General features: G+C 52.5%; 1 protein-coding gene and 1 long non-coding RNA gene across 3 annotated transcripts; one reads left to right on the top strand and one right to left on the bottom strand.

Moving 5' to 3' along the window:
• Positions 1 to 25,129: 25,129 nt before the first annotated feature.
• Positions 25,130 to 36,484, bottom strand: LOC123783689 (Fc receptor-like protein 2). Of its 2 annotated transcripts, XM_045784604.2 has the most exons (8): positions 36,364 to 36,484; positions 35,372 to 35,392; positions 32,822 to 33,085; positions 32,334 to 32,615; positions 30,746 to 31,033; positions 30,166 to 30,444; positions 27,233 to 27,553; positions 25,130 to 26,055 (listed from the first exon to the last, which is right to left on the bottom strand). In XM_045784604.2, the coding sequence occupies exons 1-8, from the start codon at positions 36,392 to 36,394 to the stop codon at positions 26,033 to 26,035; spliced, it is 1,509 nt and encodes a 502-aa protein (XP_045640560.1). In that variant the 5' UTR covers positions 36,395 to 36,484; the 3' UTR covers positions 25,130 to 26,032. The 2 variants fall into 2 exon arrangements, with proteins under 2 accessions (XP_045640560.1, XP_087711518.1); XM_087855392.1 differs by lacking the exons at positions 35,372 to 35,392; positions 36,364 to 36,484 and adding an exon at positions 33,247 to 35,353.
• Positions 35,561 to 50,861, top strand: LOC123783690 (uncharacterized). The gene is made up of 4 exons (XR_006777265.2): positions 35,561 to 35,968; positions 46,653 to 46,739; positions 47,174 to 47,262; positions 47,523 to 50,861. It is a non-coding gene; the product is annotated as an uncharacterized LOC123783690 (long non-coding RNA).
• The last annotated feature ends 214 nt before the right edge of the window (positions 50,862 to 51,075 follow it).

The raw sequence follows: 51,075 nt of genomic DNA, 5'->3' as shown, positions 1-51,075 counted from the left end.
CGGGGAGGTGACATTTAATACAGACCTGATGGAGGGGAGGGAGTCAGACATGCAGAGATCTGGGGAGAGCTTTCTAAAGAGGGTCCAGCAGGTGCAGAGGCTGGAAGGTGGGAACATGTCCAAAGTGTTTGAGGAACAGCAAGGAGGAGAGTGTAGGAGGCAGAGGTCAGGCACCTGGGGCCTGAGGGATCACTGCAAAGGCTCAGAGCTTTTAATATCAACATGATGTGTTGCCAGTGGAGGGTTTTGAGCTGAGGAATGATAATGATACGGCCTGACAGGTTTGAACAGGAACATTTGGCTGCCGTGGGAAACAGGCAGAGCAGGGAGGCCAGAGGGGAGGCCGCCTAGGATCAGGTAAGCATGACTTGGGGAGACTGAGCAGGGCACGTGCCGGGGAGAGACAGACTCTGGACTTGTTTTGAAGGTAAGACAGCTGGGTGTCATTGCGGGGTTATGTGTGAGCGGTGACAGAGACAGCGGGGTGACCCTCAGGGCCAGGCCCAGCTGGAGCTTGAGGCACTGTCGTGGACCGTGGCAGGAAGGGAGGCAGACAGAGCAGGCCTGGGTGGGCCTGGGTGGGTGGGGGGCACCAGGGAAGGTCATGAGCTTGGGCTCGGACATGACGCTAAACTTGAGGTGTGTGCTGGACACCGAGTGGAGAGCCCGTGAGGACTTGGAGGATGGAATCTGGAATTCAGGAGAGGATATTCCGAGCAGGAGATGTAACCTGGGGAGTCATTAGCATATAGATGGTATTTAAAGCCACGAGACCGGATGAGGTCACCTAAGACGTGCCTGAGTGTGGGTCAGAAAAAAGAGGAGATCCGAGGACTGGAGTTGGGGACACTGCCGGGTCTGGAGGGTGGGGAGCCCACAGAGGAGGCTCTGAAGGACAGTCGAGAGAAACCCAGGGAGGCGGTGTCCCGGGAGCCAAGCGGAGAGAGTCCGGGGGAGAGGTGGTCGGCATGTCCGAGGCTACACCGAGGAGAGAACTGCACGAGGAGGTCACCTGTGACCTTGGAGGGGTGATGGAGCGAGAGGCCAGAAGTGGGCCGAATAGCCAGAGAACGCGCATGAGGACCGACGTTAAAAGCAGTGACAGAGAAACTGTGCTGTAAGGAGAGGGGAAGAAACGAGGGATAGCGGAGGGGCAGTGCGTCCTCCTCTCTCTCAGGTTGGACGAAGAAAGCCTGTCCTCACGTTGCTGGGAAAACAGGAGGCGAGACAGACATCCAAGCAGAAGTCGGAACGTAGACATGTTGACCGGATGCCACAGCCACACGCCGGAGAACAACGTAAACACTCCAACCTAATTCGGGGAAAAAACACTTTGAAAAGATAAATCCAAGACCAGGTCTGGAAAGATCAATAGGAAAGAAAGAATTTCTTTCTTTCCTTTCTTTTTTCTTTTCTTTCTTTTTCTTTCTTTCTTTCTTTCTTTCTTTCTTTCTTTCTTTCTTTCTTTCTTTCCTTCTTTCTTTCTTTCTTTCTTTTAAGATTTTATTTCTTTATTTGAGAGAAAGAGTGAGGGAGAGGGAGCACGAGTGGGGAGGCAGAGGGAGAGGGAGAAGCAGGCTCTCCGCTGAGCAAGGAGCTCGATGGATGTGGCTGGATCCCAGGACCCCGGGATCATGACCTGAGCTGAAGGCCGACGCTTCACTGACTGAGCCCCCAGGCGCCCCAGGAATGTGATTTCTGAGAGAAGCAAGGACACAAGTCAAATCCTGGAAATCTAAACAGCTTCTTGTGCGTGGGAATCCCAGGGGGCTCAGCATTTCTGTTCCAGAACGGCACTGCCCGGGTGTGACCTCGGGACTCGGCAGTTCGCGGGACCGTGGGCAGATCACCGCTGGGCTCTGGGATCTGCTTCCTCCGCCCCGAAGCGCGGGCGGCCACCACCTCCGTCTCGCTGGCTCGTCGTGAGGATGAACCAGGCTGAGCGCGCATGGTGCTTGCAGGTGTGGGGCACGTGGCGGACACTCAGGGCGCCTCTTGTCACTCGGGGCACAGATGATGCTGCGGAGACCAGTGGATACAGGGTGGAAGACGCAGGCAGCGGACATGGGGGACATGACTTCGTTGTGGGCACGGGACCATCGAAGGGTCCTAGGCTGAGGAACAGCGCGATCCGACTGGTGTCTCCGGAGCTTTACTGTGGCCACCGAAACGGTGGCTGCAAGTGGAGCCTGGAGACCTGAGGCAGGACTCTGAAGACCCGACAGGCTGTGCCGCCTCAACTCCCATCCGTGTGCTAGACAGGTCCTTCCTTGGGCCTCCCTTCGCCCATCTGGGAGGAAGGGCTGGCCACACACACGCAAGGGCTGCGTCGAGGGGGGCCTTGGGTAACGGAACCCACGCGAGGTGCACAGCAGACACGCAGCAAATGTGACTTTTGATGGGAACGGGACTTTTGGTGCAATCGAGTCACAGGAGAGGAGCAGGAAGCCCCATCTGCAGGCCCGGGTCTCCCTGGCTTCTGGGCACCCGCGAGGGGCAGGTAGGCCGGCCCCCCATCAGCACGATGTCGTCCGCTCCTGCCCCGCTCTCCCGCCCCCGGAGCTGCCCGCTTCCCTTGTGCCGTAGTCAGACCCAGCTACCCCTGAAGTGTCTGCTGCCCCTCGGCCAGGCCCACGTCCCCAAGGCTGGAAAGGGGCACAGAAACTTCCGATGTCACACCTTCCCTTTATCTGTGGCTTGTCCTCACACCGCTCTTGTGCTTGACCCATTAACACCTTTTGCTTTACATTTTCAGTTCACAAGACCTGTGTCTTATCTCCCGTGTCCGGAGGCGGGGCTCCAGGGTCGATAGCCCTGAGCTGGGGGCCGCGTCTTGCGGGCAGGGGCTGCAGGAGGAGCTCAGAGACACCCCTGCAGTGCTGAGCGCCTTCCGGGCTCTGAGGAAGTATGAGTTGGTTTGGTTTTGAAAGGTGGGAAATCGAGTCTTGCCTTTCAGTGGACCATAAAGCCTCGCTCGGCAAGGCCTGCGGCCCCAGGGTTGTACCCTTGATCGTCTAAACACCAACCTGCTCGTGGAGCCCGATGGTCCCCGGGAGTGTGGCTGAGGAGGCAGAGAGCCTCGGTGGTCCCCCACCGTTCGGGGCACCCCTCCCAGCGATGAGTTTGGTTCTCTAGGAGCCAGCTCGACACGCTCCCCGAAGACAGGCCAGTTTACAGAATCTTTCCGCTCCCGTTCCCGGGACACATTTTGTGCTGAAGCCAGAGCCACGGGAACAGACTATCTGGCCGCCGGGAAGGCGCAGGAGGCCCAGGCTAAGTCCGTTGCTCCTCTTCTTCCTGGGCCTGAGTTGTCCAGGCCTGAGCCGCAGGGGCCAGCTCAGGAGCCGGCCCAGGTCGCTCGGGGCTGGCGTGAGCGGTCTGAGATGCCAATCAAAGGCCTGGGCCTGAGTGTACAACACGGACGATCCCGTTTAATCCTCCCAAGAGCAGTAGCTGTTAGGATTACCCCCACGCTATAGCTGGAGACACAGAAAGATAAAGAAGTTCGGGAACCTGCTCACGGCTGCACAGCTGGTGAGTTCCCGGAGCTGGAGTCTACACTCAGGCAGGCATCGGGGCTGCTGGCAGATCTCTCTCGCCCCGAAAGCTGTCCCGCCGAGCTGGAGCCTCGCCGGAGGACCTCCTCTGCCCAATGACAGAGGAGTGCAAGTGTCGCTCCGGCCGGCAGCTCTAGGAGCCAGGACACGCTTGGCACCTGGCAGGGTCCAGGCGGTGCTGCGCCGCCGGCCTGCGTCCTGGGGGGAGGACCATCCCTCCACCGACCTGCGGTCAGCCTTTGTGGTACTGCTGTCCCAGCAACACAGCTCAGCCTGTCTCCACTGAGTGGGAGCCCGACCCCTCCAGCACAGGGAGACTCAGAAGCCCCGCGCTTGGGCGTGTTCCCCAGTTTCTTCGCTTACTCGGTGCTCCCCCTGGTACTCCAGAGAGGAGCACGCGGTACGTCCATGCTCGTCCCTGTCATCAGACCGCGCTGCCCCGGGCGCACTTCTGTTCTCTGGCTTCCCAGCATTCAGCACAGAGCCTGTAGTGCGGGAGCTGCTACGAGCATGTTCCCTGAGCCAGGATCTGCAGGACAGGACCCGGGCACCGCGGTCACCCGCAGGACACACCTCCAGGTGACCAAGAAGGCCAGTGCACCGCTGGCCTCACATTCCCGGGAGGTGACACGGGAGGGTGAGCTCTTCCGGGAACCTGGCTCCCGGGGAGTCCGCCCAGCTGGCAGGCAGGGTCTGTCCCCTCCCCTCCAGACCTCAGCCATAAATCAGCAGGTGTGAGGAATTTACCCCAGAGAGGGATCCAGCACTGGCACGAATGAGTAATTTACAAAGCCCATTAAGGCGGCACAGAATTACTTATTTATGGGAACTTTTTGACAGATCTGCGGCTTAATCATTTATCCCTCTGAACATTTAGCCAGGGTCATTGGTAAATAATTCACTTATTACACACTCCGGAGTGGTTTATGGCACTGTGACTTATGATCTCACAGGAGTGCACAGCCGGGGAACTGGGATGTGAAGGCCAGGGACGGGAGGGGCTGAGGGTCCTCACCAGACCCCAGCTGCACCTTTTGGATGCAGCAGGCTGGTGCCCAGGCCCCAGCGAGAAGGGGCGTCTGCTCTGCGTCAGGCTGATGCTCGGGACAGAAGGATGTTGGTCCCTGGTCTAATCTTTGGGGGACAGTGTGCAGGGGGGAAGTAAGTGTGCAGAGACAAGTCAAAAAATGGTAGGTCTTAGCTCCAGAGTGGAGACAAAGCCCAGCTTCAGGAGCCCTCCACACACCCCACCTGACATCCCAGGCCCTCCCACACTGTCCCCAGTTCCTGCCTGATCTTACGTCAGCACAGCCTCTGGGCCCCAAGGAGGCATGCCTGGTCCCTCCTCCATGCATTTGTTCATGGCTCACCTCCTGCCTGCCTTTCCCGTCTGTACTCTTCTAACTACTACTTAGTATTCAGTTTTCAACTCAAAGCCTACCTCCTACAGGAAGCCCTCCCAGAGTACCTGAGCCCTGTTTGCCCCCTTGAAAACCTACAAAGTGCCAGGCACACATTGAGTACATTACACATGCTGCTGATTAGCCTGTCTCCCCAGCTAGGTGAAGTGTCCCCTGGGGCAGGACTCAGCCTAACAATGTGGCCCCCACTATAGCTAGCTCAGAGCCCACCCCCCAGGGAGTTGAAAGTGTGGGCTGTTGCTGACAGTGGTGAGCTCGACGGTGCTAACGTAGGCGGTTGTGATGTTGACTTCCTCTGTGTCCCCCACTGCTGTCCTTCTCACTGCACACCTGGCCTAGCCCCCAGAGACAGCGGAAGCACGTGGCTGCCTCTGCGAGGTTCTTTGGGCTTCTAACGGGCACGGTAAGTGGATACCAGAGCGCACATTGAGAGAGAGAGGTGTGTTCGGGCAGACTCACTGGAGAGGAAGCCAGTGAAGCCTACGAGAGCTCGATTCCAGCTATCTGTTCTTCTTGAAGATCCTTCTGCAGCCACATCTACCCCACCCGGAACCTTCCGGGGAGACGCTGGGATTCCCAATGCGGTTCCCCTGTCCCGGCCTTGAGGGGCTAGGTCTGTTCCCTGAGGTTGAGGCCATCTAAGGAAGTTCTCCTCCTTGGTGTCACTTCCAGTTCTTGCCCACATAGGCAACGAAGGCTTACGTACAGCAGGTCTCCCTCTGTACGGATCTGCAGCGGGAAGAGAAAGCAGAAAACGTGGCCCCTTCCACCTTCTGCCTGGTGGCTCCCCCCCAAGTCCTGCCTAGAGCCTAGTCCCGGGCAGTCTCGCTGTGATGCTTGGGAAGAAGGGGTGCAGTGCTGAGTGGCTCACCTTCCAGGGGGGACGTCTGGGGCAACCCCAGGTGAGCTGGGAGGGGAGAAAGGACAGACCGATCATCATTCCTAAATGCAGGGCTCCCTTTCCTCCCTAAAACCCCCCTGAGCCTCAGGGAACTTGAATTTTAAACGGGCCTCTAGCCCTAGTGTGGGCAGTCATGTGCTTTCTTATCATAGTCACTTCTACGCATTTCCCACTGGCTCAGAAAGTCTCGTTAGCTTCTGCTATGGACTGAGCTGTGCCCCCCAAAATCCATAGGGTGCCACCCTAACCCCCAGCATAACTGTATTTGGAGACAGGGCCTGTAAGGAGGTAATTAAGGTTAAATGGGGTCAGAAGGGTGGGGTCCTAATCCGACAGGACTGGGGTCCTTTTAAGAAGAGGAAGAGACAGCAGAGCTCCCCCTCCCGTCCCTGCTCCGCACACCGAGGACAAGTGGGGGGGGGGTGCGCTCACCAGCCGTCCGCCCTAACCGCACCCTGATCCTGGACTTGCAGAACCATGAGGAGACCATGTCTGCTGTTGAAGCCGCCCGGTCTGTGCTGCGCTGTGTGGCCGCCCGCGTGGATTCTCCCAGCGTCCTCTCCCAGGCCCGGACGGTCAGACGGCTCACCCAAAGTGCCCCACACAGGAGAGGACAGAGCGGGGACCGGAACTAGGCCTGGGTCCCACTGCACCCGGTCCTGGAGCACAGGCCCTGCCCCTAGCGGTCTCCCTGGTGACCCTCCTGCCTGAGGTCTGGTCACAGCTTCTCCCCTGCCTCATGCTCCCTGTTGCCCCGCCCCTCCTTCCCAAACCCAGCCCTGAGCCTTGGTGGTGGCCACGGGGCTCCGGAGGGCTCCGTGGTGCAGCGCTGCCACCTGCCGGCCATAGCCGCCGAACGAGCCAGCCGCCAAGGGCCGCGTTTCCTCCTGTCCCGTTTGTTCTTATTGTGGAAGGACACTTCACCCGAGATCTGCGGACTTCAAAGAATTTTTGGGACACGGTACAGCACTGCTGTAGAGTGGAGGTCGGAACTTACTCCTCTTTTGTGACTGGAGCTTACTGCTCTGCCTCCCCACGACTCCCACATCTCACCCCCTCTCCTTCCTAACTCCAGGCCTCGCCTTGTCCCCTGCGGGCACGGAGCTAATAGGACGGGGCCCAGGCCATGAAAGATAAAGGGAGGCAGACACACGCACATGTCCTCTTGGGTCTAAGGAGAAAACTGACAGCATGTGGGGAAAGGCCACTGATCCCAGGCTGTGAGGAGCTCCCCCGGGAACACCGGAGACCCCGCGTCCTGGGGAGGCGAGGTGGGCAGTGGTCTGGGAAGCCTGCAGGACACGCTGCCTGGCAGTGAGGACGGTCTTGCGGGCTGGTTTCTGTTAGGCGGCACACGGCCACCTGTGTGGGAAGCAATCCCACCCGCATCTGACACAGAGAGAACTGAGGTCGGAGAGGTTACCAAGCCACAAGCTAGAGGGGATGAACCAGGCACAACCGCATACCGTGTGGGTGTAGTTCAAGGGTACCCGAAAGCTCGGACCTACTCGGCAGTGTGAGTATCAACGTCAGCGCTTAGGAGGGGTCCCACTTTCTTTCCTCCAGGAAACCCCAGCCTGAGCGCCCTTCTGTGAGGTCACCCCGTGTATCTACGAGGGACCCATGACAGAGGGCTGCTGCTCTCCTGCGCCACCAAGGCTCCAGGCATGAGAAGCAGAAGGCTGAATGCGAGCCAGAAGGGTCCGGAGAGCAGGAGGGGTGGGGGTGGGGGGGCTGCCTGGGGAGCCGCACAGTGGGAAGAAAGCATGGCTGAGATCTGTGGCCTGGAGCCCGCACGACCACGCCGTGACCTGTAGCGGGTTCTTCGCTGTGACGTGGAGAAAATACAATCACACCCATCTCAAGGGGCCTTTGTGAAAACGAAGTCAAGTACCGGGTGAAGCCACAGCCCTGCGTCAATTCTCAGCAAGTGCCGAACCGGGAGCCGGGAAGAGGAGAGAGCTGATCGCTTGCCCCTCACCTCCCTCACCTGTTATCTTGTGTTCCCGGGAACTCAGAGGCTGCTCGTGCTCGTCGCCGGGAACCCCAGCACCTGATGACGGAAGGCTGTGCGGTGCCCCAGCGCATTCCAGAAGCCACGAGCGGTCTTGCCCCTCCAGCGTGGCTCCGGTGACCGTCACAGATGCGGGCTTTGCCTCATTCCCGCAGCATCCTTGCCAGCTGGCTCTTACCCACCAGACTGATGCAGGTCCTGGGGAGAGCCCTGAACTTGGAGTCAGGGGCCTGGGCCGTGGGCCAGGCAGGGCCCCTCCCTGTGTTATCGTGGGCACACCTCTCTCTCTTACTCGGGTCTTAGCAATTCCATCTGTGAGCTGAGGTTCCCTCTGAGTGGGTGACCAGCCACTCTCGTCTGCCCAGCCCTGCTTCTGTTACTTTTACGGGCAAAGCAGAAGATTTTCCGGGAAACCCCTTGAAGACATTGCCTTTGATTTTGGTGTCCAGCATGCAGTCATGTGACCACTTCCAGTGACAACAGAGGCTCGGAGATGACCCGCCAGGACCACGTCACGGCAGAGCTGCAGCTGCCACGCAGGGCGGCCCAACTGCCGCGGTGGTTTGGGATCAGCTGTGGCTGGAGCGTGGGTACCACAGAAGCTGGCAAACGCTACTCAGAGCATCGTCTCGTCCTACAGACACTGGCTTACCTGCCCGCCGCTGAACGAACCCTTCTGAGACTCGGCTGCCGCTGGGGAGGCTACAGGATTCCCAGCTAGACATTTTGGCTAACGTGTCTGTATTTTTAGAAAATTAATTCTTGGGGCGCCTGGGTGGCTCAGTCATTAAGCATCTGCCTTCGGCTCAGGGCGTGATCCCGGGGTCCTGGGATCAAGCCCCGCATCAGGCTCCTCCACTGGGAGCATGCTTCTTCCTCTCCCACTCCCCCTGCTTGTGTTCCCTCTCACTGGCTGTCTCTCTCTGTCAAATAAATAAATAAAATCTTTAAAAGAAAAGAAAATTAATTCTTTAAATCAGAGAATCACACGAGGCTATTATGAAACCTTTGAATAACTAAGGTCTCGCCCCCTCTTCCCCTCCAGTTGCAGAGGGACCCGCTCTCCCGCGTGTCTTTCCAGAACTCTCTTGTGGACAGAGAAGAGCGGTGGCTATCTGCCTATGCTGGTTTAGAACAGGCTGAGCTCGAAGCAAGTCACCAGCTCATCTTCCCCCCACCTCTGCGACTGTGACCTCGTGCTCTGCTGGTGCTCTGACCTGCCCCCAAGGACTGCCCTGTGCAGACACAATAGCTTTCTGGTCACTTCCAGTCATTGAAAAAACGCTCTTATCCAGTTCCGCTTAAACTTAAATGTCACAGCCAGTTCAAAGCTTCTCTCGTCCCCCAGTTGAGCCCTGACCTGTGGCTCAGAAACCAGTAGTGGGCCAGGCGTGACCTGTTCCCCCTGCACCCCACCTCCTCGGACAGAGTTCTTCCCACCCAGTGGCTGCTTTGCAGTTGTCTCTGGCTGAGGTTGACCTATGCATCCTCGGCTACGGCAGCAAGTTCTTGGGGGTCTGTCATAGTGGGGCCCTCACTGTGCGGCTTCCTGTCGGCTGATTTCTGGGGACCCTCAATCCACTCCTGCCCCTCCAGGTACTGGTGCAGCCCGTTGGCCCTGGTGGGCAGCCTTCTTGGGTGGGATCTCATCAAACTGGTTCCAGTAGGGTGACTTTCCATAGTGTCCACTGGGCTCCTAGGAAACCAGAGGAAATGTCCTCACCCCACTGAATGGCAGACACGCGGCCTGCCCGCCGCCGGCCCCTCTCCTGGATTCCCCACCCACCCCTCATCCAGCCCCAGCCAGCAGGGAGCAGGGAGAAGTCACTCTCCCAGGGCGCTGGCATGCTTAGGCCGCAGGCACCCAGGCAAGCCTGCGAGGGGACACGTCCAGCCAGTGTTCAGCGAGGGGGTGAGTAGCCAGGCTCCCTGTCCTGGGGGAACCCCTGATTCTTGTGAGTTATCCTCTTGGGACTTTCATTTGTTGGCTTGTTTGGGCGGAAAGAAAACATCACAAGACCCTACTCATATGAGTAATCTGAAACTCCCGGTTGGGTGCTGGTCTTTTCCTTTCTAGGCTGCCACTGGGCAGGTGTGGCTGAGGGCAGGTGTGGGCTGTGGCTGGGCAGGTGTGGCTACAGCACAGGTGTGGGCTGAGGGCAGGTGTGGGCTGTGGCTGGGCAGGTGTGGCTACAGCACAGGTGTGGGCTGAGGGCAGGTGTGGGCTGTGATTGGCAGGTGTGGCTACAGGGCAGGTGTGGACTGTGGTTAGGCAGGTGTGGGCCGTGGTTGGGCAGGTGTGGCTGCCGGGCAGGTGTGGACTGTGGTTGGGCAGGTGTGGGCCGTGGTTGGGCAAGTGTGGCTGCCGGGCAGGTGTGGACCATGGCTGGGCAGGTGCGGCTGCCGGGCAGGTGTGGACTGTGGCTGGGCAGGTGTGGCTGCTGGGCAGGTGTGGACTGTGGCTGGGCAGGTGTGGCTGCTGGGCAGGTGTGGGCCATGATTGGGCAGGTGTGGACTGTGGCTGGGCAGGTGTGGCTGCTGGGCAGATGTGGACTGTGGCTGGGCAGGTGTGGCTGCTGGGCAGGTGTGGGCTGTGGTTGGGCAGGTGTGGCTGCCGGGCAGGTGTGGACTGTGGTTGGGCAGGTGTGGGCCATGGTTGGGCAGGTGTGGCTGCTGGGCAGGTGTGGCTGCCGGGCAGGTGTGGACTGTGGTTGGGCAGGTGCAGCTGCCGGGCAGTTGTGGACTGTGGTTGGGCAGGTGTGGGCCATGGTTGGGCAGGTGTGGCTGCCAGGCAGGTGTGGACTGTGGTTGGGCAGGTGTGGACTGTGGCTGGGCAGGTGCGGATGCCAGGCAGGTGTGGACTGTGGTTGGGCAGGTGTGGCCACAGGCAGGTTTTGCCATCTTCTCCTCAGCTCAGCAACCTGAGCTGGCACCTCGTCTTAGAATGGAGTCTTAACCATCTACTGTTTTCAGCTCTGGGGCTCAAGCTGAAGCTTAAAGACTACATTAATAATTTAATTAAGCAAACGGGATTATTCTAGACATATTGTTCTACCATTTGCTTTTCCTACTAGGCAAAACATTCTATCATGGACATATTTCTTTGTCATTACATACAGATCTACTTTTAAAAAAAATACATTTTATTTTTCCTCACACATTTCTCTTTTTCTTCTCTGTGCGCGTGACCATTTCATAAACCGGTGTTTTCAGAACTGCCTGGCAGAGCAGACAGTGCTGCTGCGGCTTCCTTTGGAAGATCGTGCATTTCTTTATTGCTGTCGAGTGTCTTAAGAAAGGTTGGGGAACTAGAATGTGCCTGTGCTCCTTATCGTGTAGGGGGACAGACCTCTTTATCCCAAGCAGCACCAATATCTAGGAGGAGCTGGCTAGTCTCTGCGTTGGTATGCGGCGAGGAATTTAATGAGTCCCCTAGTGGACGCTTCTGGTTCTTCCCTATTATAGACAACGTTACACTGAATACCCTTATTTTCTCACGTACGAACTCGTGGGTTTTAAGTAAGCAAGGCAGCATAACAGCAGGCCTTTCCCTTAGAACACTTTTCCGGAAACCTCATTCAGCCAGAAGGCAGACCGCGGGCTGGAACCAGGGCACTCTGGACTCTGTTAACTTTCCCTTTTAGCAGGATCCCGCTTGAGCGGCATCGGATGGGCTCTGGGTCCAAGCCACGGTCCACCGCTCTGAGGCCTCAATGAGGAACGCGGCTTCGCGCACCCAGTGCCGGGCATGCAGCTGGTGCTCCGCAAATGTCTGTTTACCCTGAAGCGTGTGAAGCACCCCTGTGTCATGGCAGGCAGCCCAGACACAGCTATGCACAGAACTGGTCGGACTGACGTAATCGTGCCTCGGAGACCGGGCTCGGGTTCAGGGTCACTCTGGTCACGGAGTTAGGTGCACCTGTGGGACCCGGTGAGTAAGTCCTCAGCGTATCAGGGAGGAGGGAGCCACACAAATGTGACTGCGTTACTGTTGGAGCCAATCTCTGGACTAAGTCACATCTCAAGAAACAGCGGGCTGCCAGGACAATGCAGTTAAAGTATCTCAAACGTTAACTGGGGGGCGCGTGTCCTTCCAGGGCGGCCTCCTGCAGTGTCCCGCTCACTGGGCGCAGGGTCCAGAACTCCCCCTCTCCTTCTGTCTCTTTCCCACACCGCTTCTGCTGAGTCCACGGGGCTCTCCTTGCTCTTCTCTGCCCTTTGGGTTCTCCCTGACCGACCATACACACACACGCACACATGCACGCACACAAACACACATGCACACACATGCACACACAAACATACATGCACACACATGTACACACAAACACACACATGTACGCACACACATGCACACACACAAGCACACACACACACACCCCTGCAGGCCCGTGACCTTCGTGTTGCACCTCGTGCCCAGGGAGCAGAGTTGACGCTGCTCACACGCACCAGTGCGGCTTTTCTCGCTGAGGGCACCTCTGGGAGTCTAGGGACCAGAACTCCCCACGGCTTTACACGATGGAGCGTGAATAGCAGCAGCACCTTCGCCCGGCTGTCTCACCCCCTTTCCCGTCTCACCGGGTGGCAAACACTCTCACGGTGTTCAAGAACCAGACACACAGAGCGGCAACGTCTTTGGGCTCATTCGTGTCCCCCCTCCAGGACCAGCAGCGCCCCTGCTGTGCTCGCTGGCTGCGGCCGCCTGGGGAGGGGGCACGGGTTCGATGCGACAAGGGGTCACGGAGGTGCTGCCGTGGGAAGCTGTCCATGAACCACGTCTCCGGGGCGGGCTGTCCCCGGAAGGGAGGTCTGGCAGCGCACCTTCGTGGCCGTCACAGGGCTCCTCCACCCCCGCCGGCACGTGGAGGCCAGGAGACCGCGCACCCCAGCCACGTAGGGAGCTCGTTCTGCAGCTGCACGCGAGCCTCCGTTCACGGGAGACCCCGCGGCCCCTCTGGCCAGCAGGCCGTGGTCTTGGGGAGAATGACACTCAACACCAGGTGACGCGGTCGGTGCGGGGGGCCTTTCTGCAGGGACCCAGTGGTGGGGAGGAGCAGAGAGAGGCTGCCGACAGCCAGGGGGGCCCCTGACCTGGAGGAGACACAGGGTACAGGGGTCACTGCTCAGTAGCCCCTGTTCGCACCTGGCTCAGCCTTAAACTTGATCTGCACGGCATGTGGCCGCAGAAGTGTCCGGCGGGCCCGTGCTGGCCGACCCCTTCTCACAGCCGTCCCTACAACACTGGGGGTCCACCCAGCAAGCGCCTGTCCATGTCAGCAGGGGGCACCTTCTCCCTACTGACGGGGGTCCGTAGCCAGGAAGTCAGGGGCTCCCCTGGAAGAGGGAAGAGCCCACCTGGCCCTCCTCTCAGCCAGAGGGACGGGTGCCTTATTCAGGCTGGGACGATGTCCACTGGGGTAGTGCCGCCGGCAGGACGGCCGGTGGACGGAGCAGGAGCTGTGGCGGACGTGAGCTCTCGCCGGCTGGCGTGACACTTGCTCTGTAACGTGGACAGGGTGCCGACCCTGTGTCAGCCCCCTCTAGGCTGGGATCCCGAGGAGACGGACGAAGAGGCAGGGTGTGTGGGGAAGTAGGCAGTGGGCTCTGAAGTGCGCTGCCTGGGCAACAGACCCAGGGCCACCTCTTCTGTGTGATCCTGGCAGTCACTCTGTGGGCTGCGCTGTCTTCTCTAGGCGGAAGAGGACGATGGGGAAAGCGGCTCAGGCTCTGGGGCTTGAACCGCACCTACAGGAAAGTGCTTTGAACATGCCCGGCACCCATCGGCTCTTACCGAATGCTGGCTGTTACTCCTGTCCTAGAGAAGCTCGCACTCTAGTGAGTCTGGCAACAAATATTTATCAAGCGTTCTGCTGTGTTCCGGGGACTCTCCTAGGGGTTGGGGATGGTGTGGTGAAGACAGATGTGACCGCACCTGCACAGAGCTTGCAGTCTGGGTGGTAAAGACACATAATTAAATAGTCTAAAGTATTCTAAGTGCTAGAAAGAAATATGGATGTCATGAAGCTCGTGCCAGCTCTGTCCCCACCAAGCAGGGGAGCTCGGGCGAGTGACTTCATCCCTCTGGCCCTCAGTTCTCTTTATCAGACAAGGAAGGGGTCAGACTTGACTGAGGGTCCCGGACGCTGGTGTTGCAGGCTGGCAGCCGCCATGACGAGGGGACCCTCAGATGCACCTGCCCGTTCAAGGGGTCCATCATGGGGAGGTTCACTGCCTTCGAAGACCCCTGTACAACTCCTTGTCCCCTCCGTGCGCATTTCAACAGCCACCGTGGTCCCTCATCAGGCTTTCAGGGTGAGCACTGCCTACCCACAAGGGTGGGAATCCTTGACCAAGTTTATCTCCAAAATTCCTTCCAGCTTCAATATTCGGATTCCATGAAAACTTTTCCCCTCTGGACCTGCTAGCTGGTCTGGGATCCCCTAGTTATTTCTCTGTCAAAATGCAATTATACTTGCATGGGGTGTTCTCTTCGCTGTGGATTCTTTGGTCAGATGTGAGTTGCTGGCTCTTGTGACCCCAGGAACCCTCAACGGTGACAGGCTGGAGAAGGACAGTGGCGTAACGGAGGGCCTCTGGGTCCTGGCTCCCAGACCCAGCCGAGGGCGACACGGGCCGTGTGCTTCTGAATGATGACCAGCTTGCACAGGGAGCCTCGACAGGGCGAACCACAGTCCAGGCTGCAATTCTAGAGCTCTGCTGATCCGAACGCGGTCTGACTTGGAAACCGCTCTGCTCTCCCAGCCGTGCTCAGGAGGCAGCACGGGGCTCTGTAGTGACGTGTATGTGAACAAGAGTAGGATGGGGTGCTGGTCCTCCTGGGGGCTGGCACTGTGTCCTCCCCCTTCTGGGGGCTGGCAGTTACAGGAAAGGCACCTGTGTCTCCCTTTCAGTCATGAGGGTTGGACGTGCACTGCTCAGAGGGGGCTACTCTTCCTGCACGGTGCCTACCGGCTGCTGGGCTCCTGGCTGTCCTCCATGATGAAAGAACACTGCAGTGCCCCTTGCTGGCTGACCCGTCCCAAAGCCGCACTGAGGTTAGACACGGCTTAGCAAGCCAGTGCCTCTCCCCACGCGAGCCGTGCTGGGGGTAGACCGCTGGTGAGGGTATGACGGCGGCCAGGGCACGTGGACTCAGCAGTGCTGGCCCGGGCCTGGGGAAGCGCCTCTCCCATGGCCCCAACCTCCTCATCTGTCTGTCTGCTCCTCGGACTCTGGTCCATATGTCCGCCAGCGGGGCAGGTAATAGGGTGGACAGTGTGCCTTGGCCCCTCACCCGCCTCCCGTGGTTTCCCGCCACCCCCAAAGTGACAGCTCTTACTGGAGCACACGGCGTCCCCTACAGTCAGGTTCCGACTGTCTTCCCAGCGTCTCTGTCAGTTTACGCACTGCCTGTGCGTCGGTGGGCTCAGGCTGCCGTGCTGATCACCACGCAGGGGCTGGGAGGCCACGATCCAGGTGCCGGCAGGTCAGTTTCTGGGGAGGTCTCTCTTCCTGCCTCGCGGATGGCCACCTCTGCTCACGGCCTCACGTGGCCGCTCCTCTGTGTGAGGAGTGAGCGCACTCCTGGTGTCTGTTCCTTTTCTTCTAAGGACTCCTGTCGGTCAGGGCCCACCCCCGACGACCTTCACTTAACCTGAATCACCTCCTTAAAGAGCCTATCTCCAAATACAGTCACATTGGGGGCTACGGCTTCAACATATGAATTTGGGGACACAATTCCATCCATAGCACTCCCTAAACACATTGTGACTTTTCGTATCTCCGTGGCTGCTTCTCCTGTCCGTCCCAAATGGTACCATCCTGTTCCTGATTTCCCATCCACTGAACTGTTCCTTATTCTCCCACCACTGGAGCGCTGACCAGTGGGAGAGACGGACCACAGTGTGAATCCTAGCCTGCTGTCTCAGACTCTGATGCATGGATGTAGTCGTGTGGTGGGGTTAGGGTTGCCCATCCCAGCGTGGGCACACGGGAAGCCACCGAGGGAACGATTCCTGGTTATTTTATAAACTTCAGTACAATCTGCCATCTGTCACAACAAATTACACGTCCATCAGAACAGGGTTTGCGAGGACTCCTGCCTGTATATGATGAACTCCTCTTGAGTGAAGATCTCGGCTGACTCGTCTCTGACCGTCTATCCCTCAGGCCATGCACAGTGTACCACAGAAGTTCCGTAACAGCAGCTCCAAAGGGTTGGCTGTGGATGGGTCAGTTCTGAACATTCCAGCAGAAGGTTAGCCCTGAGAGCATTGCTTTCCCCGTGAGTGTCTGTTGCTTACAGAGTTAGGAGTGACACGAATCGGTGTGTGATGCCTGCCTTGTCCTTCTGCGTGGGGACAAGGCAGGTGTGCACCTGAGAGCAGCAGCCACTGGTAGTTATGGTCAACCTGCCAGGAGGAAGACAGCGTGGGCAGGTCAAGGACAGAGGCCACAGACAGAGGCCAACCTGCCTGCACCTGAATCTCGGACTTCCAGCCCCTGGATCTGACACATTTCTGTTGCTGAAGCCCCCAGGCTGTGGCTGGGTTATGGCAATCCCAGCGAATGAATGCAAGACCAAATACGATTTACCCATCGCTCTTTCCTCTGGGTTCAAAGAAAATCAGAGTACCAGCGATGCACAGGTTCATTGTAATGAATGAGGCCACGGTCCCCGCTCAGGGTCAGGAGTCAATGTGGGGACCTGTAAGATCTCATGGGGGTAGTTTCAGTTTGTCTGAATATTAGAATTACCTGGGGAATAATTGGAATTTAAAAATCTTGTTTTCCAGGCATCGTCCCAGAATCCTAGAGAGTTTGGCAGCAGGACCCCGGCACCTGCCCTTTCAGGCTCCTCATGATTCCAGCGTGCAGTCAGGATTGAGAACCAGCCGTCCCAGGAGAGAGGCGTCCACCAAAGGCCAGGGGAAGCCAACTGCACGTCTAGACCCCCCACAGGCAGCAAGGGCCCAGCCAGGGCGGGATGTCCAGGGGGCATGGGGCCCATGAGACACAGACTCTCTGGCTGGGCTTCAGCCCTGACTTTGGAAGGCCTGTGGCTGGGGCAGGACCTGTGTGATGCAGGACATGTCCTTCTGTTGGCCCCCAGCTGCCGTGAAGCTCCTTGACGCCGTCAGGCAGAAGGGGTGACAGGCATGATTGCGTAACAAGGATATGATGTAATCTTTACCCTGGCGGCTTCTAGGAGAGTCAGTAATCCATGGAAAACAGGGATGTGTCGTGTCCCCTAGGCTGGGAGTGTTGTCCTCACAAACCAAGGCATTTAGAACACTCACTCAGAGGGAGGCGGCTGACGTCACAGGCTGGGAGCTCTGGGGGATGGCCCAGACCTCTCTGGCAGTCGCCTTGGGTGCTGTTTAGAATGCACAGAACATGCCCGTACCACACCAACCGGGTCATCCTATTTCAAGGGCAGGTGGCATCTTTGGCAACAAGTCACCTGCTTGGGTACCGCGGGACCGCTCTTTCTCGGCGTACAATCTGTATGTACTAAAGGGTCAGTCACTAGGGCTCGTTCCCAAGCCGGGGCCCTGACCGCCAGCGGAGCCAGTGCCTCATGAACCAGGACGTGGGAAACAGCGAGGAGCCCCTGCGGCTCTTGCAGGCAAACTCCAATGTCCCCCCCCCCATCCTGGCCCCGTAAGGGTCCGCTCCTGCTTAACCACCCCTCGCCTTCCCGTTGTCCAAGCCATGGGGTTCATCCCTCCGGAACAGCCCAACTGTCAAGGCAAAGGGCTAATGGTCAGGGTTCACGAGGGGCCACCGGCCAGACCGCTCGGAGAGCAGCCTGTTGGCTGCTATGCTTTGTTTCTGTTTTTATCAGATGGGGTCAGTGTTGGGCTGAATAGTGGCCACAGTCCTTGTGGATGGATTGTCTCGACTGGATTGTCTGTGTACCAGGCATCCGCGGGAATTTCCGCACTCCCCTGCTACAGGCTGCAAGGGCCGGCATGGGAATAGGGCGGGGGCATCAGGGGGAATCTGCATTCTCCGCATGGCCTAGTAGCACCGCATTTCTGGAGACAGTGAACTGGTTCACGGGGCACTCCTCTGTTGCAAGCAGGAATGTCGCTCAGTCATGGAGGGGGTTCGAGCCATGGCAGAGGGGGGTTGCTGGAACATCTTCTCACGCCACCCCGTTGATGGCAGGGAAGTTCTCACCATGACACGCTGTCCTTTGGAGAGAGGCTCCAGCTGGAGGAACGCTGGGCCCACCAGTAGGAGCTGCTGCTCTATGGGGTATATTGGGCTTCTGCTCCTTCCAGAGCTGGGACAAACGTCCTAGGGCACTGCCCCCTTCTGTTGTCTCTGCCACATTGCCTGACCCATGCCGTCCAGAGTCACAAACACTTCTAACTCTAATGGCAGCTCTGCTTGGAAGATGCAAGGAGGGAAGGGGCAGAGGGGCAGGTCTGAACTGTTGTGCAGGTTTTAATGCTTTCCCCAGGCTGACCGACATGGGGCTAGGTTGTCAGTCTCTCTGTTTAGGTGGGGTCCCCACCTAACTGAGGCTAAACCACATTTGCTTCCAGGTTATTTTTACCAGACACTTCCTAGCCTCTTGGCTTTCTGAGCTCCCTGCGTATCTTGGGTCTTTCCCACAGCCCACATCCATTCCTGGGATTTGTCAGCCTTCCCCAGATCAGCAATAATCGCCCAACATCACAAGTGTCCTGCCCCAGGACTGGGCTCAGCATGGATATCCGCGTGCCACACCAGGTGCTGGGATGGGCTGGCGAATCTTGGCTTTCATTCCTTCAAAGGGCCTTCAAAGATGGGCTCCAAATGTCCCGTACCGCTCCCAGCACCCCAAGAATTTGCTGTACCTCACGCACAGATTTGCAGGAAAGTGCAGTTCATTGGACCCAGCGTCTCTGCAGGACAGAGTAATCCAGTCCGCGAGGGAGTGAGCACCTTAACCCCCTGAGCACCAGGCAGGTGCGGCCAGAGGGCCAGGTGGGGGGAGACGTTGCTCATTTTCTCCACCTCCTGCCTGGTCACAGAAAAGCCATCACCTCCCCACCGCCACTCTCCACAGGTCAACCGTGGTCACATCCTCTTGATCCTCCAATAATGACACTGGGTCCTTGGGCCACCGCCAACCTCACAGGAGTGGTTCTGGAATGTTCTGTGGGCAGAGAGAGGTTGAAGGACGCTCCTCCAAGAGATGCTGCCATGCTCCCCGGAAGGACGTGCTCGTGATATGGGACTGTGAGAGCCCCTCTTTAGGCCTGTGGTGAAGCTCCGCCATGTCCCCCATGTCATTCCAGACGCCAGGAGCCCTGAGGGTTATGACAGAATGCAGCCCTGGACATGACAGAGAGGAGGTCCCTGCTGCTCCCACAAACACACCGTCCATCTCTCCACCTGCCCAAGAGGGTTAGGCTAGGTCAGCAGTCAGCTCTTAATATGCGGCACCCACAGTCCTGACTTTGCACCCACAGGGGTCACCCCTAGGCCTGAGAGGAGGAACTCTGGACACCATTCTTCCACACAAGCATCCTGAGTCCTGGATGTCCACAGACTTCACATGGCAGTCTTCTGGTGCCTTCAACCCTCCCTCCTGTCCCCAGACGTAACCGCAGTAGCACCAAGAGCTAGCCTGTAACAAGCCCACCATATCTAGTCGCTAAGATCTGTGGGACCAGGCTCTGGGTCCTTACCGAAATGTTCTTATGACCCCCCGGGGACACTGACCCTGGTTTGGGAATTGCTGGTTGAGATGAATGAACAGAAGTATACTTCTCGTGGTGTTAGTTACCCACCCACTAAAAATAGGGTGGTTGGATGCACAGTATCATTCTCCCTCGCAATGGGGATCAATGGCTCACCCTCTAGAAATATGGGGCGCTCCTTCCCGGACCTTCTGTCTGCACCAGGAACATGTGTCATTTCCTGAGACCACAGCCACTAAAGAGACAATCTTCCCTTGCGCTGGGGAGGGGGCTTTGGGGAGGGGGACACAGTGATCACTCTAGACATGGGGACCACAGGTGAGTGCAAGATGTCCCAGGTTGGGTCTCCAGTGCAGCAGACCCTCACGTGGAAATTAGCATGTAGGAAATTTATTAGGGAATGGTCTCAGGATCAAGAATTATCATGGGACGGGTGCCTGGGTGGCTTAGCTGTTAAGTGTCTGCCTTTGGCTCAGGGCATGATCTCAGGGTCCTGGGATCGAGCCCCACATCAGGCTCCCTGCTCAGTGTGAAGCCTGCTTCTCCCTCTCCCACTCCCCCTGCTTGTGTTCCCTCACTCGCTGCCTCTCTCTCTGTCAAATAAATAAAATAAAAAATCTTAAAAAAAAATAATTATCATGGGAAGGGAGCAGACTTGTGCTGAGGGAGAAGCAGAAGCTGAGCTTGGAAGCACCTCCACGAAGGGCTCAGCCAATCCCAAGGACAACCTGAGGCTGGGACAGTCTCCCAGCGCGGTCCTGAGTTGTGTAAAGGAGCCTTGCTCTTATGCCCCGTGTTTCCCAGCCACTGGATGCACTGCTGGGGGGGAGGACGGTGATCCTGAATGACATGACCAAGGCACTTCCCGAAGAGGGCCTATGACTGAGCATTCTGCTGGTAGAAATCTCGGCGATGGGGGACGTAAATCTGCATTCTGACGCAGGAGCTGGGTGCACATCACAGCAGCCACTACAGCAATGAGAGGCAATTTTGAGCATGTTTCTGGGGAAGGGGCAGAATCTTACCTCCTTGCTTAGGAACAGACGACCTCCAGATACCGGAACTCATTTCGGGAATTCCAATTTCCCCAGGAGGGTGAGGGAGGGCAAGTGTGGTGACATCACTGGGCACATGCCGGGGGGCTCACTGGGTAGATCTGGGGGGAGATACTGGAGGATATTAACCCTCATGTGAAGACCACTCCTGAGGCATAAACCCCTCTTTCTTCTCATGTTCCCACACTTACCTCAAGCCCAAATGTGTCTCCATGACACTGTCTCCTATTTGGTCTCTCTCCTGTAAGGCTCCAGGTTTGTGAACTGTGGCCCCCAGTTGTTTTCCACGTGGTGTCAGGGACCACTCCCCGTGGCCTCTGTGGCCCACTGATGGGCCTCTGTGGACCAGATGATGCCCTGGGGAGCAGAGAAGGTGACCATGTTTCCTGTGACTCGATGACAGAGAGCTGGAGAGTTGGTCTGGCTCTGAGGTAGGACGGTGAGCAAACACTGCAGAGGCTTCGGGAGTAAAGGGGGGAATCGTTGGCCAGGTCAGAAGCTATACGGCAGGTATGAAGAGTACGCGGACTTAGTCCAGACACCTAAGATGAATGGGGACGTGGGAGGGCTCGCCGCCCCTGCCTCTCCACTTAATCTGTAAATTCAGTAAAATCCCAATAAAAATCCCACTTGGACAATTTGAGCAATTCAATAGACTTACTCTAAAATTTTTATAGAATGATAAAAATTTATAAAAGACTTCAGTAAACATTTTTGACAAAAAAAATTAACTTTGATAAAGAAGAACAAGGAGGGGTCTTGGGTTATCAGGTATTAACATATATTAGAAGGCCAGAGCAGTAAAAGCAGTATAATGTATGTGCAAAATCAGGCAAAACAATGGAACAAAACAGAGAGATCATAAGTAGGCCCCATGTATGTATGGAAACTGAAAGTTGACACCACAAAACAGTGGGAATGTATGGCCTCTTTAATACATAACGTTGGGAAAACCGGCTTACTGTTTGGAGGGAAAAAATGGATCTATACCTAATATCAAATGTAAAGGTGGGTTCTAGAAGATCTTATCCATGAAAAACGAAGCTATAAAGTCAAGGGAAGATAATCTAGGAGGTTTTCATTGTGACTTTGGGGTTGGGAAGGACTTCTTCAACAAACACAAATTAAAAGATGAAAAGTTAATGACTTTGCGTGAAAACAAAAAAATCCTGCTCCGTAAAAGACCGTTTGGACGAAGCTGACAGGCAGCAGAATGGGAGGTAACATTTGCAAAGTCTAGAACAAGGAAAAGACTTATTTAAAGAGAGCAGAAGCTCATGGATTTCAACTAGAAAAAGGTAAAAATAATATTAAGGAAATGGGCAAATAGTTATTTCACAGAAGAGGAAGTCCCCCAAACCCTTACTGATAATTAGAAACATGGAACCAGAAACACTATGAGATCTCTCTTTATGTCCACTGGGTTGGCAAAATGAAAACACTAAAGAACGCCAAGGGCTACCTGGAATGTCGGGCTAGGGAACCTTCACACGCTGTTGGGAGCAGTCGCAATTTGGAGGACCACCTGGCCTGGCTTATGGCTTGAGTCCCCTCCCGGGTAGGTGTCCAGAGAAAGTCTCACACGGTCCAAGCAGGACAGGAAGGAGGGCCTTGTTGGAGTTTGTCAGAGTTGGAGTAGTGAGAAGTTGGGGGTAATGCAGGTGTCCGTCGCTGGGGGTCGGATAAGGAGAGGGTAGTGGAACAGCGCACAAGTCGGGACCAGCGGGTGAGATGTACTTGCAGCAACACGTGTAAATCTAAAGAGAGCACCACGTGACAACAGCATTATGTAACTACCTTATGTCAATAAAAGATTTAGGTTCACGGAAAATCAAACATTTAAGCAAAGGGAACCCCCCAAACACATTAGAATGGCTGGAGGCTGGGGCAGGGGGTAGAAACTAAAGATACAGGCGATACATAAAGAAAACTGGAGAACGTAGGTGTGGCCGACACTGGGAGTGAGCCCCGAGGGACGAGCTCTGCACCGAGCTGCAAGACGAAGAGGCAGGAAAACCAAACACGACGAAAAGGGAAGGAAGCATTAGGACGAGAAAATGTCATATAGAATAAACGTGTCATAAAACAGAGAATTTCGGATTTGGTGCAAAACCAAAGCTCAGCCCCGCAGGGTGAACATTGCACGCAAGGGACGTGCATAGAGGGAAGTGACTCGAGGCCGGAGCCTGAGGGGCAGCGGAAGAGCCTGCCGTGACCGGGAAGCTCTGAGCTCGCGAACCTCGGGAGTTCAAGGCCACGGCGTCCACACACAGACCGTGGACCGCCGGAAGTGGAAGCAGACTCCAGCGCAGGGAGGAGCCTGGTCCACCGCAGATCAGGCAGATAAGGGTAAGGATGCATGAGATCCGAACAGTGGGACGAGGACGGAGACCCTACGGCGCATATGCCGAACTCCCCAACCTGGGGACAGAGAACTCACTCTCTGTTAAGCACTTGCCAATGATCTACAGAAACTGATCGTGTCTGAGGCCCCAAGGAAACCTTTAAAAATCATACCTGCAATTTAAGTTACGTTAAAAATCACAAAATGAGGGGCGCCTGGGTGGCGCAGTCATTGGGCATCTGCCTTCGGCTCAGGGCATGATCCTGGGGTTCTGGGATCGAGCCCCACATCAGGCTCCTCCGCTGGGAGCCTGCTTCTTCCTCTCCCACTCCCCCTGCTTGTGTTCCCTCTCTCGCTGGCTGTCTCTATCTCTGTCAAATAAATAAATAAAATCTAAAAAAAAAAAAAAATCACAAAATGAGGGGAAACATCCTTACAGGTAATTTTTTTTAAATCCTGCTTCAAATCAGCTTTGAGGTCAAAGAAGAAAATAAAACTGATGTTCCCGACCAGAGAATAACAGTAATCGAAACCTACATAAGAAACCGACACAGCCTGAATATCAAAGCTTCCCGTAGAAAGAATCCAAACCTACAAACTCTCATTATAAATACCTATTCAAAAGCCCCCATAAGATGCCATCACGTGGAACTCAGCAGGGAATTAATATGCATCACAGGCAGAGAGAGTTGTGAGAGTTGTTCATTATTAGAGCGTCTATTAAAGTAATTCACCGTATTAAGTTAAAAGGTAACAAAGATATTTTAAAAATTCAACATCTACTTCTGATTAAGCAGTAAGTAAAATCCGTATTAATTTTGGATAGATGGTAATTTCTTGATGTTATAAGTGCATACATCTTAAATTAAAAGCCGGCATCACGGCTAATGGTGAAACTCACACAGCATAGCAGCTACATTGGGGAACAAAGCAAGGATGCCTATTATCCTCACGGGTACTTGACATTGTTCTGGAAAGGCAGCGAGCGCTTTGGGAGAGAAGGAACCACGCGCTCTACATATAAGCAGGAGGCAGGGGGACCGTCCCACCTGCAGATGCGACTGCACACCCAGGGGCCTGCGAAGAGTAAACGACCGTGTTAGCGATGACAAGAGAATTCTGTGCGAGCCAGGTCCACAGCCAGCTGGTAAAACCCAGTAATTCAGGACGTATTAAAATACACATCTAGGGGGTGTCTGCAGTCTGTTAAGAGTCCGACTTTTGTTTTCAGCTCCGGTCACAATCTCAGGGTCTTGGAATCGAGCCCCGCGTCTGGCTACGTGCTCCATCAGGAGTCTGCTTGAAACTCTGTCCCTCCCTCTCTCTCTCTCTCTCTGCCCCTCCCACTGCTCGTGCTCGCTCGCTCTCTCTCTCAAATAAATAAATATACTTTTAAAAAAAATAAACATCTAGGAAATATAATGGGATAAAACTTCTATACATTGGGTTCAGTGGTTTAAAAAGTCTAAAAATAAAATTGACAAGAAATAGGTAGAACTTAGAAGATAAAAAAAATTCGACTCTACTGACAGATCTACACAAAGAATAAACGGTGTGATGTAGCTTGGCGTTGGGAAGGAAGATTACTCGGTAAAAAAGCCAAATCCTCGTAAAGGTCACTTATTATTTTAACACAAACCTAATGCAATCACAGTTAAAATACCAATACGTGTGTGTGTGTGTGTGTGTGTGTGTGTGTGTGTGTGTGTGTTTTATGTCCAATTTTCTTCTCCCCATATCCATCTAGAGTCAAAACTTAGTTACTAATTTCTAAAAGGAGCCATCTATTCAAATGTTGGTTGAGACATGGACATTAGCAAAGTTGAGGGGCCTGAAGCCTGTAGTTTCTTCCTTCCCTTCACTCTGAAACCCAGACCCAACCCCAACCAAGGTACACGGCAGAACCAAGGGTATTTCTGAATCAGGATTCGCCTTCTCGAGAGGGCGGTCTTATGCACACACACACACGCACACACACACACGCACACACATGCACGTCTGTACCGTGTCTGTTAACATTGTATTGTTAAATTTAATAAGCAGTATAGTGATATGCAGTTTACAGTACAATAACCTCAAAAGTACGCCATCACTCAGATATATTCATATATTCATAAAATGCCTTAGAAAACCAGCATATTAATAGCAGTTACATCCGAATATTAGAATCCTGGCTGATTCTTTTCTTTTTTGTCTAATGTGCTTTATATTTGTAATTTAAGAAAGTATTCAAAAAGAAATTTTTTTTTAAGATTTTATTTATTTATTGGACAGAGAGAGAGACAGCCAGCGAGAGAGGAACACCAGCAGGGGGCGTGGGAGAGGGAGAAGCAGGCTCCCCACTGAGCAGGGAGCCCCATGCGGGGCTCGATCCCACAGCCCTGGGATCACGCCCTGAGCTGAAGGCAGACGCTTAATGACTGAGCCACCCAGGCACCCCTAAAAGAAACTTTTCAAAGCTGGTTTCTTTCCAGTACACTTAGAATGGAAATGATGGGTCCCCTGGGTGGCTCAGTTGGTTGTGTCTAACTCTTGATTTCGGCCCAGCTCATGATCCCAGGGTCATGAGATCGAGCCCCCCATTGGGCTCCTTGGTCAGCATGAAGTCTGCTTGAGATTCTCTCTCTCTGCCCCCGTCCCTCCCCCCCCCACTTTCTCTCTCTAAAATAAATAAATCTTTTTTAAAAAAAGGAATGGAAATGAAATGCCCACATTTCTAGCAGATGAAGGGCCCATCTCCATTCGTTCCTTGTTCGTTGTGTCCTTGGGAGCGGCCATGTCTTTCAAGGAGACAGCACTGGGATCCCCAAAGATCCCTGGGAAGACACTGGAAAGTCTGGGGACTGGGCCAGGGTGTTACCGAGTCTGGCTCCTCTGGGAGCTGCTGTGGCCCCAGATGCAGGCGGGGTGGAGGCCCTGGTGTAGGAGGCACCTTGCAGTCCTGCTGAAGGGCCTTGAAAGCTGCAGATGAGGGGCTCAGGTCCCTCCAGCGCTGGGGGCCACCCAGGCCTGAGAGGCCCAAAGGGAGAAACTGCCAGTCTTCAAGAAAAATGAGGTAAGAATGCTGCAGAGAAAAGTAAAAAGGTGGTAAGGAGGGGATGGTCCAGGAAGGGATTGTCCAGACAAATCAAAGGTCTCAACCGAGAAGTGAGGCCCAGAGTAAGGAAGAAGGCCAGCCCGAGCCCCAGACCCACCCTCCAGGGGAGACCGTCCCAGATCTGCAGTCTGAGCGTGCCTGGGACTCCTTCCAGAAGGAAGGTCTTCATGAGTGGTGAGTGTGTGATGGGTCCCAGTTCTGTGAGGACGCTGGACCAGGTATTGTCCCACTTCTCGGACAGAAATCATGAGCATCAGAGAAGTTTGCTACTTGTATGGCTGGTGAGTGGGGGAGACAGGCCTGAAGCCCCGCACAGTGGACCCGAAATCCTGGATCCCTCCCTGTGCCCAACGCTGATGCCATGTCCCTGAATGAGCCACAGGCCTTCACATGCTCCTGACGCTGGGCGTCGGTCCAGTGGTTCTGAAGCCGTCTCTCCACAGGACCCCCCAATGCTGCTCCCCGAGTCCCAGCCCGAGAGACTGGGGTGCTCCACCAGAGCGGGGGGCTGGGGCTGGGCGAGCAGTCCCACTGGCCTCACCCGGTCACAAGCTCTGTGCAGGCTTTGCGATCTGTGCCGGCTTTCTTGACTTTACCTCCACCTCAGGGAGCTCTGTCCTTGACGGTTTGTGGCCTGGTTTCCTTGATGGACCCAGAGCCTTTCCGACTCTCCCACCCCCCCGCCTTCCCGGGCCCGTGTCCCGTTGGAATCCCGGGTTGGAAACAGCACGCAGATCTTCCCCAGCCAGCAAGCCTCCGATTCTGGGACCGATGCTGACGAGCAGAGTGTTTCGGGGGAGGCCTCTGGGAAGCTGAGAGGATGGCAGAGCAATACAAGCTGGGTGGCCCGGATCAGAATCACTCAAATCCTGGAACTCTGAGGCCTCAAAATCATTTCCCTAGTATTACGCCCCAACTCACAGCCATGAAAACATCAGTGCTCTGCCTTTCCAGGTGCCAGATACGGGCTAATACCAGCACGCACAGAGTCCTTTCCGACCCTGCATAACCTCACGTGAACTCTGGGGCTGTCCTGACCACTGTCCCATGGCGAACAGTGGGGCGGCCTGGAGGTGGCCGTGGAGAGTGGAGGGACGGTTCTCAGAGCTGGGTGCCCAGTCCGCACCCCGGGCCCTGCCCTCACCTTCACACACTGCACCTGCATCCTCACTGTGATCACAGTCAAAGGCTTCAACCCGCTCACATTCAGCCAGCGCATCCTCGGTGCCCTCGCACAGGGCCACTTGAATAAACACGGACTGGTCCTCCTCCGCCAACGGCGGGTATAGCACGCCAGCAGGGGTGTGCTTGGCCGCTCCGCAGCCCAGCTCCCGGCACACCACGGCCACGTCCTTCATGTCCCAGCCGTCATCACACACGGTACCCCAGCGGCCGTCCTGCTCCACCTCCACCCGCCCTTCGCAGCGATGGGGACCGTTTGTCAAGCGGATTTTGGGTGGGGGCTCTGCAAACAGGAGGCATCGGAGCAGATTCAGAAATGTGGGAGGCAAACAGGAGAGGCTGTTTGGTGGGAGTGGAGTGGGGTGGGGTAGAGGGCTTGCTGACATTGGGAATCCATCTCCTAAGGGCAGCCGCCACCTAGAGACCCCTGGGAAGAGCAACCCTGCATTCTGGAGACAAAGATCTAAGAACGATCTTAGAAAAACCGAGAGAAGGCTGGAACTAGGTCTTCCCTAGAGATGGAGCCTGGGGACTCCTGAGAGCTGCCTCACACCCTGTTCGTGACCTCACCCATCCCAAGCCCGCTCCTTCTGCAGGGGGACAAACATGCCACAGGGTCAACCTGTGCTCTGCCTGTTTGTTTGTTTGCTTTTCCAAACCAGAGTGATTGGTAAGGAGGCCTTTTCTGGAGCGTCTCCAGCAGGGAGGAAGGATGGAGCCCAGAGCTGTCAGAGCAGCCTCCCTCCTGAGAACAAACATGACGGAGAGACACAACAGAGAGAGGGGAGGCAAAGGACAGGACCCTGAGAGCCGGCCACGCACTAAGCCACGTCTGGTCCCCGCTCTCCCACCAGCTACACTTGTTTTTTTGTTTTTTGTTTTTCTGGCCCAGTTTGCATGGCATTTCTATCCTTTGCAACCGAAGTGCCCCATCTGACACGAGCACTTAGCAGATTCACAGCAGAGCCCCTGCAGAAACAGCAAACCTGGAATAATCACAGGTAGCATGTGCGTGTGATTCTCAGAAACTCACAGACTGAAAACGCGAAGCGTATGTAAGGCGTCATGGAGACTGACTAGGTCACCAACCAGCTTCATCGGATAGAAAAATAAACACCGACCTTTGTATATCCCAAGCAGAAAATTCACATTTCTTTTCAAATTCCATATAGAGGGGTGCCTGAGTGGCTCGGTCGCTTAAACATCTGACTCTCGGTTTCGGCTCAGGTCATGATCTCGGGGTCATGGGATCGAGCCCCACGTTGGGCTCTGTGCTTAGTGCGGTGTCTGCCTGAGGGTTTGTTCTGTCCCTCTGCCTCTCCCCCTGCTCGCGCTCGCTCTCTCTCTCTCAAATAAATAAATTAAATTAAGTCAAATTCCATATATAGCATTTACAAAAATCCTGACTGTGTGTTAGGCCATAAAGATATTCTTAGTAAGTTCCCCAAAGTAAAAGTCCCGCAGTCCACGATCTTCGATCAAGTGTAACCACAAGGACAAGGAGAAATCTATAAGAAACTAATGAAATAAAGGATAAAAGTGAAATCTATTCATAATGAATTTTAAGTCTCCAGTTATAAAAGGAATGAAAACCCATATTCCGCATACTTTAGAAATTAAACAAATGAAAATGTTAGACACTGACACTGATAAGGGGGGATGAAAGCAGTACTTACAAGAAACCTGTGTTTTAGATGCATTTACTATGTGCAGATAAAGATGAAGAGTCAATAAGCATTTATTGGAGAGGTTAAGGAAGGAGCAACATAAAATAAGCCTAAAGCAAAAAGAAGGAAAGATATACTGAAGGTGAGGGAGAAGATGAATTAGAACCAAACGAACTAGAAAACCAAGACCCAAATAGATTTGAGTTATGAAAGTGCTGCTGAGTCTGGAAAAAGCCATCACACAGGCGGTCGTGGGCCGGTCTGATTCGGGAGGAAGTCACGCACCCCGCGGGGCAGGGAGCGGAGAGCTTTATCACGAATGTGGAGGCTGTCTAAACCTGGATGAGAGACCGGCCAACAGGACGTGATGAATTTGAGAATCTAGATAAAATGCCCAACCCTTTGGGTAAAATCACCCAAATTATCTTAACGAAGGATAGAAAAATGGGAAAGACTGACAAGCAAGCAGATCTGACGTTGGGGGTCAAGATCTCCCAGGCTCGGGAAGTCCTTGCGGCCGATTCCAGAGGGGATTCAAGTAGCAGGTGAGTCCAACACCGTTTCAAACGGCTGCGGAGCGCAGCGACCACGCCGCGCTTCTGAAATCCCACCTGTCCCTGACTCCCAAACCAGAAAGTCCTGTGGCTACTGCCCACGAGGATATGGTGGCCACGAAGGGCTCGGCAGGAGCCCGATGACTTCCCGGAGGAGGGCCCCTATCGTGCACGGCTCCGCACTGATGAGTTGGAGGGGAAATCGTGTGGCCACCGCAGTGCTTGCTGACCCTACCCCCCAGCTCCACCAGCGCCCAGCGGCAGAGCGGCCTGGGAAAGGTACCGAATCTAAACCCCATTTCCTCAGCCATAAAATGAGAGTTGTTCTGGAGATTGAGCGACAGAACCCTGCTGAAGGTTTGGATCCCGGAATCTGTTTGTTCATGGTTTTTCCGCAGTTTCCTGAGTATTGACGAGGCTCATGGAACCTCTTGCTCACCCCAAGCTCCGCGCGTGCGATGCTCCCCTGGTCCCCTGCTCGCCCCGCCTACCCGCTGCCAGCGCGGCTGGTCCCAGCCAGGGGTGGGTGCGGTGGGGTCGGCGGGGTTAAGGCCCATGCAGAGCGGAGCCCCGAGAGCTGAAGACCAGTTTCCCAATGGCAGGATCATCCTGCGGAAAGGACGCTTGGCATAACTGCAGTTGGTCCTCTAGAAGGAGATACGGACATGTCTCACCTGTGACGCTGAGTGACACCGCCTCGCTGCGCTGGGGCCCCAGGCCATTGTCGGCCTCGCAGGAGTAGTTTCCAGAATGTTCTGCGGTCAGAGACAGGCTGAAGGACGCTCCTCCTCCAGAGGGGACCGAGATGTTCCCCAGGGTGACATTCTCATGATAAAACCGGTACAGGATCGGGGGAGAGCCGCTCTGGGCCTCACAGCGAAGGTCCATCACGTCCTTGACCACGGCCCGGATTCCGGGTGCCCTGAGGGTGAGGACGGGGCGGGACGCTGGAACTGAGAGAGGCAGGGGGCCATCAGAGAGCGTCTATCCTGCTGGATGGACTTACAGCCCACTCTGTCCTCGTCCGGGTCCTTGCAGGGTCCCTCCAGCCATGAGGGACACCTAGTGTCCCTTCGTCCCTCTCCTCTAGCTTGTCTGCCACTGCCGCCATCCCCATCCCCATCCCTGACAAGCTGCTGTGGTCAGCTGGCTTCTTCACCTCCTCACGGCCCGTCCCTCCTCATCCTTGGCACACCCTCACTGCCACAGACGGAGACTGCTGCAGTGACTGGGCGACAGGAGAGCGCTCCACACCTGTGACAGTGACGTTCAGGGCCCCGCTGCGGGCCAGGCCGTGGCCGTTGTCCGCCGTGCAGTAGTAGCGGCCCGCGTGGCTCCCCCCGACAGTGGGGATCTCCAGCTCTGCTCTCCGGGAGCGCTGACGCTTGCTGCCCAGACGCTCCCCCGTGTCCTCTCTGTGCCAGGAGAACGTGGTGTCCCCTGTGCCTTCAGCCACAGAGCAGACGAGGACCAGACGCTCCCCTGCCAGCAGCCGGCCCCCTTGGGGCTGGGTCTCTAGGAGCGCTCCAGACACCGGGACGCCTGCGCGAACACGAGAGGGCGGGTGAGGGCGGGGTGGGTCTCCAGGAGCATTCTAGACTCCAGGATGCCTGCGCGAACACGAGAGGGCCGGTGAGGGCGGGGTGGATCTCCGGGAGTGCTGCAGACACGGGGAGGCCTGCGTGACCACGAGAGGGCAGGTGATGGCCTGGGGTGCAGGTGGCGCCACCTGCTGGGCACAGGGCAGGTGTTGTTGCTGGAAGCCCTGGTGTAGGCAGAGGAGTGTTTGGGGGGAGGGAGCACGCTGAGGCCCCGTGTCAGGGCCACCTGCGACCCCACACCCTAAACTGCAGCCTCGCTCTTCCTTCACACTCATCAGCCCTCGGTAATGACTGGCCCGCAGTGACCTTGCTCCCTCCTCATCTCTGATGCACCGGGGAGGCCTCATTCATCGCATGTTCCTGGTAGGTCGGTTCATCTCTCTGGCCCCGCGTTTCCTCGAAGATCGAGTGTGGAGCCTGGTGCCAGCTGACAGAGCTCTGGTGATGGTGAAGGGAGAGTCCCGTCCAGCAGCTGTCTCACAGGAGGGTCCCGCGCCTGGCAGCCGTAGTCAGCACTGCTGTCCACCCGCAGGGGCTGCGGCAGGGGCTGACGCTGGCGCCAGCGGGCCTGGGGTCCCAGTCCAGCTGGGCCGCTTCCATGCTGGGTTACCCTGGGCAGGGCACTTGACGGCTCTGTGCTTTGTCTCCTCGTGTGTGAAATGGGGATACTAATGCACCCACATTACAGATCCCATCACAGGACTGCTCCCCAGGCTCTGCGGGCTCCCCCTAGACCTGCTCAGAGCAGGGCCTGTCTTGGTAAACTTCCGGAAGTCCTCCCTGTCCAGGGATTTCTGGACACCAGAGGGGTCCTTCTAGAACTGAGCACAGCAGACGGCTTCAGGCCTGGCACTCGGGAAGCGCCTTTTCAGCGCTGGGAGCTCTTCCTGCCACTGCTGCTATTGCCGTGGCTCCCCCTGGGTTAGGGATGCTTCCTGGTGGGGGCAGCTCCCTGCACACAGACACCGCGATTACTTGTCTCTTGTTCGCTGAGCGTAACAGACGCTGCTCCGGGGAGAGCTTATGATGGTCATTTCTCAGACTGCGAGAGCAGGGCTCTAGGGAGATGGTACCCCTGTGGCCACCGATAGAGCAGAGCCCAGGGGAGTCCCTGGAGCCCCATACCCGCCAAACCCACCAAACCTGCAGGGACAGGGGAGACACAGCTGGGGTCTCCCCGGGAGCCCTGCTCAACTCTGCCGGACCCCGACGCAGCCTGCAGCCCTGCCCCTGGGACTCACTCTGCACAAGCACGTGGGACCGATGACTCTGCTTCGAGACGCTGTGGGAGGCTGTTGCCACCTCACACCAGTAGTATCCCGAGTCCTCTTTCTGTATGGCCGAGATCTGAAACTCTGATGAGCTCCCGTCCGATCTCAGGGTGTGGTCATCCCTGAAGAAGGAGTAGCGGAGCTGCGTCCCTGACCTGTCCCAGGGGAGCCGGGTGTCACAGGACAGGGTCACTGAGCTCCCCTCGGTGGGCTGCAAGGGCCCAACGGTCAGCGTGGGTGCTGGAAACAGCTCTAGAGGGAGAGATGGAACAGAGCAGACATCACAGAGTGTGCAGGCCCTGCGGAGAGGAGCTCTGTCTTCTCAGCCCCAGGGAGCAGGATTCATAGACCCAGAGCCGGGGACACACAGCCACCCGCCATTGCTCCCTCCCTGGGCAGTGTCCCCTGCCCCACACTCCGGTTCCCCTCTCACAGGCCCTCGAACAGTGAAGCCTCACCTTGGACAGTGAGCCATGCAGCTCTCGTTTTTCCTGTCCTAAATCTGTAGAAGAACAGCTCGTGGACCTCACAGGAGTAGGACCCGCTGTCACCGGGTCTTGCATTTGAGATGGTGTGGCTCGAGATGCCGTGGTAAGTGGCCAGCAGAGATCCATCCTTGTAGTACATCACTTTCCCTATCATGTCACTGCTGTCCCCGGAGCACCTCACAACCACCTCGTCTCCTTCATACACGTGGCGCGGCATGTCAATGCTCAGCCAGTCTGCAAAAGATGCCAGACACCTGCGGGGCCAGCCCTGCCCCCACCCGGCCCCGGCGCCCTGACTGCCGCTCGCATGGGGGAGGGGTGACATGCACACACACGCACACACACCCACACAGACACACACACAGCTGTGGGGCACAGATCCCTTGGGACCCTACCGACATCTTGTGTCTTCCATACATCCTGTTAGTGTTATGTCTGTTTAAAAAAAGTCTCCATTCCATTTCAAATACTGATTTTGAAACGACATTTATATCTCTGTATCTGCTCAAGGTGACCTCCTGTCCCTGTGACAGCCAGGATCAACTTTCTCTGCGTCTCTCATTCTTGGAGGCTCAGCCCAGCGGGTATAATTCAAAGGCCTTCCTGGTGTCTTCTTCCTGATGAAACAATCCAGCAGCTGGGACAGTCGCCCCAGGGCTGGAGCGTCAGTACCTGGAACCAGCCCTTCCCGAATGCCTGTTCCAGAGGCTTCTGAGAATCCATGCTCGATGGCCCCTGTAAGAAGGGGTGGGCTCCTCTGCTTGTTCAGGGCCTTGCCTACCCTGGGAGGACCATGGTCCCCAGAGCTAAGGGCAGCTCGGTGCTTGGATCTGCCCCATCAGGGGAAGGAAACCAATAGGCTGGAGGGGCTTGAAGTTCCGAGCTGGAAGTTTGCACAGAGGAAAGACAGCCAGCCCTATATGCTATTGACCCAACCCTGCAGCCTGGGGCTTTGGGGGGAAATTGTTTCAGCTGACAACTGAGCTAGAAATTCAGGTTCAAATATCAAATTAGAATTATAGTGCCTTGGGCTGAATTGCAAAGATGTTTGCCATTCTGATAAAAAGTCTAATCCCAGGACTGACCTTGGACCCTTCATTCCCCTTCAGTGTGAAGAGAGGCAGAGTTGGACGTGGAGGGATGGGATGGAGAAAGAGGGAGCGCCGGGAGTCTTTGTTTTGTCCATGGCTCTGCCCTGTAGCTGTGAGTTTATGGTAGAGGGAAGGCACGCTAGCTCTCAGGGAACTGCCTTGGAAAGCAGACCACCCTCGCCTGGGCTCGAGGTCCAAGCTCCAAAATAGGATCCAGAAAGAGGTGGGACTTCCATATTACATGAAACACTTTCTCATTTTTGCTTTTTCTGTTTTTGTATATATTTTGCCATGCTCACAATATCTCCCTCCAGGGATCTCTGTCTACATAACATGTTGGACGTGCATGCTCAGAATTTTTGTTCTTAATAAGTTCAGAGACCACTGCTCCCTCCAGACCGCTCAGCCACTTCGAGAGTCTTACTGGTGGACCAGGAGGCGGACATGGCGGTGGGTCAGAAACGCTGACAGAAAGAGACACATCTTAAGCCTTCCGGGAGGCCAGAAGTTTTCTTCCTCCACATGGAGATTGGGCACGTAGAGATGAAGTCAGTTTGATCAAAGAATGTTTGAGAAAGAAGACTCACGTGACCAAGCTGGTGGTAATGGCAGGGCTAGAGATAAGTAAGAGCCAACTCTGGGCCTTACTGAGTCTGGAGCCAGGATCTGGCTGGGAGATACTTGGGAGAGTGGCCTTAACTCTGACGTTTGACTTACAGACCCACTCCCCAGAATGAAGCACAAGTGCATACGCGCACATCTCACCGGCTCCTACGAGGCTCACCCAGACGAGTCTCACTTAAAATCCCAGCAAAAGTGATACAGTTTGTATCATCAGATATAAACCTATCAGCTCTGCAAAGCTGCCCTCCTCTCCCCCTTGTAGGAGGGTGAATACTTCCTTGAAGGAGGAGTTCAAGGGAAAATGTAACTTTCCAGTCTAATAAGACAAGTTAGGTGGCTCGTTTGCAGGCCAGGGGAACGTTCAGGGGATGGCCCTGTTTTAGGCACGGCGTCTCCCCAGCGTCCAGTTGTCTCTCTGTGGTAAACGTGTTTCCCATCGTGGCCTCTGGTGCTGCTGGGGGTCCGGAGCCGGGAGAATGTGGAGACTATTTACTCAACAGTAACTATGAATGGTTTGCTTTCCCTTCCTGGGTAACTTCTTTCTGGTCTGAGGGCTCAGCAGCAAGGAGGAAAGAATTCATTGTCCGGACAGGTTGGGGGGTTCAGCCCATCAGGCAGGCAGGTAGCAACGCAGAGACGAAGGGACACCGGGGCGCTCCTGCCCGGTGGGGACCGGCCTCCCGCTCGCCCCACCCCAGTCCCGGCCCCGGCCCCCGCAGCTCAGCTGAGGGGCTGGACAGGAGGCCCCTGCCTCGCCTGCAGAGTGAGTGCCTCCCAGAGACGGAAGAGAACAAAGGTAACTCACCAGACTGGGCATCCACCGCGCCTGCAAGGGAAGAGGCAGAGATCACCACCCGGCCAGGGGCTGCACGAGTCCCAGAACCATAACTTCCACGCCCTCCCCCACTGGTCTCTCTGCCCCCCTCCCCCTCCGTGTCTTCTTCCCTTTACCCCCCACTTCTCGTCCCTTCTGTCCTCCTCCCCTCATCCTGTCTATTCCTTTCTCCCTCCGGCGCGGCTTGCTTCCTCTTTCCCTCACCCACAAACGACTCCCCGTAGAATCAAGTACTCAAGACCCAAGCGGTTCGTAACTTCGTCCTTTCCTGTTACGGAGCCGCGTGTCACGCGGGCAGATTCTCAAGTGTCGTGCTGCCCTTGCTCCTCTCACACCTTCTCTTGTTAAGACTGACTCTTGTTTGAGACAGGTCACCCGCCTGCTGGCAACGCAGGAGCCAGGAAGGCCCGGGAGGAAGCGAGGTGTCTGCTCTCATCTCGTGCAGCTGTTCCGTCTCCTTCCCTATTCGCGATCCAGCACCGTGTTCGCGTCCACGCGCGAGGTCGGATTTATCAGAGGCGGTGCGGTCTCATCTACAGTTGGCGGGACTTGAAGCCACTCCAAAGTGTAAGTCGAGGAAAGAAAGACAACGGGCCTGGACGTGGTGGCTTGGTGTGGGAGTGGGGCTGGGACAGAGCAGGATTTCAGTGGGGCTGGAGCTAGGATTTACCCTAATAGGACATTCCTTTGATGTCCTTTTAAGAAGCATTCCGATTTTCCAAGAGATAAAGCAGAAGTGGATGTTTTAAAGAGAGAGAAGGGCATCAGTATTCGCAGAAGAGAGGCATAGTCCTCTGTTTTCCTGGGAACCCGCTCTGCTCGGTGCTGATCTGCATGATGCCTGCTGGTCCTGAGTTAGAAGCTGGGGCCCATCCCTACTCACCCCCTCGGAGAGATGTGCGCTCACGAGCAGGCTCTGGGATGCCTGCTCCACCCAAGTCCTGCTCCAGAATCCTACTCACCAAGGACCAGAAGCAGTGACCACAGCAGCATGAGACTGGAGGCGAGGCGTTATCCCCACGACAGTAAGGGGCAGCTCAGGTCCTAGAGCAGAGTCTAGCCCCATGGACAGTGAAGTCAGGATCTAGCACTGTGGCTGAGCAGGGATTTTATAGAAAAATGAAAAAGGAAGTAGGAAAGCTCTCTGTGTGGCAATCAGCATTATCCCCACTCTTCACCCCACAGGTGCTGAGAATACAAATGTTCTTCTTCACAGAGTTTCTCCGATGAGTGTGTATTGATCGGAAATGCTCCTTAAAATGTGAGGTGTCTTCACCCTATGGCTAGGGTCCTCCTAGGGAAGCTTGCTTGCTTTCTCAGTGGGGGAGAAAAGGTCACACCAGCATTAGAAGCTCCTTTTTCCAGCAAAAATCTTTCTCTCTCCATGTTGGAACCTGCCCATGTCCACCTAATGCCATCAGTGGAATAAGATTAAGAAGATACTTAGGTCAGATAACTCAGAACACCTGGATCATCTCCAGTCAGCCAACTAGGGAGCAATACTGGGAAAAAATAAATGAGACAAACGAACACCTTGCTAGCAATTTCAGATCCAACTTCCAAAGGTAGCTCTTTTTAACCTGGCTATAGACCTTCTTGACGTCTTTTCCCTAAGTCAGTCTGCTCCAAGAATATAGAGCGTCCACAGGACTTGGAGTAAGCCAGAGCTTATCTAGGCTGGCAGGTGCAAACCTGTCTCTGATGACTTATGTTTGGAGTCTACGGGGAGTGGGAAGCTGGAGGGGGCAGCATCTGAGGCTCAGACTCCAGGCTGCCTCGTTGACTGTATGGGAGGATGGAGCGTACCAAAGAAGTCATACCCGCGTGCGTCCGTACGCCTTCTGTCTTGCCACCTCTTCGATGCTTCACCCTCTAGAATTGTGGGCAAGTACAGGCTCTGGGTAAGCTTCTAATCAGCGGGAAAAAGAGAGGAAAGTGGTTAAGTCAACGCAATGTCCAAGAAGGAAAAAGATTGTGTGACAAAGATGAGGGTGAACAGCAGGATCAGAGGTAGGGAAGAAATGATGCCACTGGATCCTTCCAACCACGAACCAAGGATTTAACAGTAAGTCCTGACAGCTAAGCAAGAAACAGGTGACAGATTGGATGGCTCCTCCTTATTACATGCTCCTTGGGATTTTGCCATAATGTATTGACATTTTATCCCCCTCCCTGCCCAGAGACACAAGCACACAAAGGTAAGAGTTTTTCAGATAAATTGGGAGATTCAAAACTTTCAGAAAAGATCCAGGAACATCAGATTAAGAGTCACTAGCCCACCGATGGACAGCACAAAGGGCGACAGCGTAGAGATGAACAATTATATGTTTTCAAAGGACAGATTCCTGAAAAATAGAATATTTTTAAAAGCTTTTAATAGAGCTTTTGCTTTTATAGAGAACTTTCCTGATAAAAGCTAGCTCTTCTCTTGACTGATTACATGACAATTTTAAGCTATGAGAGGAAATCTGGTGTGCTCCCGCCAGTTTATTATCTGAACAAGAGGACGTAGGCTGTCTTAGGATTTCGGAGCAGGCTCCTCTTATCCGAGCATCCATGCCTCCCTTCTGGAGATGACACCCAGCTGGGGAAAGGGGGATTTCCTGCAGAAAGGGATTCTTGCAGTGTTCTTCAGCTCCACGTTTCTCCTTTTTTTCTGTAGATGTCTGGTCCCTCTCAGTTTGGGGCTTTCCAGGTTGGGTGAGCAAAACCTCACCCAAGCCCAGGAGAACGGGCGGATGTTGTAGGGACCTTAGGTAGGGACCAACATATCCTCAGAACAACCACGACCTGCAGACCAGGAGAGCTCATCCCTGTAGCCTTTGGCAAAAGGGGTTAGACAGACAATGGTCACTGAGGCAGGCATCTGCAAGCCTTGTGTCTTACGGCACCATCATCCCCGGAGGCTCACGAGAACCAGGAGAAGGGGAACTCATGAAACTGTAGCCACACAAGGGGGTGAAGGTTCTGAGATTAGCATAGGTGGGACTCCTCAATCTCTTAAATCTTGCAGCCCTTCCAGAAATTTTGTGATCTTTTACCTTCTTGCCTCCATGTCCCCAGAATGGAGGAGATTGCTATGAGAATGGGAAGAGCCATGAAGGCAAGGGGTCACTTCCCTTCACAGTAGGCCTTGTTTGGAGGTCTCTCATGCCCGCTCGAGCAGAAGGACCCTGAAGCTTCGGGAGCAGGTCCAGTTAAATATGAAATAACCCCCCTCTCAGGCTCTTGGGGACTTTGGGAGGAAGTCTGTGGGTGGCAGACTTCCTGTCTGATGTGTCGGTCCCACTGGTGCCTCCCCGACAATGCTCTCCTGCCCTCTACTAACCCAGGTCACTGATGCTGACATACAAAGATTTTCAAAATCCTCTTTTCTCTTGTTTCCTTTGGTGGGGGGATGGTGTTGGTGTTTCAAGATCTAGCACAGCCTGTGAAGGGTCAGCCTGGAGTCTGGTGCATTAGGCCAGTAGGTGGTGGCTGCGAGGAGCACCTTCTCCTGGCTATATTCTAGGTCTGGCCATTAGCCTAAAGTGAGTATGGGGAGAGCCAGGGTATGGTCAGTGACTGTGACAGGTTCCTATTTATTTATTTATTTATTTATTTATTTATTTATTTATTTGTTCTTTCTTTATTTTTTCTTATACTAATATTTTTTATTATATTATGTTAGTCACCATACAGTACATCCCTGATTTTTGATGTAAAGTTCGATGATTCATTAGTTGCATATAACACCCAGTGCACCATGCAATACATGCCCTCCTTAATACCCATCACCAGCCTATCCCATTCCCCCACCCCCTCCCCTCTGAAGCCCTCAGTTTGTTTCTCAGAGTCCATAGTCTCTCATGCTTCATTCCCCCTTCTGATTACCCCCCCTTTCTTTATCCCTTTCTTCTCCTACCGATCTTCCTAGTTCTTATGTTCCATAGATGAGAGAAACCATATGATAATTGTCTTTCTCTGCTTGACTTATTTCACTTAGCATTATCTCCTCCAGTGCTGTCCATGTTGCAGCAAATGTTGAGAACTCGTTCTTTCTGATAGCTGAGTAATATTCCATTGTATATATGGACCACATCTTCTCAATCCAGTCATCTGTTGAAGGGCATCTCGGCTCCTTCCACAATTTAGCTATTGTGGACAATGCTGCTATGAACATTGGGGTGCATATGGCTCTTCTCTTCACTACGTCTGTATCTTTGGGGTAAATACCCAGTAGTGCAATTGCTGGATTATAGGGTAGCTCAATTTTTAACTTTTTAAGGGACCTCCACACTGTTTTCCAGAGTGGCTGTACCAACTTGCATTCCCACCAACAATGTAGGAGGGATCCCCTTTCTCCATATCCTCTCCAACAATTGTTGTTTCCTGCCTTGTCTATTTTTGCCATTCTAACTGGCGTAAGGTGGTATCTTAGTGTGGTTTTGATTTTAATTTCCCTGATAGCTAATGATTTTGAACATTTTTTTATGTGTCTGTTAGCCATTTGTATGTCTTCATTGGCAAAGTGTCTGTTCATATCTTCTGCCCATTTTATGATTTGTTAATTTGTTTCTCGTGTATTGAGTTTGAGAAGTTCTTTGTAGATCTTGGATACCAGTCTTTTATCTGTAGTGTCATTTGCAAATATCTTCTCCCATTCCGTGGGCTGCCTCTTAGTTTTTTTGACTGTTTCCTTGGCTGTGCAGAAGCTTTTTATCTTGATGAAGTCTCACAAGTTCATTTTCTCTTTTGTTTCTCTTGACTTTGGAGATGTGTCATGAAAAAGGTTGCTTTGGCCGATGTCGTAGAGGTTGCTGCCTATGTTCTCCTCTAGGATTTTGATGGATTCCTGTCTCACATCGAGGTCTTTCATCTATTTGGAGTTTATCTTTGTGTATGGTGTGAGAGAGTGATCAAGTCTCATTCTTTTGCATGTAGCTGACCAATTTTCCCAGCACCATTTATTGAAGAATAACATCCTAAACCCTCAAAGGTCTGATGCCACGGGCGTTCCTGTCTCTCCAGGACTGAGATGATTAGGAACGGCTACAGGTACAAGCAGAAAAGCTCTGTTTCAAGCTGCAGAAGCAGCTGTCAGGCAGATATTGTCCAGGAAGATGAGGCCGTTTTGGAACGTGGGGTACTGAAGCCCCTCTCCAGAGAGCAGAGATGCCCAAGGCAGAGCTGAAGGATCTAAGCAGATGTCCGTGGCCATCGTCTGCTACCAAGGAGGAAAAGGGGCTCCTGTCAGCAAGTTCAGCTGCCTGGGAAACCACCCTGTAGTTCTAAACATAGCCCAACATCTGTATGAGGAAATCCCCAGCGCAGTGTTTCACCACACCAATCCAGGCCCCCGCACAACAAAACACAAGGTCACCTCGGACAGCACATGGGAGCGTTGCTTCCCCAGGACGGGCAAGCCACAGGCAAAGGTGGTAGCAGAGAGTCCAGGAAGCTTTGAGCTGTGGCATTGAAAACGGGGTTCCTACCATTTTCCATGATCCCTGTCATGAATCTGAGCAGACTCCATTCCACAGCCTGGGTCTGAGGTCTCGGGGGATTGAAGACCAATGTGACCCCAACATCGCCTGCACTGTGGTGTGCCTAGAGCCCTGTGAAGTGATTGTCAAAGTAAAAGGTGGCTGACAACGCCCAGAGAGCACAGTCTGACCAGAGAGTTGAGTGGATGAGTCTCTCTGAGCTTGGTTCTTTTAGATTCCAAGTATAGATACTGTGAGATCACACAGTATTGGTCTTTCTCTGTCTGACTGACTTTGCTTAGTATCCTGCTCTCAAGGTCCATCCAGGTGGCCGAAAAGAGCAGACGTTCTTGTTTTATTGATTTGTTCGTTTGTTGTCTGTTGCATGTTTGTACACACACGTCTTCATCCACGCGAGCGTCCATGCACTGGACGCTGCTTCCATGTCTTGCCTACTGTGACTAATGCTGTGGTAACATGGGGTGCAGACATCTTCTCCAGTCCGTGTGTTCCTTTCCTCTCGATATATTCCCAGGACTGGAATTGCTGGATCATGTGGTGGTTCTATTTTTTGTATTTTGAGGATCCTCTCTACTGCCTTCTGCAGTCAGTCTCCAGCAGCGCTAACGTCTTTCGTTACTGCGGGGCACGCCAAACTCAGCGCGCGGGCATTGGTGCCATCATAGAGCTTTCTCAGAGTTCACTAGTTGTCACGCATTTATTTGACTGACTTGTGCGTGTGTGTCTGTGTGTATGTGGCTGTATGCAATTTGATCACGTGTGCGACTTCCTGTAATTATCGCAACAGTCAAGGTACTTAACTGTCCTCTTGCGCTGTCCAGCCCCTCCGCACCCTTCCCTAGCGCCGAGCAGCCATTCACCTGGTCTCTACCTGTAAAACGATGTCATCGCACAAGTGTTTTACGAACGGAATCATGTAGGATGTACCCTTTTGGGGCTGGCGTTTTTTTGCTCAGCACAACTCCTTGAGGATCATGAGTCTTTGCCTGCATCAATTGTTTGTTCCTCTTTTATCACAGAATGCAACGCACTTTGCTGAACCATTCAATTGTGGAAGGACGTTTGGGTAGGTTGCAAGTTTGGGCTATTATGAATAAAGCTGCTGTAAGCGTTTATGTACAAGTTTCTGCTTAAAAATAAGTATTCATTTCTCTGCGCATAAGTGCTGGGTTATATGGTAAGTCCATTTTTGATATACCTTTTTTAAATCTGCCCAGTTATTCTCTGGTGTGGACGCGCTGTTTCACGACCCCGGCAGTGTCCACGTGACCTTGCCCTCCACACCATCAGCAGCACCGAGTGCCAGACTTTGTCTTCCCTTTCAGCCCCTCTGGCTGGTGTGTAGTGACAGCTCTGGTTTATGTTGGTTTTTCTCTAGTAGCTGTGTTGCACTCTCCTCTTGGGCTTCCTTGCCATGTTATGTCCTCTCTGATGAATGTCTTCTGTCTGTTTCATAGAGGGTCTTCAGTTTTCCTACTGGCTAATTTTGACGTCTTTAAAACATGGCCTAGACACCAGTACTTTGTTGGCTCCGTGGTTTAAAAATATTTTCTCCCACCCATAGCTTTGATGTTCATCCTCTTAACAGGAGCCTTTGCAAAGCAAGTTTTAAGTTTTTATGAGGCCTGATTTACCAATTTTCCTTTTCATGAATTATATTTTTAGTGTTAAATCTAATAAATCTTTGCTTATTTGGAGATCCTGAAGATATTATCCTTCTTATTTTCCCTAAAATTTTATAGCTATACCTTTGATATTTAAGCCCATGATTCACCTTGAGTGATTTCTGTATAAGGCATGTGAGTTAGGTTGAGAGTTCTGTTTTTATGTTTGGTTTTGCCTGTGAATATTCAATGCTCCAATACCATTTGTTTAAAAGACTACTTCTCCCCATTGGCTTGTTTTTGCCCCTTTATCAAATTTTAACAGGACATATTTGTGTGGTTCTATTTTTGGGTTTTTTATTCATTCCACTGGCTTTGTGTCTGTCCCTCTGACGATGCTGCCCAGTCTTGCTTCCTAGACCTACTCAGTAACTCTTAACATTGGGAAGAGTGATTGCTGCTACTCTATTCTTTTCCAAAACTGTTTTCGCCTATTCTAGACCATTTCTCTTTCCATACACATTTAGGGTATGTTTGTGTATGTCTATAGAACCCTTGTTGAGATTCTTTGTTTTTTTTTAAAGATTTATTTATTTATTCGACAGAGAGAGACAGCCAGCGAGAGAGGGAACACAAGCAGGGGGAGTGGGAGAGGAAGAAGCAGGCTCATAGCGGAAGAGCCTGATGTGGGACTCGATCCCGTAACGCCGGGATCACGCCCTGAGCTGAAGGCAGACGCTTAACTGCTGTGCCACCCAGGCGCCCCCCTTGTTGAGATTCTGATAGCAATTTTGGTAAACCTCCAGATCAGTGTAGGAAGAATTGAAATGTGTATTACACTGAACCTTCCAATCCACAAACACAGTACGTCTCTTCAAGTACGTGGGTCTTTGATTGCTTTCATTTGCATTTCTTAGCTTTGAGCATACAGATGGGGTACATAATCTTGTTGGATTAATAGCTAAGTCTTTCATTTTTCTTTGAAGAAATGGTAAATAGCGTGTGCTTTATTTTTATTTCCACTTGTTTGCTGTCAGAAAACAGAAATACGGTTGATTTTTCTGTGTCAGTCTTGAATCCCTTGGCTGGATAGAACTCACTTTTTAGTTCTGGGAAGGGTTTTTGTTTGTTTTTGGCAGATTCTTGGGGGCTTCCTGTGTAGACAGTCATGCCATCTACAGATAGAGGCAGTACTATTTCTTCTTTTCTAATCCGTATGCCTTTTTATTGCTCTCGCCTTATTGTAGTGGTTAGAACATCCTGTCTTATGGAATAAGAGTGGTGAGAACAGGTATCATTGTCTTGCTTCTATTCTTAGGGAAGAACTACTTGGTTTTTCACCTTAAGTATGATGTGAGCTGCAGAGTTTCAGTAGACGCTCTTTATGAGGATGGGTCTACTATGTGTTTTGACTTCCCCTTGTTTGAAATATTTTTTGTTTTTGTTTTCCAGTTTATTCATTTTTTATTTAGATGCAATTAGCCAACATGTAGTACATCATTAGTTTTTGATATAATGTTCAGTGATTCATTAGTTGTATATAACACCCAGTGCTCATCTCATCACCTGCCCTCCTTAATGCTCATCACCCAGTTGCCCCATCCCCCCACCCACCTCTCTATCTGCAGCCCTCCGTTTGTTTCCCAGAGTCAAGAGTCTCTCATGGTTTGTCTCCCTCTCTGATTTCTTCCCATTCAGTTTCCCTCCCTTCCCCTATGATCCTCTGCACTATTCCTTATGTTCCACATGAGTGAAACCATATGACAATTATCATCCTCTGATTGACTTACTTCTCTTCGCATAATACGCCCCCAGTTCCATCCATGTCAATGCAAATGGTAGGTATTCATCCTTTCTGATGCCTGAGTAATATCTCATTGTGTATATGAACCACATCTTCTTTATCCATTCGTCTGTGGAAGGACATCTCGATTCCTTCCACAGTTTGGCTATTGTGGACATTGCTGCTATGAACATTGAGTGCAGGTGCCCCTTCGTTTCACTACATCTGTATCTTAGGGGTAAATACCCCGTAGTGCAGTTGCTGGGTCGTAGGGTAGCTCTATTTTCAACATCTTGAGGAGCCTCCATACTGTTTTCCACAGTGGCTGTACCAGCTTGCATTCCCACCAACAGTGTAAGAGGCTTCCCCTTTCTCTACATCCTCGCCAACGTTTGTTGTTTCTGTCTTGTTAATTTTAGCCATTCTAACTGGTATAAGGTGGTATCTCATTGTGGTTTTGATTTGTATTTCCCTGATGGCAAGTGATGTGGAACATTTCTTCATGTGCCTGTTGGCCATTTGTATGTCTTCTTTGGAGCAGTGTCTGTTCATGTCTTCTGCCCATTTCTTGACTGGATTATTTGTTTTTTGGATGTTGAATTTGAGAAGTTCTTTTTAGCTCTTGGATACCAGCCCTTTATCTGATATGTCTTTTGCAAATACCATCTCACATTTCGTAGTTTGCCTTTTAGTTTTGTTGACTGTTTCCTTTGCTGTGCAGAAGCTTTTTATTGTGATGAGGTCCCAATAGTTCATTTTTGCTTTTGTTTCCTTGCCTTTGGAGATGTGTCCAGCAAGAAGTTGCTGTGGCCGAGGTTGAGGAGGTTGCTTTCTGTGTTCTTCTCTAGAATTTTGATGGATTCCTGTCTCACATTGAGGTCTTTCATGCATTTTGAGTTTATCTTTGTGTATGGTGTAAAAGGATAGTCCAGTTTCATTCTTCTGCCTGTGGCTGTCCAATTTTCCCAGCACCATTTATTGAAGAAACTGTCTTTTTTTCCATTGGATATTCTTTCCTGCTTTGTTGAAGATTAGTAAACCATAGAGTTGAGGGTCCATTTCTGGGTTTTCTATTCTGTTCCATTGATCTATGTGTCTGTTTTTGTGCCAGTACCATGCTGTCTTGATGATCACAGCTTTGTAATATGGCGTGAAGTCAGGTGTTGTGATGCCCACAGCTTTCGTTTTCTCTTTCAACGTTCCCCTGGTTATTCAGGGTCCTTTCTGGTTCCATTCAAATGTTAGGATTGTTTGTTCCAGCTCTGTGAAAAATATCGATGATATTTTGATAGGGATTGCATTGAGTGTGTAGATTTTACTGTTTCTTTCTGAAATTAATTTCTAGTTTTATTCCATTATGGTTGGAGAGCATATTCTGTGTGATTTCAGCTATTTTATTCTTTTTTTAAATTAAATTTTTTATTATAATAATATTTTTTATTATATTATGTTAGTCACCATACAGTAAATCCCTAGTTTCTGATGTAAAGTTCGATGATTCATTAGTTGCGTATAACACCCAGTGCACCATGCAATACGTGCCCTCCTTACTACCCATCAACAGCCTATCCCATTCCCCACCCCCCTCCCCTCTGAAGTCCTCAGTTTGTTTCTCAGAGTCCATAGATGGACTATCAGCTATTTTATTCTTGTTAAGTTTTGATTCATCACCCAGGGAAGAGTCTGAATATAGTCTGTCACGGTGAACGTTCCATGTGCAATTGGAAAGATGGCGCAGGCTGCTGTAGGGGGAGGGTCCTGGGAATGTCACTGCGTCCATTGCTCGGTGGTGTTGTCCAGTGGTTCCGTATCCACCTTTGCTCCATCAGTTGCTGAGAGTGGGGTGCTGGAGTCTCCAACTAGTGTTGTAGATTGGTTCCCAAGGATTTCATTTTTTTTCTCAGCTTTACGATTCTCATGGTTTTAAATACACTTTCAGATACCATGCAGCTTGTACCCTTTAGTGTTCTTTCAAAATTTCTCCGATCATCCTTATTTCCTTAGGCTTATTTGCTCATGTGAACTTTAAAATGAGCTTATCTAGTAAAAAGACAAAAAAATGAATTCTGTATTTTTATCAAAATTACATCAAACTTACACATAAATAATTAACAAGTAACTACATAAATAACATTCATGAAAAATAAATATATAAATAACATTTACAGTGCTGAGAGTGTGAGAATAGGGTTTGCATGGCAGTGTTATTTAAATCTTGTGTTGTCTTACTCATTAGAGTTTGAAAATGTCTATGTAAGTTCTGCAATGTTTTGCTTGGCTTACTGTGAGGTACCTTGTCCTTACTTTTTTTTTTTCTATTTACCAATGGGATCTTTTATTCTACGTTGTTACTAATGGTTGGCTTTAACCGTTTTAAGGCCCTTGGTTCCTGTTGTCAAGAGGCTTCCTGGAACCGCAGTACAAGCGCGTGTTCATGATCCTGCTCTGAGCCGATGCCCAGTCAGGTGGGCATTATTGAAACTCTCAAAACTCCCCCGAAGTGACTCTCCATGTTCCATTAAAGTAGAAGTCCGGGTGTGAGCATGGCTGCAAGGCTCTGGCTATGCCTCCTGGCTCCCAGACACACTTTCTGCCCTCTTCCCTCATCGCTTCCCCGCATGCCGCCCATCACCGCAGCCGCCTTGGCATTCCTAGGTAATGCTCGGCACTCCCCTGCATCAGGGCCTTTGCACTGGCTGTTCCTTCTGTTTCGATTATCCCCCCAGCCAGCAGCATGGTCCTTCTCTTCATCTGCTCCCATGTCGCCTTATCAGTGAGGCCTTGCCTGGCTCGCTCGTCCAGCAGAGCAGCTCTTTCCTCATCTCCTTCACCGTCTTTGTAAAACATTTATCAATACATGAAACGCCATGTATTTCATTTATCTTGTCTCTCCCCCCAGAATGTAAGCTCTGTGAGGCCAAAGACTTCACCGTGTGTTTACCACGACATCATCCATGTCCGATGGTGCCTGCTCCACAGATGACCTCAGTAAGTGTTCGTGGGAAGAATGAGTAGTGTCCCTCACTTCACTGGCTTGGAAAGGGATGACCCTGCAGCGTCTGTTGAACTCCACGTTGCCTCAGATGGCCCCACATGAGTGGGGGGTGGTCTGCGCCTTGAAAGGAGAAGAGAGGACAGTACCTATGAACGGGCAGCAGAGGACAGTGTGGCACATGCAGAGGGCGTCGGACTAGATCTCCGGATATCAGGAAGCACTGGCAAAATCACTTCCTTTTCTCTCCCCACAGGAAGCCGATGTCTGGGTCCGGAACCAGCACCCAACTTCTGCATTTCTGAGGGAAGCTGCCATAGCTTCCCAGAAGGGGAAGGATGTTCCTGAGTCAAGAGAGGCTGTGCATGATGGGGGAAGCCCAGGGGCCCTGCAGCCCCTCTACTTCTTTCATCTTTACTAGAATGGAAAGTGGTCCTGGTGGTCTTTGAGCCAGGCTTGCTGTTGGGTCAGAGTCGACAAAATTCCTTTTAGGCTGTCCTCCAGGGACAGAAACCACAGACCATTAGCACTACTTCCCTATCATGGACAAATACTGGTTAAGATTCCTCACTTAAAAAATCTTAACTACCTCTAACCTTCACTCAACTGCAAATCAAAATATGCAAAATAGATCAAGCTAAGTGGTGATTGCAAAAGAAAGTTCATTATTGGGGTATTAATTATGCTGAAAACAATCAAATCACCCAATTTTAGGGGAGTGGTTAGGTTAATTATTGTATATTCACAAAAGGGAATAGTGTGTAGTTTTGTATGAAGTAAATACATATTTTTTGATGTAGAGAGAGATACATGATAGGTAGCTAAGTAAACAAAAGGGGATTATAGGGGATTATGGGTGGCTTAGTTGGTTAAGCAACTGACTGCAGCTCTGGTCATGATCTCAGAGTCCTGGGATGGAGCCCTGCATCATCGGGCTCCCTGCTCAGCCGGCGGCCTGCTTGTCCCTCTTCCTCTGCCCTGTCCCCACTCATGCTCTCTTTCTCTCTCAAATAAAGAAATAAAATCTTTATAAAAGAGAGATTATAAAATAGTGTTACGGTAGGATCCTATTATATGTTTATGAAGAAATTACAATTTATTTATTATTATTATTTTTAAAAGATTTTATTTATTTATTTGACACAGAGAGAGAGCACAAGCAGGGGAAATGGCAGGCAGAGGGGGAAGCAGGCTCCCGGCTGAGCAGGGAGCCCGATGTGGGGCTCAATCCCAGGGCCTAGAATCATGACCTGAGCCAAAGGCAGATGCTTCACTGACTGAGCCCCCCAGGCATCCCAGAAATTACCATTTAAAAACCAATATCGGGGCACCTGCATGGTTCAGTCAGTCGAGCACCAAATCTTGGCTTCGGCTCAGGTCATGATCTCAGGGTCCTGGGATCAAGCCCCACGTCAGACTCCACACTCTGTGGGGAATCTGCTTGAGGTTCTCTCTCTCTCTCTCTGCCTCTGCCCTTCCCCCACATGCATGCTCTCAGTCTCTCAAATACATACATACATAAATAAATAAATAAATAAATAAATAAATAAATAAATAAATAAACAAATAAATAAATCTTAAAAAATACCTAATATTGACCTGTGTCAATAATCTAGAGATTGAAAACAAATTTTATCTTAGGAAGAAAACCACTCTTTCATTGGAGCAGAACACGTCAGTGGGCTCTTTGGTTCTGTTAGGAGATGTGGTCTTCCCTCTCCCACCCCAGAGCCATACCTAGAGAGTGGGTGGTCACCAAGTGTGGCCAAAGTCATTCTGAATAATAAAATAGAATAAGTCATGAACAATATGGAAGAAAATTTTCAAAAACATTACACAGTCATTTTTCTCGTTGCTGGGTTAGAATTGCAGACTGTTTCCTTGGGCTGGGACTTCCTTCTGTGGGGATGGCCCTTGGTTGCCTCACTCATGACAAACAGCATGTATCCAGCCCTTCACATGTGCAAAGAGCATCATTCACATCATTGGAAGTGTTGGGTCCTCAAAACCACCTGGCAGGTGGGCAGAGGAAAACACTCTTACAATTAGCACTGGGGAGTGAAGAGCTCAGCGAGGGAGCTTCCATGACATACCCCAAATCTCAGTGTTGGTAACTACTAACCACCATCTGTGTATGTGTTAGAGTCAGTAACTCACCCTTATTAGTATCATAGCTGAACACATGAAGTTCAGTCAATTCTCACGAACGATGAACTATCACGCCACCAAGGGGTCCATGAGAGTGAGGAGGGATGGAGCATCTTCCTGCTCTTCCCACCTGCTGTATGGCAGGGTCTCCTCCAACCTCTAGCGTGTTAGCAGGACACACAGAGGGAAGGGCTTGTGATAAGGCACTTGAATGGCAGGAGATCTTGATCCTCTCTCCCCTAAACGGACATTCCCAGCTCCTGCTACACTGTGGCCACTGGACCAGGTGAGGTATTGATCCCCTAGGCCCTTGTTTGACGGGGGTGGTGCCAGAGGTTGCTGGAACCCCTGGACTTCTATTTCCTGAGCCTTCAGGTCCCTTCCGGTTTATACCAAATTGTCCCCAAAACAACACAATAGGAAATACTTCAGGAAGCATTGGCTGGAAGTACACTCTCTTTCTCCCTTTGTCTTGTATCAGCATCCTCACTGCAGATGGTACGGGTGGCACACACATGCCTGCCTGATTGCTGGTCCTTGTGCAGGGCAGTGATTCTCCAGGCCGAAGCAGGGCGGTGTGAAGGACCCGCCGGTGCGTATCAACATCTACGTACAGAATCCGGAGAGAAAGGGGAAGTCTCGGTCAGCACAAGACTCAGAAGCTCAAGGAGAATAATTTGCTCTGTTTTTCTTTTCACCTTCCACCTACCACCTACCTTTGGGCATTCAGGTAATTGAGAAAAGATTTTCTAGATCTGGTGAACTTTTGTGCCCACTGGAGCATATGATCTCCATTAAAACTGTTACAGAGGAAAATGGCGGAGAACCATGGAGAGTCAACCCTGGTTCTTCACTTACCATCTTGTGTTAGAGTTTCCAAGGTGACAGCTCACTCACTGCCACCTGCTGGTGGTCTAGGCTGCTCCCTGGGAGTTGGGGGCTACCAAGTCTCATCAAACAAATCTACAAATGATTCTTTTTGACGGTGACTCCTGTTGGGAAGAACTTGCCGTGGCCTCTTCCTTCTCTCATATGTTGAATCTTGTGTGCCTGCATTTCCAGAGTCAGCACTTTATTTTTCAAATCCTAGGACTACTTCCTCTATATGTGGCTTCGACCATGATTTTGACTGAATCAGGTTGGGTATTTATGACACCCTCTGTTACCTCACTTCCCAGTGCACTGCTTCAAACATCTTTGTATATTTTGACATTTACTTTCCTTTGGGGGGTTACTTCGAAAATGGGATTGCTGAACCAGAAAGAATTTGAACAGATCTTTCCATATAGTGTGAAACTATTTTTCTGAAAAACTACCATTTTTCAACGCTACTAGCAATATACTTGCTTCCAAATGACCTACTATTATTGCAATGTATCCTTTTTGTGTATTTTTGTTAATGTAACTGCATTGCCTAGGAAAATACTGAGATATAAATATGCATGCCTTCCTCTTGTTCCTCTGCCTAAATAGAATTCACGGCCTGCTCTGCTCAGCGTCCAGCTCTGACAGAGATAATGGGATGGAGAAGCCCATAGCAGAGGGACTGATTTCTAAAGAGAGGGCACAGAGATAGCTATAGAAAAGATATTCTGAACAAAAAAAGAAAAGAAGGTTAGAGATAGAAGAGGGGAAGAGAGAAGAGAGACAGGGGAACCAGC

The sequence above is a fragment of the Ursus americanus genome, chromosome 2, assembly GCF_024610735.1.
Source record: "Ursus americanus isolate L20-20 chromosome 2, mUrsAme1.1.p, whole genome shotgun sequence".
NCBI lineage: Eukaryota > Metazoa > Chordata > Mammalia > Carnivora > Ursidae > Ursus > Ursus americanus.
The sequence above is the reverse complement of the archived record's forward strand: the minus strand, read 5'-3'. Positions and strand labels throughout refer to the sequence as shown.

Bases quoted from the DNA above. Each gene is read 5' to 3' on its own strand.
- LOC123783689 (XM_045784604.2), bottom strand. From the start codon at position 36,394: ATGCTGCTGTGGTCACTGCTTCTGGTCCTTG. The intron at 35,393-36,363 runs GTGAGTAGGATT...CTTCCCTTGCAG, and splicing joins GTCACTGCTTCTGGTCCTTG to GCGCGGTGGATGCCCAGTCT. The intron at 32,616-32,821 runs GTGAGGCTTCAC...CTCTCCCTCTAG, and splicing joins TGCATGGCTCACTGTCCAAG to AGCTGTTTCCAGCACCCACG.